Raw genomic sequence first — 72,089 nt, 5'->3', positions numbered from 1 at the left:
ATATGATCACCAGCCGGCTGAGGGCGGAATTCATCCGACCGCTCCTCTGCCAATGATTGCTATTTTTTATCTTTTCTTGCGGCCCCCATCTGGGATGCTTTTCTTTTCTTGCCGCCTGTTTCGTGAACAGGCGCATTATTTTTGACATTGTCAATCTTTTCTCCACTGGACCCAGCGGCCATGACAGTGGGCTTGACATCCGAGAGATAGCACTCTCGTGCCATCCTCTGATCTCCCCTTAGGGAGCCGACTGTTCCATTGTCCCTCTCAAACTTGAGCAACATAAGAGATGGGATAATTACAGCCTTGGAATTATTCAGGGTTGGTCGTCCCAGAATCATGTTGTAGGCCGAGAGTTCTTCTACCACCAGGAACCGGACTACCATGTGTCGTCCTTCCCCTTTTTCACCCAGGCGGATGGGTAGATCTACTCGTCCTTTAGGGTGGACGACTCCTCCTCCAAATCCTACTAAAGGGTGGGAGGCCGGATGTATACAATCAGTTTTGTACTTCAATTTTGACAGACATTTGCTACTGATAAGATCTGAGGAGCTTCCGGTATCTATGAGGATTCGGCCAACTCTCTGATTGGCCACCTTACATTCAATGACGATAGGGTCGTCATGCGGCCCCCTGACCCCTCCTAGATCTTCTTCAGTAATGACAATCTCAGGAAATGAATTTTTGGAGGGCCGTTCTTGGTGAACGGAATTGATATCTAACCGCCTGATATGGTCTTTGTTGCCCCTAATAGTGGGGCCGCCTCCTGAGAAGCCGCCTGCAATGGTGTAGACGACTGCATCATCCGTATCAGAGCTGTCGGCCTGTTGATTCTTTTTAGCCGACTGTTTTTTCGAGGAAGTGCTCCCCGTGGATTTCTTGATATAAGAGTCAAGATCCCCTTGCTCAGCCAGGCGGTCCAGATACCGCATGAGGCTGATGCATTCTTTGGTGTGATGACCCACATCTTCATGATAATCACAGAATTTTTCTTGGTTCCTATTGCTTGCTGAACCTTTCATGGGGACCGGCTTCTCAATTGAGATCCGTCCCTTGATTTCTTTTAGGATAGCTTGGCTGTTCTTGTTAAACACATACTTTGAGGAGTATGGTTTGAATTCTTTTTTCTTTTTCTGGGACGGCTGCTTAGAGGAATCAGCCACCCAGACCTCTTTTCTCTTCTCATCTTTGTTGGACGACTGCTTCTGTCGTCCTTCTCTTTTGTCAGACCTTTTCCAGTCCGACTGTTTTGTATTTCAAAGATCAGTCGCCTGTATATAGGCTTCTGCTTCAATCAAGGCCTCTTGAAGAGTCGCCACCTTCTTTCGAACCAGATCAAATTTGAAGGTCGAGCCATCCTTGAGACCCCTAAAAAAGTCAGTATAAGCTACCTCATCTGGTAACCCTTAAATCTGTATTCTCATCAGGTTAAACCGCCTGATGTAGGATCGAAGCCCCTCCTTCTCGCCCTGCTGAATTGTTCCCAGATCAAGGGTCGTCTTCTTCGCAGGAATGTTCATGGCGAAGTTGGAGGTGAACAGGTAAGCAAGCGTCCTGAAGTTGTTTACACAACCAGTCGGCAGGTTGCCGAACCATTGCTGTGCAATTCCTTTGAGAGTCGCTGGGAAACACTTGCACCAGGTGGGATCATCCAACCCTTGAAGGTACATCAGGTTGGTGAATGCCATCAGATGGTCTTCTGGGTTAGTAGTGCCGTCATAGGCGCCTACTAAGACATTTTTTACCTTGGCCGGCTGAGCGGCTTCAGTAATTTCCTTGGAGAAGGCCGACGGCTGTTCACCAAGTCTAAGCAACCGTAGCTGCCAGTCCATAGGTTGGACATTTTTTGCTGCAGGTCCACCAAATGGAGGTGGCTGCAAGAAATACTGTTGTTGCGGTACAAACGGTAAGTTTGGTACCGCCTGGTCGCTATGAAAGCCTGACCGACGGGAGGTGCCGCCTGACTGACTCTCATGATACGACTGGGTATGCCTTATCGAGGTATTTTGTAAACTTTCTTGAAAATTTGAAGTAGAGGCCGACTCTGACAGTCGGTCGCTCTTCTTCTGTTCTAACAGCAGACGAGTGTCTGTGTATGTTTTCTTCGACCCGTCCGCCTGAATGTGACGAACAGGTTTCCTATTTCCTGGAGTAGGGAAACGGTATTTTGTGAGGTCAAGGGCAGGCGGCTCCCACTTCCTGGATTTAGGATGAGGAGTTCCCTCTCGCCCTTGAACCGACTTCCTCTTCCGTGAGGAGGAAGGTTTCTTAGCCGACTGCTCTTTGTCCAGAGCAGGCGTCTTCTTAGTGATTAATTCCTGAATTTCTCCCTTTAAGTCTCTCATGAAGGTCATGAGCTCGTTTCTTGTAATGGGAGCAGATCCATCAGCCGGCTGCTGCCGAACAGATGGTGCGCCTGTTGGCTCACTAACAGTTTGAAAATGTTCCCGTTCCCTTCTTTCAGTAGGACGGGTGCGTCGGGCCCTTAGGGTCCCGTCTGGAGCTGTGTGAGCTTCAATTTCAAGTTCATTGTCAGTATCATGGTCCGACTGGACTTGAGGATCGTCTAGGGGACGCCTCTCTTCAGTAGTCGGTACAAACGTGGATGTCATCTCAGAAGTACTCTCCCCACAGACGGCGCCAAAATGTTTCGGGGTTTTCTGATGTCCTGCGGGAGAGTTACAACACCGAGACTGGAACCGGACGCCTGTACCTGCAAAACAACGAAGACTCCTTGTGGTAGGAGCTCCGCCTCCAACGGTCAAGTTAGTACCTGATTAAGGAGTAATAAGTGCGGAAATTAAAGTGATTAGGTCTCTCTAGGTGAGAGTGCTTAATGTATGTAATCTCTGTCATTCGAGTTCTCTCTCCTCTTAATGAGGATTAAGAGAGGTATTTATAACCTCGAGAAGTGTGCCAGTCTCTAGTTTAGGGTAAACCTAGGGCCGACTGGGCCTCATAACAGGATTGGGCCTTGGTGGCCGGTTTTCCCATTTGGTATGGGTGGACACGTGGCGTGTCTCAACTGGTCCGTAGAGGACATATCTGTGACTGACACGTGGCAGGCTCTTATTGGCCCACGTGAAGGACACATGGCGGAACCTGGTTGGTCCACTTGTCAGACGGCGATTGGTGGATAAAAATCCCCTAATCAATGGCCGTGCAAACGGATACAATCTTAAATTAGAACCCCACCACCTTAGCAAATGAACGAGTAAGACGGAGTTTGGTCAAAGGACCCTCCTCACAACCCAATCGTCATAAAAGGACCTTTTGTGCCATCTTTTTCATAAAAGGACCTTCATCACAAGGTCGACCACTTAAAAGAACCTTCCTCGCAATTTTCCTTATTATTATTATTATTATTATTATTATTATTATTATTATTATTATTATTATTATTATTATTAGTGGGGAGTCGAGATACAATCTGGACCCCTACTCTTCTAGCTAGGGGTGAGCATGGGACGGGTACCCGTACCGTTAGTACTAACGGTTCGGGTAATCGATAACTAATATCACTAAAAGTGATATCCATAAACCGAACCGATAAGTTCGGATACCCGAATTTTCGGATTGGTTATCGGGGTACCCAGTAAGATATCCAATAATGATAATTAAAAATGTAGTTATTATGATATCATTTAACACTAATTAACAACAATATCACATGATCTTGACCAAATTATTATAATAAAATTACTAATAATTGATATTATAAAGTGATTATGAAGTAAAGTAAGAGTTTAGATTTTGGAAAAATAGATTCAAGAAGGAAAAAAAATAAAAAATTACTTATCGGATCGGATCGAGTAACCGTTAAATTTAAAATGATACCCAATAACTATACCCGATAACAAATTACCGGAACGGGTACCCAAACTGTTATGGTTATCGAATCGGGTACCCTAATCTTCGGAACGGTTACAGATCGGGTTTTCAGGTTTTCGGTTTTTCGGGTAGTTTTGCTCAACTATACCTCTAGCTATAGCGAACCCGATTCTGTTGAAGATGTGAACAGCTACATGAGCACCAATATCCTGAGTCCTAGCGAACGCCTGAACCCGTTTCAGCAACGCAAATTCCCCTAATGAAGAAAAAGAGAAAGGAAAAAAATCATAGCTAATAGCCCTACACCGTGCCCTACACTTGTCTCGTTTCCGTTGAGCTGCAACCGACACAACAAGACCAAGAACGAAGTCAGACAACCCAGATTGTGTTGAAAGAGAAGACCCCATCAAGTCAACACACATATCAAGGCCTCTAACCCAAGAATAAAGTAACACATTTGTAGGTCGAAGAGTCCCATCGATCCCTCTAATCAACCAAACACTAATCTCCTTTCTTGCAGAAATCTCAGCCGAAAACAAATATCAACAAGGGTATCACGAACAACATTATGCCGATGTTAAATACCCACCATCCCAGCACAAGACACTGTATGATCCCCATAAATATTCTTATAAAAAACCCTTGAGCAAGCAGAATACGGTGACGAAACGGGGAATAAAGGAACACACAACCGGTAGCAAAAAACACAACGGTAAGCCTTATCAACAAGGGCATTACGAACAACATTATGTCATGTTTATTATTATTATTATTATTATTATTATTATTATTATTATTATTATTATTATTATTATTATTATTATTATTTTCACCTTATTATTTCCTCTGTCCCAAAATAATTGACACGTTTGACATTTTACAACTCACTTCACTAAAAAAAAAAATATGTATATTGAATGCACTGTAAATAAGATTGTATTTTTACTGTCTTATTGATTTGCCTATGTCATTTGCACCAAAAAACACAGCCATGTAATAAGAGTATCAAAAAAAAAAAAAATTACCGTTTTAATTATCAATTTGCCTATTTCAGGATGCTTTTTCTGTGTGGCCGAATTTACTTATTTAGGGATTACTTTTGTAGGGGTTAGCCGGGTTACTCAATTGGTCAAGGTTACTTATTCTGGGGGTACTCAATCGGTTAACGCATTTTCGTCAGGGTTACTTATTTAGGTGTTACTCAGTCGGTCAAGGGTTATTTATTTTGGGGTTACTCAGTCGGTTAGCGCCTGTTTAAGTGTAACCTCTGACTAACCAAATAATCCCTGACCAACTGAGTAACCCCTAAATAAATAATCACTGACCAATCGAGTCGCCCCTGAATTAGTAACTCCAAAATAAGTTGGTTATTTCGATTTGTTTGACTGAGCAAAAAATGAAGCTTACTTGGCTAGTTTTGGGGGCTTCTGAAAATTGAGGATGACATGAGCAGTTGGCAATAGGCCTAGCCCAATTGATGCGTTGAACTTTAATCTTCCATGATTTTTGGACGCAACGAAAAAAGTCGTTCACTCTCACTATTGAGGTTAAAGTGCGATTGTCTCGTTGTTTGTTACTTTGTTAGTACTAGATTCCACCTCTTCAATCAGATTGTTGTGTTTCACTTGTACACAAATGCACTTGGATTGCAATTCAACAACCAAAAAAAAAAAAAAAGGGAAGAAAAAACACTTGGATTGAGTTCGAAAAATGTTCGAAGCTTAAGTCATTAGTTGGAGAGAATATAGATGTAAATATGTAAACAAAGTATTTCACAAAAATATAAGCAAATGGCATTAAATAAAGGCTTAATTAGAAAATAACACAAAAAAAAAACCCCGATTTTGATTATAACACCACAAAAAAAAAAAAAAAAAATTTGATTATAACACCACAAAAAAAAAAACAAAAAATTAGTTTCACCACCACATAACTTTGTCATTCAAAAAAACCGTTAAGTGGGGCCCGTAATTGACACGTATCAATAATCTATTGGTTTAAAAAATTAAAATAAAAAAAAATCTATCCCCAACCTCACCGCCGGAGCCACCCGCCCCAGCAGCCGACACCCTAACCTAGGTCGTCGGCATCCCCTGTCCCCACCCAAAACCGACGAAAACCAGCCCCACCACCGATTCTTTCCTTCCCACTCCCTGAAAACCGACGGAAACCGACAAAAACCACCACCCATTCTTGTCTCATACCACCGCAACATCACGCCACCACCACCTACCTCAGCAACGTCACCGAACTCCCCTCCCTTACCCAAATCCGTCGCCGAAACCCCAACCCACACCCAAACCCATACCTAAACCCAAATACCGCTTTACATCTCTTATCCTCACCGTCATCGTCACCGTCACCTGAACGCAAACCCGCACCCAAACCAAATCGAATTGGGGTTGAGACTGGGTTGTTCTGGTGGTCGGCTAGGCTGGCCTGGTTTCGTCCATCGGCTAAGGGGAGACGGCAGCGGGGGTTAAGGCGACGACGGTGGGCAGGGGGAACCGGCGCCGGTGGTGAAGGTGGTGGCTTGGTTATTTGGGTTTTTTTTTTTTAAAAATTTTTTTATTAATTTTTTTAAACCAATAGTATAGTGACACATGTTTTTTATCCAATAAATAGTTGACACGTGTATAATGTGGGGCCCACTAACGATTTTTTGGATGGAAAAGTTAAGTGGTGGTGAAACCAATTTTTTTTTTTTTTTTTTTTTTTTTTTTTTTTTTTTTGTGTGGTGGTGTTATAATCAAAATTCGGGTTTTTTTAAGGTGTTATTTTCTAAAATTTCCTTAAATAAACGCACCTCGACAGTTATTTACAAATTTATAGTGATTCTAAATGCCTTTTGGACTTGAGCGGAGCCTATTGAACCTCCTTTTGATATGCAGGTTTGAAAAGGTGGATAATGGACTTTATTTGATCAAATTGAACAAAAATTGACTTCGGTTATCAAAGTAACTCTCAATGAGCTATTATCGTGACAATTCCAAATGAGAATTGAAATAATAGGAAAACAAAACTTGGTTTTAATTTGCAATAAATAATTACTCTCTCTTTGTCTCTGAATAAAAGTCTTATTAAAAAAAGGCTCGTTTAACCTAAAAGTCTATTCATGAATGAAAGTTTCATTTCGCCTCTATTGATTATTATTTTTTTTCACTTTTAATCATCCAAATTTCTCTTTTTTTTTTTTTTTTTTTTTTTTTTTTTTTTTTTTTTAATGTTCTCTATTAATCAACCAAATTCATATCTTTTTTTGTCAATTCATCTTCATAAAAATATTTACAAAAGATAAATGAAACTTTTACTTAGGGACGGAGGGAGTATAAAAGTGCAAGTAATGTCATGATATGATAGAAAAATAGTTGATGAAGTATTGCTAGTGAAGTTTATAAAGCATCAATAAAGGTTTCATGTATGAATCGGATGAGAGAATATTTGGGCTTTCCATTTCACTAATTCGTATGAAATATGTAAACGAGTTGGGCTGTTCCAATTTTTGAATAAGCAACGTGACTTGTGGCCTAGATTGGGCCAAGTGGGCCGATGTCATGCAATCCGTTGATAAACTTCTGCAGTTTTGCTAGTGAGTAATGTCATGCAACCCCTTTTCATTCTTTAATTTATTTAAATTTAGGTTTTTCCATCAAACACCCTTGATTTTTCACTTAATTCATTATATACTCCTTGACTTTTTAAATACATCACATACCTTTGAGTTTTCACAAAAAATATTCTTAATAACTAATAATTGTTAGTTTGTTAGTCATTATGATTAATTATGTCCCAAAATCAAACCCCCAAAATCACCCCATTGCCCTTTCTCCACCACCAAAACTAATCATATTAATAATTAAGGAGTTTGGGGAAGGACATCTTGTGTGGTTTCAAGGGCATGGGAAGGGAGTGGGGTGGTTTCGGGAGTGGGGGAAGGGATCTAAAGTGGTTATGGGTCATAATCAATAAAACTCTGCTCATTTGTAGCCATTAAAGGTATTTGATGCATTTTTACGAAAAAACAAAGGTATATGGTGTATTTAAAAAAATTTAGGGAGTATATGGTGAGTTAAGTGAAAATTTCGAGGCATATAGTGAAAAACCCGTTATTTTTAATTTTATTTTATCATATAAGGAATGACATACAAGATCAAAACCTTATTTAGTTCATCTAGACCTGAGTCAGGGAGCAAAGACCACTTAAAAGTGGGGAGGGTGGAGGAGAGGTTAAGGTTTGTTATTTGTGACTTGAAATCTAGTAAAATGGCAAAGGGTAGACTTCAAATGCACATATCTCTCAAAATAGAAGTGATCTTGAGATGATTTAAGTTCGTTGGAGGTGATAACATGTTTCAAGAGATTTATAATTAACGACTGGTTGAATTGTATGCCCAATTTTGATAAATAAGAGAAAGTTATTACTGCTGTACGAGTAACTATCAAAGCTAGAAACATTTTGATGAGAAGTTTGACCAAACTTTCCTTTTCTTCGATTTCCTTAATTCATCTCAATTTTGATTCCTGATTTCAGGTATGCTTATGACGACTACTTATGTTATTTCTTGGGGAATAATTTAGGGTTTTCTTTTGTTATATAAGAAACCATTGGACGAACAACTAGAAGTGCTTATAGCTTTTGAGCCTAGCCAATTCAAGCCAAGATGTAACTCCACTTGATAGATTTAATTTTGTGAGATGGAGAGCGTTGTATTCCTTCATTGTATCTCTATTATCCTCTCTTTTTCTAGTTTATTTCCGAGCACAAATCAAACTCATTACCTAGGGATCGTTTGGTATCGTTGTGGTTTTCTTTTTCTTGTTTTTAGTCTTTCAAAAACATATGATATGTCATATAATGAATAAAAAATTAGTCAAACTTATTAAAATAATAAAAGTGACAACATAAAAGTGAAAACAACTGTTTCTTGTTTCCTGTTTTCGGTTTTTTATTTTGAAAACTGACAACATAAAAGTGAAAAATACCTTTTTCTAGTTTCCTGTTTTTGGTTTTTAATTTTTTTAAAAAAAAAAAAAAACAACTAACTTAAAACTGAAAGTCTAAAAACAATGCTAAGCCCTAAATCTTTCGTTTCTCATTAATTTCATAACAAGATTAAACAATCCATTCGACAAAAATAATTTTATATAAGCATACTTGAATATTAGAAAAGAATCATATCAACAAGTATACTTTTATTTTTTTTCTTTCTTTGACAAAAAAGTATAATTTCTTCAACCTCCATCCTAAAAGAAACTGTTTGAACAAAACTCTTCATTCTTATACAATCTCTAAGCTAAACGGGTTTCAAAACTTAATTCTGATATGTAAAAAAGTTAGTACTACGTATCTTTGTTTCAGAAAGATGCGCATTGTTTTGCTTTTACATATGTTAAAACAACACAGCTTGGACCATTAATTTTATTATATAAAAGTATCAATTAGTAAAAAATCAGAGAAAATTATATTTTGAAAATATAACCTGAATTCAATTTAACAATATTTTACATATGTATGTTAATATAGTCAAAGTTATAAATTAATACCAATTGACTATTGGCGTAGTGGTGATTGAGACTATACTTGGTGAGGAGGACCGCGCGTTCGATCCCTCGCAACAACAATTGAGAGGGGACTGAAACTTAACCACCCATAACTGAATCTCGAATCCGAATTAGCCTAAAGGGGTACGTTTGGTATCACTGTGATTTTCTGTTTTTTTTGGTTTTTTGTTTTTCAAATCATATGATATATGTCATACAATGAATAAAAAAATTAGTCAAATTTATTAAACTCATTGTAATTTTGAAAACTGACAATAGAAAAGTAGAAACACCTTTTTCTTGTTTCCTATTTTTGTTTTTTTGTTTTAAAAAAAAAAATAGAAAACTGAAAACAAAAAACAATGTCAAATAAGCCCTAAAGAATATATTGCGGGATAGAAGTTTTATTATTAGGAATAGAAAAAAAAAAAAAGGATGGAGCGTGGTATATGCCATATGGTACTTGAAGAAACAAGCCGAAAAGCTATTAATTAATTAAGCTAAGCCAAAATTGTTAAGGAATTTTTGGTCGGGTGCATGATTACGACTCATATAACATATGATCTGATATATATTTCGATTGAGTGATGCGTACAAGCATAACTAAAGAAACGTCCTTTCTGTTTCTTTAATTTTGTGCAAGTCTCTTCTCTACTCAATATAATCCAGGTGGCATTGAAATATCATAATGTTTCCAATCTAAATTATAATACCAAGGGGAGTTTTTCGTCCAGTTTTAAAACGTCATTCTTAACACGCCACATAGGATTATACATTTTAGTTATAAACAATCAAATAAGAAATTTGTAAATTCTATTAAAATTAAATAATTCAAATACCACATAATCAAAATTGGCGAATGAGATTTTAAAGTTTAAATTAATTAAATATAATATATTATCTTTTGAGATTAGAAATTTCATCTAAATATATAATGAAGGAAAGGAAATTCACAATTTATTTTAAAATAAAAATATTAAATAATATACTACTTACGACGAATAAAATAACTAATTTTATTACAAAAATATAATAATTATTTTAAAAATTACAAACAAATTGTGCATCGCACGGATTTCATCTAGTATAAATAATTCAACAATTTTTATACACTAATTATATCATTTTCAAACAAGTCTTCTCATTAGTCTCCTCTAATCTTATGCATGTATCTTTCTAATTGTAGATTTGATGTAGCTAATTAATCCTCCAGATCAAGTTATCAACAATCGCGCATATTTGAAAGGAGTAGTTTTTGCCATTTGTTGGACTTTAATTTGATAAAATTGGTTTCAAAACATATATAAGTGGACTTTGGATCAATTTATGATTTTAGATTCAAACCTTTATTAACTTCACGACAATTAATCTTTAAAATGTATGTGGATGATAGATGAATTATTGTCCAAGGCGGGCTAGATGTACATATAATTATCTCCAATCAGCTCCTGATATGTTGTACAACGACATGGACTTTTTGTTACTTTGTAATACCACCTCTTTCTATAAAGTTAATCCTATTTTGTGCATATTATCTCCGTTTCATATTATTTGTAACTTTGGATATTTTGTATCTCACAAATTATATCCCAAAGTTGAAAAGAGGGGCGTGATATGTAGTGATGATAATACCCTCTCCATCTATAAATGTTCATCATTGATTATTAATATCTCTATTTACCTATTAATAAAATTATAATAGCGTATTTTTTGTGTGGTCGGTTGACACACACTGCACCAAAACATTAAACGGATAACCCCTGCCCAAGTAACACCTGACCGATCGAGTAACCTCTAATCGACCGAGTAATCCCGACCACACGATGAAGCCGACCACATATGAAACTTTGTAAAATTATAAATTTTGATATTTTAAAACATTCATTGAAATAAATTGAAAAAACTTACATAAAGACGTTTTCTCTTATATATTGATGAAAATTTAAAGTTTTCCCCAAATTGTGAATAATTGAACGAGTATTAATCTAATAGCAGAAAAAATCTTTTGGAAGGGATCGAGTAATTGAAAATTATGTACTTGAATAGTGCATGAGCTCCCTAGATAACAAGTCTTATGAAATTAAAATAGTTAAGTGGTTAGATAATATATATAATACTTGTATATAATAGCGAGATAAGGTAAGAATCTACTACTAAAAATGGATAGCACTAATCATACTCTAAACGACCATAATGTAACTTAAGCTATAAATAGCATTGTATAAACAAATCTTCAAGCTCAATCCTCGCTCAAAATCATAATGTAACTTAGACTACAATTTTTTTACCGAGTAATAAAATAACAAAAAAAAATATGAAACTCACAATGTCAACCTCAATGTGACACTATATATGTTTAAATTGATAATAATACATTTGCATTTGTACTTTGTACCTACGTTTCTAACCAAGAATACCACTTAAGCTAAGCAACAAACGGCCAAAAATGATGAACTCTCTTCACCATCACAAGAAATGGGAAAAGCTTAGCGGCCAAAACGATTGGGAAGGCCTCTTAGATCCCCTCGATATCGATCTCCAACGAAACATCATCCACTATGGAGAGAAGGCTCAAGCATGCTACGACACCTTTGATAGCACAAAAATATCGAAATATGCCGGTAGTAGTCGTTTCTCTAAGAAGAATTTCTTCCCAAAAGTAGGGCTAGCAAACGGACGGCCTTACAAGTACCGCGTTACCAAGTTCTTGTATGCAACTTCGGGAATAGCTTTGCCTGATGCATTTTTGTTTAAGTCACTTTCGAGGGAGGCTTGGAGTAAGGAGTCTAATTTTATAGGGTATGTAGCCGTGGCGGAGGACGAGTCGGTGGCTATGTTAGGGAGGAGGGATATTGTTATTGCTTGGAGAGGGACTATACAATCGTTGGAGTGGGTTAATGACTTGCAATTTCTTCAAGTTTCGGCTTCGAGTATACTTGGTAAGGGTGATGGAAATGATGATCCTAAGGTGCATGAAGGATGGTACTCGGTTTATACTTCGGAAGATCCTAAATCGCCATTTAACAAGACTAGTGCAAGATCCCAAGTAAGATTATAATTGCTTCTTTATTTCATCCTTTACTATTTGTTGTTTTGTAATTTATTTTTTGAAGATCTTGCTTTTCTTTCAAGATGTATATAAGTGTTGTAGCATCACTATCAATTTAAAAAGAGATACATATATATACGAAGTACTGGTATATGTTACCGAGATCACATGTTATATAAGATAATAATGATTTGAAAATTTTATAGTGGTCGTTTGAAGTATGACTATCATAATGTTTTAATGATTATTTAGTTTATGATTGACATATTTTTCTACAAATAATAAATTATATGTAGTGTAGAATTGTGTAATTTTCCTTGAGTCCGAAAATTCTCATTAATAAAACATGTACAACAGTACAAGTGTACATGAAACTCCAATTAACTAGCTATAGTATATTCTAGTAGAAGTATTGCTCGTTCGTGTGTGAAATTTGCCTTTACATAATTACACAAAATACGATATTTTTACATAATATACACTTAATATATACATATATTTTGTATCTATAGATTAAGACTTAAAATGTTTAGGTGGAGAATGATAGCGATTGACCATATATATATCCAAATTAATAATTATTCCAATCTAATTTTTTTTCAGTATGATTATTTTATTATGTTTTACTTGTACATTATATTGGTGTTTAAAAAAAAAAAAAAAAAAAAACAAAAAGACAAAAAAATCCCATCAACACTCGAAACCAAATGTTATATCTTGTATGCATGTGGTCACAACATATAATTATCAATACTTCAAAGCTCAAGCCAACAATAAACTTTTTTACAAAATAATCATACCTAGCTAGCTTTATATAATCATACATACTAATTTTCTTAGATAGTTGTTATTAAATTTCATTTTGTTATTAAATTTCATTTTCCTTATTTGATTTGCAGGTTATTCAGGAACTCCAAAATTTAGTTGAACAATACAAAGATGAAGAGATCAGCATAACTATAACCGGTCACAGTTTAGGTGCAGCCCTAGCTACACTAAACGCGGTTGATATAGTTGCCAACGACCTAAACAAACCCAAAGATTTCCCAGCAAAATCATACTTAGTAACAGCCATAATATTCGCGAGCCCTAGAGTAGGAGACTCCGATTTCAAAAAGATTTTCTCAAAATATGACAAACTTAAACTCTTAAGGGTACGTAACACCTTTGACATCGTACCAAACTACCCTTTACTAGGGTATTCCGACGTTGGCCAGGAGTTGGTGATTGACACGACTAAGTCTCCGTACTTGAAGACCCCCGGTACGTTCACAAATTGGCATAATATGGAGGCATATTTGCACGGAGTTGCAGGAACACAAGGTAGTAAGGCGGCGTTTAAGTTGGTAGTTGATCGCGATATTGCACTTGTAAATAAGTCGATGGATAATTTGAAGGATGAGTATCTTATACCGGTTGCTTGGTGGATTTTGAAGAATAAAGGAATGGTTCAACAGCCTAATGGTTCTTGGTTATTGATGGATCATGAAATGGATGATGAAGATCATTATATTGACTTTGACCTTTTCATATAATAATATTTTTTATTTCCAAAAAATATCTTTATTTTTCCATAGAATCCAAAAATTTGTGTAATGTGTAGTTATGGGTCAGAACTCAGAAGGAGTACATTTGGACCTTTCTAGACCTGACCTCTTCGACGACATTGAGTCTATGTTTGTTTGTTTTTTTTTTTTTTTTTTAGTGTTTTTGGTTTCGATTTCTGTTGTTTGGATTATCCTACCTTTGGCATTACAATTTATCATGGATTCTTTAACTTTAAGTGTGTCTTTATACAATTTTTTTAATTAATGATTGAAATTGAATGTCTTTTACTAATATACTACAATATGTACACTTTTTTCTACAATATTGAAACATACTCAATCTGTTAAAATTTATATAATCTGTATAGTTGATCAAAGAGATTTAATTTGCGAACAATGGGACATACTAGAATAATCCACGAAGTATTAAATAGGAAAATTTTCATATCATCGGTTTAACTCTTCGTATTCATATGTTCTAGTGAGATTAACATTCATTTAAACTACAGTCTTTCCTAGTTGCATTCTAATACACTCCATAATTGCTTTGAAAGTATTTGATGTACTAATTAATAGGCCAGGTGATTTTTTTCTTTAAATGAGCTCATATGCTAATATACTTTACAATTTAGTGTATTAAATGAAAGTAATCAGTGGATGCATGGAAGATCTCCTAGAAATTAAGTTTATCATGTTGCGCATGAGTGAGGAAAATATGTGTCAAAAGAAATTGTGTTAGTTTGTGAGGACAATGGTCATAGCTAGATGCAGAGTTGATGATGGTTGACTCGACCTTGACCAATTAGGGGTTGGGGGTGCTATACGTCTTTCCATCATATCGAACCTTTTAATATAAGATTTAGTCATTTTTGAGATTTATATGTTTAATTGTTTAAGTGACGAATAGAAATATTTACCGTATATGATTTGGAATTGAAGAAGGAATTAATTAGAAGTATAAAAAACGAGATTCATTAATATAATTGGCTGATAAAACAATTGTTTCATTATCATGAAGGTTTCCAATGCTAGAATATGAGATCGTATTGTCCCGTATACATTCAACAACATCAATCCATAATAATTGGTTAAAAGGAAATAATGTTGAAATCATAGAAAAGTTGAACTACTATTGAAGTTAATATTTTGGTGGAGAACAGAAATACAAGCAAGTGGTACGAGCCTTGAACTCAACCTTGTAGAACCTAGTTGACTGACCAAAAAGTTAATTTTGCATTTAGCATCAAAATTATTACTTTTAATCTCCGTTTTATAATAATCGTAACACTTTAACTGACACATATGTCAATGAATAACTTTGACCATTAATATTTGTAATTATATATTATTAAGAAGTATAAAGGGGTAATATAATGAAAATAATACATTAAGACTAATCCAAAAATATATTACATGACAATATATATATGTTTTTTATATATTGGTAAAAAGCATAGTCATAGTAAGCATGGACAGTTTTCAAATGGCTACAATAAAATTGTGGTCATTTTAACTAAGTGGATCACAACCCTCCAATTAATAAATTCAACTTTTTAATACTGGAAAATCTGGATGAAGGATTAAGTTTATATATATATATATATATATATATATATATATATATATATATATATATATATATATATATATATATATATATATATATTTTTTTTTTCAAGTTTAACTTACTTGATGTTTTCAAATTTTACCTTTAATGTCAAATGATTGGTTTCTTGAAAATTAGAATTAAATCTCACAATTATTTATCTTCATCTTCTTCTTTTTTCCCCTCCGATTTTTCCGGTTTTCTTTTATGGAGGATGATTCATTCTTTGATAACTTTGATGCAAAAATTATGGACCTTGTAATATATAATACCTTAGAGCACTAGGATTAAAGCTTATAAACTAAAATCAAATGTGGGTTTTCAATGGAGATTGGAGATCAAGATACTTTGAACTTAGAAATTGCCTACGTGCTACTGCTACGTCAATGGCATAGTTCAGTTTTTTGCTTTAGATAGAAACTGAAAAACAGTTCTTTCAATCATAATCAAGAAAACTTTTTTTTTTTTTTTTTCTTTCATTTCTAGTTAAAAATTAAAGTCAATTGAATGAATGGTCAAGATTGATCATTAAAAATGAAGGGCCAAGATTAAAACTAATTACAATGGCTACAATTTTCAATTAGCCATTGAATAGTCTTCCTAGTAAGCATATAAATAGTGTAAAAGTCAAACTATTGTGATTATTACGAAACGGAGATAGTAAGAATTATCTCTGGCTTTATTATATTTTGGAATTAGGTGACAAATTATTGTAACTAACTAACTACATTTCTTAAATATTGTATTTTAATAACCTTGTTGAGTTGTTTCTATGCAAGGAGCATACATTGATTCAGAACCATGCAATAATTACTCGTTCATTCGTCATAAGATGAAAGATCAAAATGGGTCCGATTGTTATTGTTTTGGGTAGCAGAAACTAAATGACAACCTTCCTTAAATTTTTTTTAATGGCATATATGTGAATTTGGCCCTAAATAAATTTGCGTGACAAAATTGGCCAATATATCCTCAAATTTGAAGCACGCACTGATCTGACTTGCTTTAAGGTCCACGACAATCCCAGCTTATTTGATCCATTTATATTTGTATGATGAGAACAACGTTAGCTAATTAATAAGTTAGTGTAGTTGCAGAATGCTTTTTTGGTCGGTTGAAAAAATCAAGTCAGCAACCTGAAATCTAAGTAATTACTATGCCACAATTTTATGTTATACACTACTTCTATTAGAAGTTTGTTTCAAATAATAATTATGAATGTCATATGGTGTTATTTAAGGCACATTTTTAAAAGATGTCTCGTCCTTAATTTGGTTATTATTTGATTATATCTTAATTTATACTAGTTCAATGCTTTTGACATTGCTTAAAGGAGATAACTCATATAAGACTAGCACATGACAATTATCAAATTGTTGAGGTTTAACGTTTGATTTTAATTCGATTGAGTCTAAATGCTTGATTGTAGGCATGTTCGATTCTGAAAGCTCTTAGCATAAGCCGGTTTTGTTAACCTCTAGTTTGCACTAAAATTTATATGTTGTAAAAATGCATCCAGCATGATAAGATAAGAGTCGAGCTTGATAACAAAAGACCCTTTTAACAGTAGGTCATGATTTTGTTGATTTTGATATCTACAAGTAAAGACCAGTTAATTTAATGTCAATAGGGTCCAATTGTTTGTTTTGATATGTTTAGATAATGAGCATATTGGTGGAAAGGTCAAAACATCAATCTTTATACGAAGTATATATAACTGTCTAAAGTCTAGTATTAGACTTTCTAAGAAATAGTCTATTCGAATACTTTGACAACTATAGATACTATCTTATTCCTGTTTTTTTTTTTTTTTTTTTTTTTTTTTTTTTTTTTTTTTTTTTTTTTGAATATTTTCTTTGGTATTTGATGATAACGTCCCTATGTACATTTGTCTAAAGACCTTGTTTTCAAATTTATTTAGTTAAGTTTTATTTAAATTAACAATTGTTAATTTACTAAGGGAACATTATTTATACCATTATTTGTCAAGCATTGGCCTTGTTATTTTAACATTAAAAAATAATTAATTAAGCTTCATGAATGGTCGGTTCAAATAAGTTTAAACTAAGTCGATAATAATTCATAACTACAAGCGCAGCCTAACTCAAGTAATGTTGCAAGTTATTAATCAATTACCTAGTTATTGTTTATAGAGTGTCTAAAGAGCTATTCATCCCGTAAACTAGTAAGTGCATCTCCAAAAAGCTACCAAGTCATCATACAATTTTATGTTATGCAAACAAATATAATTTTGGACATTGTTACTCTTTTAAAATCAAATAAACCATGAATCAGTAAAAGTTTTGGTCCACCATCTTAGTTTATAACCATATCTTTCAAGTATATACTGACAGCTTGTTGAATTAATACAAAAATATGGAAGATCATGCCGGCAATGCTGTATACCTTACGTAATAATAATGTATAGTTTAGCATAACTGATCTATATATAGTTTAAAGAGATCATGTCACATTCTTGTCTTTCTATTCCAAGAAAAAGCCTAATTAAGCTTGATAAGCCTTATCGACGCGATCATGTTTTCCTTAGTCAAACGTTTCTTCCGCAAAAAATTCTCCAAAGTCCCTACACCTCTTAAATGGAGACCTAATAGCACCAGCCACCACTCGAGCTCCGATGATGGTTACATAGCCGATAGATGGGAACTTTTGATGGGTCAAAATCATTGGGAAGGCCTACTCGAGCCACTTGACAATGAACTCCGAAGATCTATCATATACTATGGAGAGATGGCTCAGGCAACCTATGACACATTTATTCGAGATAAATACTCTAAATATGCGGGTGCTAGTCGTTTTAATAAGAAAAACTTCTTCGCCAAGTTAGGTCTTGAATTAGGTCATCCTTACAAGTACCGCGTTACAAAGTTCTTTTATGGAACTTCGGGTATAGAAATGCCTGATGCCTTCTTGTTTAAGCCATTCTCATCTATTGAGCCATGGAGCAAGGATACGAATTTTATGGGGTACATTGCGGTGGCTGATGATGAGTCTGTGGAGTTATTGGGAAGAAGGGAGATTGTAGTGGTGGAGAGGGAGTGTACAATTCTTTGAGTGGCTAAATGATTTTCAATTTTTGCAAGTTTCAGCATCTGGTATGTTAGGGCATGAAGGTGATGATGGTGGGCCGGAGGTGCATCAAGGATGGCACTCCATCTATACCACCGAGAATTTATCATCGGCCTTTGAAAAGACAAGTGCAAGAGACCAGGTTAGTTCTACTTTCTAGTGCTCGTTTGATTCACATAAGAATTGATTACCATAAGAATTTTGAGTTAAAATAAAATGTAATAAGTTACTTTGTTATCCTAGGAAATAACTAGTTTTGATTTGTTTAGCTTACACTTTTTGCACTTTCTAGGAATTTAAAGGTTAGTTAAGTAATTTAGATAACAAAATCAAATGGGCATTGTGGCTTACTAAAGGAGAAGTGGCTATCCCATGATCTATGTGAGCTCAAACTTCCCAAGAATTTCCAACTTCCTCAATCTTACCTATATTATACAATCAAACCATTTTTTTTTTAATATAAATTACATCTTTTGTATTGAAGTTAATTAGAATATTTGCATTAGAGATATTTTTTATTTGAAGGATTTATAAATCGTAAAAAAAATAATAATTATGGTCATGCAACGCATATATATCCATGTAGATATCTCGTACTAAATATAAAGTTAAATTAAAGAAAGAGCTGTCATAGATAGAATAAGTAAGATTTAGTATAAAACTTTGTACTAAATTGCATATATACTTAAGGTTCGTTGGAGTTTGCGGGACACGACTTGGCCTTGACTTCATCAGTTTAATGCACTGCTTAATTTAATTAAGCAATATAATAGGCCTTGACTTCATCAGTTTAATGCACGGCATGCTTAATTTAATTAATCAATAGTCCCATATTAACATGATGGACAACATGGAGGGTGTACGACTACTTCATCATCATTATTCAACATACATATGGTCCTTCGATCCCAGAAAAGGTAACATTATTATTAAAATATCAAGACAAATCTAATAAAAGTTTACATGACTAAATATGTTCACATATGAATTTAATTAAAACTAGCCTGAGGGGGCTGTCAAAAAAAAAAAAAGCCTAAGGGGATAAGGTCAGAGTTAAGAATCAATAAGACCAAGTTGTTTTATTTTATTTTATTTTATTATTATTTTTTTTAATCATTTGATCATAGTATGTGGTCTAAGGTTACAATTAACTTTGATAAAATTTACAAAATAAACCTATTTAATATCTTTTTCCTAAATCATGCCAGGTTCTAACAGAGCTTACAAAACTGGTGGAGCAATACAAGGACGAAGAGATCAGCATAACAGTAACCGGCCATAGTCTAGGCGCGGCTCTTGCAACATTGAACGCAGCTGACATCGTCGCAAACAAAATCAACCAACGTAAAAACTCCTCGAATTCCAAACCTTGCAAAGTAACAGCCATAGTATTTGCTAGCCCTCGAGTAGGAGATGCAAACTTTAAGAAAACATTGTTAAAATACGACGACCTTAGAATCTTACGTGTACGTAATGCACAAGATTTTGTCCCTAACTATCCCTTAATTGATTATGTTGATGTTGGCTAGGAGTTAACGATCGACACAACTCAATCGTTCTATTTGAAAAACCCGGGGCTTCTTTCGGTTTCACATAACCTTGAGGTTTACTTGCACGGTGTGGCGGGTACTCAAGGGAGTAGTGAAGAAGGGTTTAAGTTGGTTGTGGAACGTGACGTCGCACTATTGAACAAGTTCTTTGATTGCTTGAAAGATGAGTACCTTGTTCCTGTTAATTGGTGGGTGTTGAAACACAAAAGTATGGTTCAACAAAATGATGGTTCTTGGATGCTAATGGATCATGAAATGGAGGATGATGATTGAGAATTATGTCATTTTCGTAAAATGATAAGACATAAATATTGTTGAAAATGAAATAGTTTTCTATGGTGCTTGTATTATTATCCATTAATGTATTTATGTGTGTGTGTCGTCCATATTTTTTTTTTTTAATTCTTATATATTTCTAATTAAGTTTTTTCTAAGATGTAATGTAAGAATGTGACCATTTGTATTTTCATTTTCTAATTAAACTATACAAAATATTTTACATATGAACTTTAAATTAGCATGCAACTGGTTTTTTATATGAGATGTCATATTGTTTTTCTATTCTCATTTATATGTAAATCTACAACCTATTGTACCATATATTTCTCTCCAATATGTCTCTAATGTAAATTCTTGGCATTCAAAATCCCCTCCAATTTGAAGCTAGGGATATTAGTCAAGCAAGCCCCAATTTATGACCTAAATAAATAAAATATATTTATCAAATGACATTTCAGTAAATAAGTTGTATTGAAGTTTGTGTTTTTTAATTAAAAAAAAATATTTTTACTGTACGGCTATTGTGACAAGTTGGACAAAACTTTTGGAGTTATGATAACACGATAAAATACACGTTTTACACGCCATAATTATATGATATTTATTGTGCTTTCTCCCTACATTTAATTATTTGAGCATCATTTTACTATCTATTTTGACGATTGCTTTCTTCAGGAGTGTTTTCTTTGTTTTGTAGGAAATTAGTCAAGTTCAACACGAGTTTAGATGGATGTGCTATAGAGGTTATGAGCATTATTGTTAATGAAGGTCTTGGAGATAATCAACATCAAAACCAAGAACACAAGCAGTAAAATGATTCATCCGTGGCCTTAATTAACACCAAACGAGCAACTTGTAGCACCAATTAAGGCACAAAGGAGCTCAATGCAGCCTACTCCGCAACCATGTTGCGGCATGTAGCACTCCTCCGCGGCCTACCTGCGGCTAGCTCACAAAATGAAGAATAAGAAACATGATGGCAGATCTCTGCGCGGCCTTCTTGCGGCTCACAGTGCTCTACCGCAGCTTACCCGTGTCCAAGATATTTTGCATGATTTCGATAGATTTTTGCCGATTATCTTAGAGTCCTAATGATAATTGTTTTACCTAATACATAAGCATATAAATAGGAGATAGTGGCCGCTTAATAAGGAGTTAGGTAGATTTATTTTACGTAATATATATTGGTTTTGATATTTTCACATTGGCTGTACTTTTATGTCCATGGATTTATTCTTATTTGCTTTATTTATTTTAGTAATGATGTTTTCTTAGCATATTAGTTCTAGGGTTAGGTTGAACCCTAGTCATGATTGATACTTGATTTATTCTTTTAAATTCTCAATTAAATGTTTATACTGTTCATGCTTAATTGATTGTGCTTATGCCAATACTAGATTAGGGATAATTGGTATTGTTATCATTCCATTGTCTTGATCGCAACGAGAGCTGGGATTTGACGGATTTGAATAGATCAATTAAGGGTATGAAATTCTCCACGGAAGTAGGTAGAATGGATTATTAGAAAGTTAGGGGGCCAGACTTAATGTCTTTAATTTGCATGATTCCACATTGTTAATTAGGGAAGCCATTGACAACTCGGGAGAGATCTTTGGTATTTTATAGGGCGTACCTTTCCTTGTGAACATATAATTAACTGGTTGAGGTAGGACTTTGTCTTGTATTGATTATGCTAGTGGTGATATTTAATTCTAGAAGTTTTTATTATTTGATTTTCTTGGTAGTATAATATTTTCAACCTTATTTTGATTGACTCTACTAAATAATTCATAGCAACCCAATTTTGATACTACCTTTTGTAGGGAATTTTTCAAACCCAACCTTTGAACCCCACTGTGATCATGCTTTTAGGCATGGTGGCGTCCAAAGGGAAGGAAACTAGAGATAAAAGAGTCACCAACAAGTTTTAGGAACTTGTAACTATTCACGGGTGTAAAGGTTACACCCCATAAAACGATCACGGAGATCGCTAACTCCATAGTGGTTTGGAACCATGTCTGGATATTCAGGGATGATGGTATGAATCCAACCTAAAAGAGATTGAACCCGCCTTAAATCGGCCTCTACTTAATTCTTATGACATTCATGTGCGCTTTTCGATCAACATACATACAACAAGTTAGCCCTAAACCTGTTTAATCTGCGTTGGTTGATTATTAATGCACAAATAAATCTATTATTGGTGATCACTTGAATTAAAATCATATTAAGCTAAAATCAAATTATTAATTATTTTATTAGGCGTGATTTCAAGTACAAATTCCCTTTAAACCTGCAAGAAATGGCGTGATCAAGCAATAACAATCAATCATGAATAATCAAGCAATGCATAATTAACACAACAATCTTCATCATAATAATATCAATATAATCAAAATCTCATCAATAGTATACTTAGCAAGATCCTAGGCATGATACTAAACGGATTAATAACAAATCCTAGCATATCACTAAATAAAAATAATAATCAAAGCATTAACCTAAACATGATACTAGAAAGCATGATTTTAGGAATATTAATTAACACCCTAAACATGATACTAGGAATCAACATCAACATCCTAACATGATTTCTATATCAAAAGAATAATTAAGTAATCGAATTACTTACTTTGATGTCTCGTATTTCTTTCTATCAAAATACTACACACGGTAGTAACTTCAAGAAAGATCAAATCAAACAAATAAATCAAATATGGATTGAAATATAGATTTGGGACCAAACCCTCATAACTATCAACCTTTAACGTCAAGGTCGAAGGCAACGTCGAGAAGGGCTTGGAGTATTCAAGGCTCATGAAAGAGGTATGATGTTTGATCGAGGAAAAGTATCAAGGATGTGTATTTGGATGTGTTTAGGCTAGGCTAAGAATATGAGAAAACAAGAGAGAGAGAAATAATATTAGAGAGGGGATTAGATGATGATTGTTGGTGATCAAACTTGTTGATGATTGAAAACGGGGTGAAACGACCTCTATTTATAAGAAAAAAAGAGGGTTAAAAGATCAGAAAAAGAGTCAGAATTTGACTCGGAGTAAAACAAGTTCCATCGCGGCGCGACAGGCTTATCGCGACGCGATGGTACTGTCGCTCAACGATAGTTTTTGGAAGATTGAATTCATACGAAATCTGACTTCCAATCAAATTGGGTTAATCGAATTTCCGTACGTATTTTAATTTTATCAGAATCAAAATCATTAAGAAACAAGTGTTTTATCCGGTGTAAAATTCTTGAGTCTTTATCTTTTCAAAAACAGGATAAATTAGAACCTTCTAGAAGCTAATAATAAATCCTAAGAGATTTAGGATCGAAAACAACCTTCTAGAGGATTATAGAAACTTGTAATAAATCCTAATTGGTTTAGGAATGAGGTTAAGGTTAATGGACCCTCCACATGATCATTGGGTCGCAGGTAAGACTCGATTTGGGCTCGATTTAGTGTTTTGGCCATAACTTCCTCGTTATAGCTCAGATTTGGGCTTATAATATATCGTTGGAAAGCTCATTTCAAGCTCCATCCAACTTAAGAAATAATTGGACCAGTATTATGGACCAAAATAGACTGGTTTGGACGATTTTAGAAAGAGGACACGAAATGAATGATTTTGGGTTTAATGGCACGAAATGAATGATTTTGGGTTTAAAACATTTTTGGAAAGGTTAGAAATTGTCAAGGCTAAAGGGAACTTCACGAGACTCTTCAACTCTTCACCTAACTTAATAATCAAAGATGTGAAAGGTATTCATCATTGGATTTGGTTTTTGGGGAGACACCTTCTCTGTGGGATCGACCCTGACTTACCCTACTATATATTAGGAGGATTAGTTAGGCTTTTGTTATTTTTGTTAGGTGTGCGACCGCCTATCAAGTTAACACTGTTAACTACTATTCATCATCTTCTTCCTCCCACATTCTTCTTCTTCATGTTCATTTTTTGTTATATAATTAAAACTCTGCGCAATCCCAACTCTAACTTTAAAAAAAAAAAGGAGGGAATATAAGATTAAGATCAAACTAGTGTATCGACATAAATATAAATGTCAGATAATATAAACTCCTTAATCAGAGTGATTTCCATTGATCAATATTTATAGGGTTACAAGGAGAAACCTAATTATATTAGATAACTATAAGATATGTAAAGATATCATAAAGATAATCTTGTACAAAATATATCTTATACCTAGGAGGAGAATATTCTATATTCTATGAATATTCTCTATCACACCCCTGCAGTCAGAGCGGGAGAAAAATCGGATGCTCAGACTGGATCTGAATCTTGCATTGAACGGTGAAGGATATTACCGTAACCCATGATCAAAAGAGAAGCAGCCAAAGAGTGCCAGTGATGACGAGGAGAAACAATAGCCACAATCTGCCCGCATAAGGGAAAAGAGTGCCGCTAGGCAAGAAAAAGTTGAAGGGCCGCGCACGGGTTGCGAATTTAGGCTAGGTTGTAAATCCGGTGAAAAGAAGAGGATCGGACTACCGTCGAAAGAGAGAGCACTAATGCTGCGGGAAATCACAATTCAATAAAAAGCAAAATAAAACTGCTCGGGAATATACTAAAATCCCACCACTTAACCACTTGGAACATCTATCTCTTAAAAAAAGAAATTGACCACACAAGGAGATAAATCCCACCAAAAACTAAAACAAAGCAGTGGCTGCATTTAGAGAATGACAAAGCCCACTGCATGCATTAGTTAGAAAATTAAAAATAAATTAAAAGGTCAAAGTTTCATCGGCAATTGGAGCAAAAATCATCCAACATCTCTCCTCTCTTTATGTTGTACGTGAAGATGGCTCCAAAGAGGAAAGATAGCCGCTAACTAAATACCTCCTCTTGGAAGGGTGGCTTGTAGTGTTACGACAATTAATAAGGAGATGGAGGGAGACTGTGCTTTTGCTGCCGCCGATGACGTTAAGAGGAAAACAAATTTAAAAAATGAAGGGTGGTTCATCTTGTGGGTTTGGTTCATCTCGGACTATTTATCAGTCTATGATCGATACGGTATGCAAGATTGCAAGTCGCTCACAGATTAGGCTAAAGAAGGAGCATTATGAGTGAGCTAGGTGGCGTATTATGTGGAGAACCAAGAGGTAGCTAGAGGTGGTGCACAAAGCTCCTGTGTGTGGTGGGAAGTCGGAGCACAAGAGGGGTTGCCAGTGATGGTCAACCATCGTACCCAGTAATTAAATTGCGGAAGCGATTTTTTTTTTTTTTTTTTTTTTTTTTTTTTTTTTTTTTTTGTTGTAATCGTTTGTGAATCCCGCCACCGGGTTTAATTTTCTAACTCACCGGCAGGGAAAGAGGATTTTTTAGATCTAAACAATCCCAAGATCTAACCTAAGCAGTGATACCATGTCAGATAATATAAACTTTTTAATCATAGTGATTTCCATTGGTCAATATTTATAGGGTTACAAGGAGAAACCTAATCATATTAGATAACTATAAGATATGTAAAGATATCATAAAGATAATCTTATACAAAGTATATCCTATATCTAGGATGGAATATTTTATGAATATTCTAACATGATATCAGAACAAGCGTGACATAAAGGTCAAGGGTTTGAATCTCAGTCACGCCCACTTTCAAGTGGAATATTAAGCGCAGAGTATGAGGAGGGTTTATGTTGCATCCACACTTCTAGCCCAACAAGTTCTCGTGTGAGAGGGCGTAATAGAGTATAAAACATATTCCTTAATCTCAACCATCAGCTTAACCTTTTGGTTGAGTTGGTTCACTGATAGTAAAGTTTAACCATGTCAATTATGGGACTTTTTTCTTTTTTTTTTTCTTTAATTACATTTTTACTCTTGGAACATAATTTGATTTCGAAAGAACTTTTTGTTCAAAAGTATAATTGCTCTTAAATGTTCAACACTTGTCATGCTAGAAAATTATGTCAATAAAATTACTACTTCGTATAATACGAGTACTCTGGTACTCTGAAAATCAAGTACAAATCTTTTATTGTCCTCATTTATTAACATGGAATACTTGTATTAGTTGTAATGTTGTATCAAGTACTGTAAAATTCAACCATATAGTAGTAGTATGAGTATCTACTGCAGTTCTGCCAAAAGATTTGCATTCATCCAAAACTTTATTTCTTCTCCCTTTCCTTTTCTCTCTTCCTCTAATCTAGCATTAGCAAAAAAATGGCAAAGGAATGCCAATGGTGTGAGATTAAGGAAAATTATCATTACTGGCGCAACTTTCCTTCAACAACTCACCAGTTTCTTGTGATTATGCCCTGCAATTTCCTTCAACAACTGGTAATTTTCTTCCTAATTACCATTTTATTTAACTCATTATAAGCCAAGTTTTTTTTTTTTTTTTTTTTTTTTTTTTTTTTTTTTTTTTTTTTTTTGGGTAGAAAGTTACTCTGAAGGTTCTAGATTGTTTTACAAGAACATAATTTGCAATTCTGCCTACAAAAAAATCATCATAAGAAGAGTATTAATCTTGCATATTAATTGTGCATTAGCTAGCTTCAAACTTCAAAGGGTGGAAGCTAAGTATTAATATAACTACTCAAATTATCACAAGTTTTGATTTTTATTTTGGTAAGTAATTCCTCAAAACTTCATATAATGTTTCAAAGAAGAACATAACTTGTGTTTCGTTGGTGACAAAAAATATAGTCAGGAATCTTTTTTGCTAGATTTGTCTTGGGTCTACTTTCAAAATTATTATTACTCCAGATTATTTTATATATTTAGCGAAGGATGATTAATTGATTATAGAAAGAGTAATAAACTTATCATATTAATTGTGCATCAGTAAGTATGAAATTTCAAATGGTTGAAGACCTCAAGTTTAAAATTTGTCACATAACTACCCACTTATCACAAGTTCAGAAGTTTATTGAATGTTTCAAAGAGGAATTGTCAACATGGTGTACACTAATCGGACCAAGTGAAAACAAATGGAGAGTGAAGTGTTCAAGCTCAGCCGAAAATGAAATTGATACGAAATTCACAGACGGATGGGAAAGTTTGTCACTGATCACGGAATAGAAGTTGATGACATTGTGGTGTTTCGTTATGCTGGAGATTCGCCGTTTAAAGTCTTTGTATTCGATGGGGAGAATAGTTGCGAAAGGGAGGGCTCTTACTTTGTGAGTAATACATCTTCTAGCTCACACAAAGTTAGTTGTACGAGTACTTTGCACTTTAAGAGGGCTGATAACAACAATGGTTCGAGTACGAGTATGAGTACTCCTGTTCCCACTCCTGCTCCTACTCCTACTCCTGCCCCGACTCCTAATCCTAATCCTGCTCCTGCTGCTGCTGCTGCTGCTGCTGTTGGAAGTTCGCAGAAACCAATTGTGATTGATGAGGAAGACCATGACCATGAGTACGACTCTGCTACTTCTGTTGAAACAATTGAGGATGACAAAGATTATCAAGATGAGTCTGAGTACCAGTATGTTTCAGGTAAAGGTTGAAGGTTTGTCTGAAAATTTTGATAGTGTCACATTATTATTGATTTGTATTTGCTACCTGCATGTACCTAGCGCGACTGTTGAGGGGGGATTGTTGAACTGTGGACTTTGTCTCTTAGAGTCTCAGCAAAGATAATAGGCAATAGATGTTATTTTTTCTAATTGATGAATTTATCAGCATGTTACTATGCATGCAGGGAACCGGAAAACTCCCCAACTCAGAGTATACATATCTAATAGGAGGGATCCTACAGATGAAGAAAAGAAGAGAGCTTTCGAAAAGGCTACCAGATTTATGGAGGCTATTGGGAGGCAGAACAAGATTCAGAGCGCGCCTATGTTTCAGATAACCTTAATGCCTTCACATGTTACTAAAATATTTAGACTGGTTTGTTTTCCTCTCCAAACTCAAGTTAAATTTTATATAAACCCAAGTTAAATTTTAATGGAAGGACCTTCCTTGTGGTAACATTATGTCAAGGATTAAAATTCTGCATTATACTAGCTAAATACTTCGTATTATTAACTTCTCTGGTTGCATATTCACAGTTTTTCTATGCTATATAGTTTACTATCCTAGCATTTTTTGCTATAATTTACCAACTTATGATGTGTATATATATATATGGATTTGTAAGCAGACAGTCCCAATTAAATTGGCAATAGAGCATATGGCCCAAGGCACTCGAAAGGTCCTGTTTAATTACTCTGTTTCAAAGTAAGTGCAACCCGAACCACTAGTTATCATGATAATTTTATTAGTTTCGTTCTCAAAAGTTTTTATTATAGTTAAATTGTGCAACATTATCTGATCTTGTTTCTTATGCATCTTAGTATGTGTATGTAGCTGAGTAAAAGAAGTGAAGAGGTTGAGTTAATAAAACAATTAAGCTAATGCCCACAAAGTCATCAATGATTTGCCAATGTTGAAAGGGTTCGGCCATGTCATATGGACTATGCTTACATTTACGCGTTGGTAATCCACCCCCTAGATAAAGAGCTAGGTTAAATACTATTCAAAATTGTTGAGTTGAATTCCACTAAGTTTACATGTCTATATTAGCGCATTACTTGACACATTGTAGAAATGTTCTTTGTTTCTCTTATTCATATAGTTTTGGTGTGCTATAATTTACCAATCTATATTTGGATTTGTAAGCAGACAGTTCCAAACAAATGGGCAATAAAGCATATGGTCCAAGTATCTCATGGTGTGAAGCTGCAGGTTGGAGATCGAAGCTGGATTGTTGGATTCCAATTTGAAGACAATGGGGCTTGTAATTGTTACTACTATCTCAAACGAAACTGGAGAAACTTTGTGCTTCACAATAATTTAGAGGTGCATGATTCGTGTGTATTCGAGCTGATTCAGAAAGGGCTTACTCCTATCTTTAACGTCTACATATTTCGTGTTGTTGATAAAATTGTTCCCTTGACACCATCAAAGATCTTATGTTAAGCTATAAGGGAAGATCAGATTTTGATAACAAGCTAGTTAAGTACTCCGAAGTTGCATTGCTATATAGCAAAGCTTGTCTAATGCATTTGTTACTGCTCGATTAGGTTATTTAGTTTGTATGTTTTGGTGCTTTGATTAGAAGTTGGTCTGTAGAATATTTCGTCAAATTTAAGGCAAACCAATTATTAATGATTTTACCAAACAGAGTTTGATAGCCTTAGCTTGCACTTTGTTGAATTGTTCATGTACTTTATTTGATCGTATTAAATTGGGTTTTTATGTTTTGAGAATTGGTTTTATTAGTTATATACAGTATTTTAGTTCTTAATTATCATTAAAATTCTCTCATATTTTAGGTAAACAAATCAACCCGTCCCCTTGTTTGCCCCATTGGAGTATAGACTTGAGTCGTAATAGTAATCTATGTAGCTAACTTGTAATTTTTGTTTAGATGGAATTGAAAGAAAAATGCCTTTGTGGAACTAACTACTCACTTCTTTTATTTTTTAAATGTTATACTTTAAACCGTATGTAATTTTAGACTTTTAGGTGATTAAATTGAATTAGTAAGATATTGTGGGATATGTTGTTAAAATATAAATTTATAAACAAAATAAATAGTGACTTAGCAAGTTAATAATCTCTATAAATTTGTATAAAATTAAGGGAAAGGTTGTGGTCTACCTTAGAATGAGAAAAAAAAATGAGAAAAAAAATCCTATATGATTTCACTTTAATACAGTACTAGTGGATGACATGTGTCATCACTTATTTCGCTTTTAATATTAAGTTATTATTATAAATTCATAATATTTAAAAAAAAAAAGGAAAAAAAAAAAACATTAATTAGGTAGAGACTACTAACAAGCCAAAAAAAACAATTACTCCGTAATTGCTTCATCCCTTACATAAAAAAGAAAACTCTGAGTGAACAAGTAGTAAACATGTACCACTTTCCACTAACCTTATTTATTACTTGTATAACATGTACTTGTGTGAGTAACTATAGCCCACTATCAGGTATAGGCTCACAGTTGTCCATATCACAATATAAAATTATATTTTTCAAATAACTTTTTAACGTAAATGAAAATAGAAAAGGTAAAAGAGGAGTGAAAAAACATAACCCAAAAACAGAAGAGCGAGCAATGCTATGGAGTACTTCCGGTTGGAGTTTAATTCTCAACGGACTTGTAGTATTCTTCATCCACGCGGAGCGGTGCTTGATCTACCGGAGGTGTGAATTTTGTGACAAGAATTTATTTAGAGTTTAAATGATGAAGGTAGTAAAGTCGGAGGGCGGCGAAAGATTTTCATGGTTTTTAAACATAAACAAGTTTCTTGTCGGAGACACAAACTTATGGTTCTAGCCATAAAAAACGGTGAGTTCTATGTTGAAAATTGTTTGAGTTCGATTATTTCTGGTGAATTTTAAGTATTTGTCGGTGCTCAGTGATGATTGATTTGTATACTATTATGATTGATTTGTATACTGTTATGATTGATTTGTGTACTGTTATTATAGTATTAAATATTGTTATTAAGAGGAGAGAGATTACTTTTTTACAATAAGCAATACAATTTTGCCCCCGGTATGGGCCCAATGAGCTCATACTTAGTAGTGGTCTAACACTACTCGTACTCGTGTCAATAAAATTCAACTACTCGTACTTGTGTCAATAAAATTCAACTACTCGGTATATATTATACGATTTTCTGCCAAAAGATTTTCACTATTTCTTCTACCAATAGTAATTGCTTTCTCTTGCTCTTTCTCTTTCTCTAAGGCAGCTTTTGCAAAAATGGCAAAGAAATGCCAATGTTGTGAAATTAAGGAGAATTACCATTATTGGCTTGAATTTCCTTCAACTAATCACCAATTTATCGTGATTATAGCTCACAATTTCCTTCAAGAACTGGTAATTTACTTGTCATTTACTACGAGTGCTTTTTTATGCTGAATTTATCTTTTACTGTGAGAAGATTTCTCAAAATTTGATAGAAGTTTTTTTTATTTTTTTGGACACCAAAAAGTGATAGAAGTTAACAAAAGAGGAACACAATTTGTAATTTCTACATAACGAAAAGTACATTCAATTATTCATGTAGTCATGTGAGAGTTTAATTTGTTTGTTAGATTTGTCTCAAATTGTACTTCAAAATTATCAACATTTTTATTAATTTAGTGAGAGATAATTATAGAATGAGTTTGAATTTGCCATATTATTTATGCATTTGCTAGTGTTAATTTGTGAATCTTGTATGTTAGATGTGTCTAGGGGTTTGCTTTTATAAAGAAAGTTACAAAATGGTTATTAAAGTCAGCCACATTAGTTCATTAACTGTACATTAGCTAGCTTAAAACTTCAAATGGTTCAATTTTAACGAATAATATAGTCAAGTGGAATCTCGTTTGCTAGATTAGTTTAGGGATGTTTCAAAATATCTAACATTTTATAAATTTTGGAAAATATAATCATATAAAGACAAACTTCCCGTACACAAATTGTGCATTAGCTAGCTTAAAGTTTCAAATGGATAAATTTATAAACAACAGATGAAGTATTAAACTTGATTGGCATTTAATTACCAAGCTCATCACATTTTTTTTTTTTTTTTTGTTTGTTTTGGTAGGAAATTCCTCAAAAGTTCATAGAATGTTTCAAAGAGGAACTGTCAACATGGTGTACGCTGATCGGACCAAATGAGAACAAATGGAGAGTAAAGTTTGTTAGTGGTACGAACTTCTCAGATGGATGGGAGAAGTTTGTTAGTGATCATGGAGTTGAAGTCAATGACATTGTGGTGTTTCATTATGCTGGAGATTCGTCGTTTAAAGTCTCTGTATTCGATAGGGAAAATGGTTGCGAAAGGGAGGGCTCTCACTTTGCGAGTAATACTTCTACCTCGCACAAAGTTACTTGTACGAGTACTTTGCATTTTAATTGGGCTGATAACAATAATGGTTCGAGTACGAGTACTCCTGCTCCTGCTCCTGCTCCTGCTCCTGCTCCTGCTCCTGCTCCTGCTGCTGCTGCTGCTGCTGTTGGAAGTTCGCAGAAACCAATTTTGATTGATGAGGAATACCATGACTCTGAGTATGACTCTGCTTCTAATGCTGAAACAAGTGAGGATGACGAAGATGATCAAAATAATTCTGAGTACCAGCCTGTTTGGAGGCGCAGAACAAGGGCAAGATCAGATTACTCTACTACAGGTTATAACACCATCTTTAAGTTTTATTATCTATATATAATTTTTATATATTATGTACAATGTGATCAAAATTGCATGTGTTCAGGTAAAGGTCGAAGGTTTATTTAAAAGTTTTGATAGTGTCACACACATTAGTAACAATTTGAAAGGATTTTGTCTGTCAGAGTCTCATCATGTGAATCATTCTAAAGAGTTTTTTTAAGTGGTATCTGCATATGGCTTGATGTAACTGTTTCTATTGGGTCGGACTGTTGGTGTTTGTGTGAATGTGAAACATTGTTGAGGGGCGAATGTTGAACATTTTTATGATGGTCTATTAGTCTATAAAGAAACATCAGTAGCAGAGGAGCAATATATACTGAATAGGGCTGAAAAAATGCTCTCTTGGGCTAATGGTCACTGAATTGGATTTCATCAATCCAATTTGTGATTACACTACTGATTTAGATAACTGATATAAAGCAATTTAGTAAATTGTTCATAAGCAATTCAATTGCACATTTTCTTAAGAATGGACAAGTCGTCTTTTTAAGGCATCATTTAGCAAAATGGTAGAGCAAAAACATGGGGAATTTCCTGTCATTGTCATACTACTCGCAAAAGACCTGAGATTTATAAAGCAGACAAATTTGTATCAGGAATAGTATAGGAGAGTAGTCCATTTGTGTGTCTTAGAATGATATGACTTAAAGGTACAATTTTTAAAACAATCTCTGGTGGGTGACTGATATCATGGAGATCGTACCGTGGTAGTCATCGTGTGTTGTTGATTATTTGCTGCATAATTCGCCATTTGAAGCTATGACCTTGAATGAAGGCCTGCTGTATATCTTAGCAAGATAATAGGCAACATATGTTATTTTTTTTTTTTTTCAAATTGATGAATTTATCAGCATGTTATGCATGCAGGGAAAACTCCCCAACTCGGAGCATGCTACATATCTAATAGGAGGGACCCTACAGATAAAGAAAAGGAAAGAGCTGTAGAAAAGGCTACCGAATTTATGGAGGCTATTGAGAGGCAGAACAAGATTCAGAGCGCGCCTATGTTTCAGATAACCTTAAAGCCTACACATGTTAAACATATATTTAAACTGGTTTGTTTTCCTTTCAATACCCCTGAGTTTGTCTAAGTTCTAATTAATCTAACTGTTTTTGTTTTACCTGTGGAAAGTGTTTAATTAATCTGTTTAAAAGTAAGAGCAACTCCATCCTCTAGTTAATATGTTAATATTAATATCTCAAAATTCCTTATCGTAGTTCAAATGTGAAAAATTTGATCTTGTTTTTCATGCCAGGAATCCGATTATTTGGTTATGAGCTGGTAAATTAGTAGAAACAATATTGAGATGAATTAGAAAATAAAATGGGAAGAAAATAAATAACAGTACACAGACTTTAATTGGTACTTCGGTCTGTTTAAGTAATGTGATCCTTTGGAGTACATCTTAGTGTCTATCTGCTTCTAAGTACAAGAGGTAAAGAGGTTAATTTAGTAAAACAAGCTGATGCCAAAAAAGTCATTAATGAGTTACCAATATTGAAAGGTTTCCATGTCAGAAAGACTATGCTACATATACTCGTCGGGTAATCCATCCACTAGATAAAGAGGTTAAAAACAATCTAAATTGTCGAGTTGGATACCAGTACATATTTATGTCTATCTCTAGCGCGTTTCTTACTAGTGAGTAGACAAAAATAATTCTAAGAACATGTATAGTAGGCCAAGGTGGTAGCATTAAAGGATTAAAATTCTGCATTATCCTAGCTAAATACTTGTACTCGTATTATTTACTTCTCTGGTTGCATAATCACACAGTTTTTCTATGCTATAGTTTATTATCCTACCATTATTTGCTACAATTTACCAATGCAACTTAAGATGTATATATATATATGTGGATTTTTAAGCAGACAATCCCAAGTAAATGGGCAATAGAGCACATGGTCCAAGGCACTCGAGACGTGAAGCTGCAGGTTGGAAACCGAAGCTGGATTGTTGGATACAGATGGTCAGTTTGTGGGCCTGGTAAATTTCAATACTATCTCAATCCAAACTGGGCGAACTTCGTGTTTGATAATAATTTGGAGGTGCATGATTCATGTGTGTTCGAGCTGATTCAAAAAGGGTGTTTACCTGTCTTTAACGTCTACATATTTCGTGCCATTTATAACATTGTTCCCTTGACACGGTCAGGTTTCAGATCTTAAGCTAAGAGAAAGATCAAATAACAGTAGCAAGGAAAGTCGAATCACGATAACAAGTACTCTGTTGTTGCTAGATAGCAAAAGCTTATTTGAGCTTTTACTGCTAAATTAAATTATTTAGTTTGTATTGGTGCTTAGATGGTAGAACCCTGGAAAATATTTGAGTAGGAATTAAGGCAAAAACCATTGATAAGTGATTTTTATCAGACTTGCCTAGTCTAATATATTAGCCTTGCACTTTGAATGTATTGATCCTGTTTGTGCATGTATGATATTTAAAGCAACATCCCTGTTATTCTTTGATCTTAATAAATTGGGTTTTTATGTTTTAAAAGTTGATTAAATGAATTATATCATTTAAATGCTCTCATTTTACAGGAAAACACTTATAAAGTCAATTATCATTTAAATGCTCTCATTTAAAGTCAATTATCATTTAAATGCTCTCATTTTACAGGAAAACACTTTAGTGAAAATTGGTAGTCTTGGTAATTAGTGGGTGGTGAGATATTATCTTTTAACACATTTAAAGGCTAATGAGTTTTTTTTTTTTTTATTTTTTTATTTTTTTTTTATTTTTTTTTAATTTTTAGTTAGAGGATAGTAGATAAAACAAGATGTAGTAGGCTTAATTGATAAGAAAAAATAAGTGGATTTATGCTACTTTATGAAAAGAAAGGAAGTGTTAAACTAATAATTGACTTTATAATTACACCCCCAAAAAATTGACTTTATAGGAAAAGTCTGTTAACTAAATATGTTACATACTACCTCCGGTTCTTATTACTTGTAACAAAGGGGTATTATTTGTGAGATATAAAATATTCCTTTGTTGTGAGTAATAAAAACTAGAGGTAGTATAATATTCCACATAATGCCTGATGAGAAATTCAATGTATATACGTTCCCATGTTAGAAATTAAAGGTATATATAATCAAAATGAACGATACACTGCACGCAATAGCATAAACTACAAACAAAAAGTAACATTACCAACCTCATTGAGCGTGCCGTGCAATCCATGATATATCCATTTCGTACACCTTTCTTTTCCATTTGTTCATTTGATACTCATATATATGACGAATAGTATATGTTTATGAACATGGTATGACAAAAAATGAATTCATATATGACGAACAGTATATGCTTTTGAACTCACATGACCAATTTGTGTGACTTTATAGTAGTATGTACAGCCTCATTCGCTCAAACACTTACATAAATATGCATAAATCTAAGTAGTATTCCAATACATACATTACTTTTTCTCGATAAACAAGTAAATTTAGCCATGGAAAAAAACAGAAAGATGAACTCTTCTCATCACATTGCAAAAACATGGAAAAAACTAAGTGGTGAAAACAATTGGGAAGGCCTCTTAGACCCCCTCGATATCGATCTTCGAAGATACATCATTCATTACGGAGAAATGTCTCAATCAACCTATGATACCTTCAATAGCTCAAAAAAATCAAAATTTGCTGGTAGTAGTTTTTTTTCCAAGAAAAAGTTCTTCTCAAACGTTGGCCTAGCAAATGGAAATCGTTACAAGTATCGTGTTACAAGATTCTTGTATGCAACTTCAGGGATAGATTTGCCTGATGCCTTCATTTTTAAGTCATGGTCTAGGGAGGCATGGAGTAAAGAGTCCAATTTTATAGGGTACGTGGCGGTGGCAGAGGACGAGTCCGTTGAATTGTTAGGGAGGAGAGACATTGTTATTGCTTGGAGAGGGAGTATTCAGTCGTTGGAGTGGGTTAATAATTTGCAATTTCGTCTAGTTCCGGTTTCCGATATTCTTGGAGATGATGATATAGGTGATAAGCCTAAGGTACATGAAGGATGGTACTCGATTTATACATCGGATGACCCTAAATCTCCATTCAACAAAACTAGTGCTAGAAATCAGGTGAGATTAGTCCTTCGAACTTCGTTCTTTTTATACATAATAAACAACGATCATTATATACTTATGTAGATCTTGCTGGATTCATCTCGATATATACTTATTATTTTTTTATTCTTGGTTGGATTTATATATAGGTACTACTTGAGATTCGAAATCTAATGGAACAATACAAGAATGAAGAGGTTAGTATAACAATAACAGGCCATAGTATGGGAGCAGCACAAGCTACACTAAACGCGGCTGATATAGTTGTTAACAACCTTAACATGCCTAAAAGCTCCCCCGGAAAATCATGCTTGGTAACAGCCATATTATTTGCTAGTCCTCGAGTAGGAGACGCCAATTTTTTAAAGTTCTTTTTAAAGTATGACAACCTTAAGATATTAAGGGTACGTAACGCCCTAGATGTCGTACCACACTACCCACCTATCGACTATGTCCATGTCGGAGAGGAGTTGGTGATCGACACAACTAGGTCACCGTACTTGAAGTTCCCCGGAAATGTAGTTACTTGGCACAACTCGGAGGTCTACTTGCACGGTGTTGCAGGAACACAACGTGGTGAGAAAGCGTTCGAATTGGTAGTAGATCGTGACATTTCATTAGTAAATAAACATTGGGATAATTTAAAGGACGAGTTCCTCATCCCTGTTGCTTGGTGGATATTGAAGAATAGGGGCATGGTTAACCGGTCAGATGGATCTTGGGTATTGATGGATCGAGAGATGGATGATGATGAAGACTTTGACCTTTGAACATAGCTTCTAAGTAACCTTCATTGATGTTGAAACCCTATTTGTTGCGCACATGTGAATTATTCCACGTTGAAGTTAAAGAGAGAACATAGCACCATATAAGCTATAGGAGTTACTCCTATTTTTTTTCCAGTTGAAATTAGTATAGAATCACCTTTGAACTTGTTATTGGACTGACACTCCTATTTGTTTGGGACTTTAGATTACCTAGGCCCATTTTGCTATTAATGGACCAGGTTATTAGTTGGATATGCATATATGCAAGAATTCATGAAAGTTTTCTTTATTGATGTTGATATTGAAATTGGTAAATTTATTGTAATTTTGTATTATTCTATCTGTTTCTCTATTAATAATTAATTAATTATTTTACTCATAATTTTTTGTGGAATTGATGAATATCCATTATTTTTCTTTAAGATGTTCGTGTTGCACGGCTTCTAATGCACGACTTTGACCACTAATATCTTCAATAATAAAAGAAGTAGTACTTAAATTATTCTACGCAAAAAAGTCGATATTAAAATCTATTATATTAGAAAGGAAAACAACGATACATTGTTAATGCATCAATAATATAATAATGCGCAACAATCAAACACATAGCACCCATCAAACGCAAAAGAGGAAAATCAAATGACTAGCCACCATTTCCGTGAAGCAAGAAAGAAGTTAGTAGGCTTCATGCCATATCATGCAAAACTGCTTGCCTAAACTCATGCCAATGATCCAGCTAGTTCATGATAAAAACATGCACAAATAAGTCTAAATTTTTTTAAAATTAAAGAAGTAACATTTCTATGGGATTGGATTATTTTACAAACCGTTAAGAGTATCAATATGATGAATTATTATTTGTTCACAAATTGTGCATTAGTAAGAAAATTAAGATTTTATTATTATATATTTTATAATATATACATTAAAACAAATTCAATATGATGTCAAAAGTCTATCTAGTATACTATTTATCCAACTAAAGATCACCTACACATAATCGAAATTGAATAAGAACATGACTACAATTATTTTCTTAGGACTTGTCTGTGCAATTTTCCTTCTCTTCTTTCATAAATCTAGGAAGGTCAAGCCTAGCACAAACCTTCCTCCGGGTAAAACCGGCTGGCCGATTCTTGGTGAAACTTTAGATTATGTCCGACGCCCTGCTGAATTTATACGTGATCGAATGATGAAACACTCTCATGATGTCTTCCAAACTTCATTGGCAGGGGAAAAAATCGCGGTTTTTTGTGGTCCATTAGGTAACAAGTTCATATATTCAAATGAAGACAAATTTAAGCCTTGGTTACCTCACACCTTTGTGAAAGCTCTCTCTTTGAAATCAATTGATCGCGATATCCCATCACTTAAATTGTTCGTAGAGCAATTACTAAACTTCCTTAAGCTCGAGTCCTTGCAACAATATATTCATGTTATGGATTCAAAGACACGCGATCATGTAGAGATGTATTGGGTGCCTTACGATGAAGTAAAGGTTCAATTTTTATCTAAAGAGTTCACCTTTGAACTCATTTGTCTTTTGTCGTTTAACTTCCATGAGATAGATCAAGTGAAGGAATTAGCTGAGCGTTTCAATACTTTTGTTAAAGGGCTTATGTCCGTGCCAGTGAAACTTGCCTGGTACGCAATACAATCGGGCTATGAAGGCGTCGAAGGCTGTCCTAGACAACCTGATTGATTTAATTAGGAAGAGAAAATTGGAATTGTTAGAAAATGATATGAATAATCGCGATCAAGAGATTCAAGACGACCTATTGACTCGAGTGCTAAGGGCTTCGGATAAAGAAGGCGTGGTTTTTGAAGACGACGAATTAGCTGGTCTAATTCTTGGTGTCTTGTTTGCTGGATTATATACTTCAAGCAGTGCCATCACATTTGTAATTAGTCACCTTGCTGAATATCCCCATGTTTATGCTAGAGTTTTACAAGGTATGTTGTCGCAATATTCATGAATATCATCATATTTATTCCCTCCGTTTTATTTTAAGTGTTACATGATAGAGAATATTGATAGAATATTCTCATCCTAGCTTTAGGATATATTTTGTATAAAAATATCTTTATGATATCTTTACATATCTTGTTTGTTATTTTGTAAAAGAAGTGTTTTTATTTATTTTTTATTTTTTTTTAATCGTTTGTGAATCCCGCCGGTGGGTATAATTTTCTAACCCACCGGCAGGGGAAGAGAAATTTTTAGATCTAAACAATCTCAAGATCTAACCTAAGCTCTGATACCATGTAAAATAATATAAAACTCCTTAATTATAGTGATTTCCATTGATCAATATTTATAGAGTTACAATGAGAGTCTTAATCATATTAGGTAACTAACAAGATATGTAAAGATATCATAAAAATATTCTTATACAAAATATATCCTAAACCTAGGATGAGAATATTCTATCAATATTCTCTATCATTACACTTTAATTTGATCATGTGAGAATTGAACATGACATATTTTCTACTAACTATTATTTAGTTCTGATTCCTAAACTCTTTTAGGTTGATTGTATGTGTTTGTTTGGTTTTCCTGCATGCATCTTCTATCACAAGAACAATTGGTGATTGCGAAATCAAAAAGGAAAGGGGAGCTATTAACTTGGAAGGATATCCAAAAAATGAAGTACACTTGGAATGTGGTATGTGAATCTATGAGACTAATACCACCCGCACCCGGAGGTTTTAGAGAGGCTATAACTGACCTCTCTTATGCCGGCTTCACAATCCCAAAGGGATGGAAGGTGATTAGGGGATTTTTATCCACCAGTCACCGTCTGACAAGTGGACCAACCAGGTTCCGCCACGTGTCCTTCACGTGGGCCAACAGGAGCCTGCCACGTGTCAGTCACAGATATGTCCTCTACGGACTAATTGAGACACGCCATGTGTCCACCCATGCCAAATGGGAAAACCGGCCACCAAGGCCCAATCCTGTTATGAGGCCCAGTCAGCCCTAGGTTTACCCTAAACCTAGAGACTGGCACGCTTCTCGAGGATATAAATACCTCTCTTAATCCTCATTAATTCAGGAACAGAAAAAAGAAAACAGAGAGAGAGAACTCGAATAACACACGGATTATACATTAATGACTCTCACCTAGAGAAGTCTAAACACATTGATCACTCCTCCCCTAGAGGAACCAGATCTCCCCCCTTTAATTTCCGCACTTATTACTCCTCATACAAGTACTAACTTGATCGTCGGAGGCGGAGCTCCTACCACAAGGAGTCTTCGTTGTTTTGCAGGTACAGGCGTCCGGTTCCAGTCTCGGTGTTGTAACTCTCCCGCAGGACATCAGAAAACCCCGAAACATTTTGGCGCCGTCTGTGGGGAGAGTACTTCTGAGATGGCATCCACGTTTGTACCGACTTTTGAAGAGAGGCGTCCCCTAGACGACCCTCAAGTCCAGTCGGACCATGATACTGACAATGAACTTGAAGTTGAAGCTCACACAGCTCCAGACGGGACCCTAAGGGCCCGACGCACCCGTCCTACCGAAAGGAGGGAACGGGAACATTTTCAAACTGTTAGCGAGCCAACAGGCGCACCATCTGTTCGGCAGCAGCCGACTGATGGATCTGCTCCCATTACAAGAAACGAGCTCATGACCTTCATGAGGGACTTAAAGGGAGAAATTCAGGAATTAATTACTAAGAAGACGCCTGCTCTGGACAAAGAGCATTCGGCTAAGAAGCCTTCCTCCTCACGGAAGAGGAAGCCAGTTCAGGGGCGAGAGACAACCCCTCATCCTAAATCTAGGAAGTGGGAGCCATCTGCCCTTAATCTCACAAAATACCATTTTCCTACTCCAGGAAATAGGAAACCTGTTCGTCATACTCAGGCGGATGGGTCGAAGAAAACATACACAGACGCTCGGCTACTGCTAGAGCAGAAGAGGAGTGACCGATTGTCAGAGTCGGCTTCTACTTCAAACTTCCAAGATAGTCTGCGAACTGCCTCGACGAGGCATACTCAGTCGCACCATGAGAGTCAGACAGGCGGCACCTCCCGTCGGTCAGGCTTTCATAGCGACCAGGCGGTACCAAACTTACCGTTTGTACCGCAACAACAATATTTCTTGCAGCCGCCTCCATTTGGTGGACCTGCAGCAAAAAATGTCCAACCTATGGACTGGCAGCTACGGTTGCTTAGACTTGGTGAACAGCCGTCGGCCTTCTCCAAGGAAATTACTGAAGCCGCTCAGCCGGCCAAGGTGAAAAATGTATTAGTAGGCGCCTATGACGGCACTACTAACCCAGAAGACCATCTGATGGCATTCACCAACCTGATGTACCTTCAAGGGTTGGATGATCCCACCTGGTGCAAGTGTTTCCCAGCGACTCTTAAAGGAATTGCACAGCAATGGTTCGGCAACCTGCCGACTGGTTGTGTAAACAACTTCAGGACGCTGGCTTACCTGTTCACCTCCAACTTCGCCATGAACATCCCTGCGAAGAAGACGACCCTTGACTTGGGGACAATTCAGCAGGGCGAGAAGGAGGGGCTTCGATCCTACATCAGGCGGTTTAACCTGATGAGAATACAGATTCAAGGGTTACCGGATGAGGTAGCTTATACTGACTTTTTTAGGGGTCTCAAGGATGGGTCGACCTTCAAATTTGATTTGGTCCGAAAGAGGGTGGCGACTCTTCAAGAGGCCTTGATTGAAGCAGAAGCCTATATACAGGCAACTGATCTTTGTAGTACAGTGAAACAGTCGGACTGGAAAAGGTCTGACAAAAGAGAAGGACGACAGAAGCAGTCGTCCAACAAAGATGAGAAAAGAAAAGAGGTCTGGGCGGCTGATTCCTCTCAACAGCCGGCCCAGAAGAAGAAAAAAGAATTCAAACCATACTCCCCAAAGTATGCGTTTAGCAAGGATAGCCAAACTATCCTAAAAGAAATCAAGGGACGGATCTCTATTGAGAAGCCGGTCCCCATGAAGGGTTCTGCAAGCAACCGGAACCAAGATAAATTCTGTGATTATCATGAAGATGTTGGTCATCACACCAACGAATGCATCAGTCTCATGCGGTATCTAGACCGCCTGGCTGAGCAAGGTGATCTTGACTCTTGTATCAAGAAATCCACGGGGAACACTTCCTCGAAAAAGCAGTCGGCCAAAAAGAATCAACAGGCCGACAGCTCTGATACAGATGATGCAGTCGTCTATACTATTGCAGGCGGCTTCGCAGGAGGAGGTCCCACTATTAGGGGCAACAAAGACAATATCAGGCGGCTAGATGTAAATTCTGTTCACCCAGAACGGCCCTCCAAAAATTCATTTCCTGAGATTGTCATTACTGAGGAAGATCTAGGAGGGGTACGGGGGCCGCATGACGACCCTATCGTCATTGAATGTAAAGTGGCCAATCAGAGAGTTGGCCGAATCCTCATAGATACAGGAAGCTCCTCAGATCTTATCAGTAGCAAATGTCTGTCAAAATTGAAGTACAAAACTGATTGTATACATCCGGCCTCCCACCCTTTAGTAGGGTTTGGAGGAGGAGTCGTCCACCCTGTAGGACGAGTAGATCTGCCCATCCGCCTGGGTGAAAAAGGGGAAGGACGACACATGGTAGTCCGGTTCCTGGTGGTAGAAGAACTCTCGGCCTACAACATGATTCTGGGACGACCAACCCTGAATAATTCCAAGGCTGTAATTATCCCATCTCTTATGTTGCTCAAGTTTGAGAGGGACAATGGAACAGTCGGCTCCCTAAGGGGAGATCAGAGGATGGCACGAGAGTGCTATCTCTCGGATGTCAAGCCCACTGTCATGGCCGCTGGGTCCAGTGGAGAAAAGATTGACAATGTCAAAAGTAATGCGCCTGTTCACGAAACAGGCGGCAAGAAAAGAAAAGCATCCCAGATGGGGGCCGCAAGAAAAGATAAAAAATAGCAATCATTGGCAGAGGAGCGGTCGGATGAATTCCGCCCTCAGCCGGCTGGTGAGCATACGGACCTGATCTTAGATGACTCTCGTCCTGACCGAACTGTCAAAGTTGGGACGGCTGCTCTAAGAGACTTGGGTGACGACTTTCAAAAACTATTGAGAGAATACAAGGACATCTTCGCATTTGAAGTCCATGAAATGCCAGGCATTAGTCCTGAGCTGGCGGTACATAAACTGGCTGTGGATCCAAAAAAGAAGCCGGTAAGGCAGAAGAAGCGGAACCATGGCGAAGAAAGAAGTCAGGCGGCAGCCGCCGAGGTCAAAAAATTACTTGATGCAGGATTCATTCGGCAATGTTACTTCCCAGATTGGGTTGCAAATGTTGTGCTTGTTAAAAAGCCGAATGGTACCTGGCGAATGTGTGTAGACTACACAGACTTGAATAAGGCGTGCCCAAAAGACAGTTACCCTCTGCCTAAAATTGACAATCTGGTCGACTCAACAGCCGGCCATGCTTTGATGAGTTTTATGGACGCCTACTCTGGTTTCCATCAAATACCTTTATGGAAGAAGGATCAGGAGAAGACGGCCTTCGTCACTGATCAAGGGTTATACTGTTACACGGTCATGCCGTTTGGTCTTAAGAATGCCCCGGCCACCTTCCAACGAATGATAAACACTGTGTTCTTTGATCAAATTGGGAGAAATGTTGAGGCATATATTGATGATATGATTGTCAAGTCTAAACTTCAGACAGATCATCTGACGGACCTCCGAGAAACTTTCGCCACACTCAGGCGGCACCATGTCATGCTCAATCCCAAGAAATGTGTCTTTGGAGTTGAGTCTGGGAAATTTCTCGGATTCCTTATCAATCAGAGAGGAATAGAGGCGAACCCTGAGAAGGTACAGGCGGTCATCGACATGCAGTCGCCCCGTACCGTCCGAGAGGTTCAGAAGTTAACAGGTTGTCTGGCGGCCTTGGGAAGGTTTCTAAGCCGATCAGGCGACAAATGCCTGTACTTTTTCCAGGCAATTAAGAAAAAGGCAAGGTTTGAATGGGGGCCGGATGCTGAAGCGGCCTTCCAGAAATTAAAGATTCATTTGCACTCCTTGCCGAGGCTGGTTAGCCCTTTGCCCAAAGAAGTACTCTACATGTACCTGGCCGTCTCTGATCATGCACTAAGCGCTGTACTTCTTGCTGAAAGAGACGGCTGTCAGCTCCCGGTCTACTTTGTCAGTCATGTACTGAAGAATGCGGAGTTGAGGTATCCCTTAGTAGAGAAATTTGGTCTTGCACTCTTCATGGCTGTTAAGAAATTAAAGCCATACTTTTTAGCACATGCAGTCGTCGTGTATACAGATCAACCGATCAAGCGGCCACTGACCGTCATGGAGTCGTCAGGCCGAATGATCAAATGGGCCATAGAAATACAGAGCCTCGAAGTTACCTTCGAGCCTAGAAAAGCAGTGAAGGGGCAAGCCTTTGCTGTCTTCATTGTTGAGATGACTCGTCCCCCTGACTCTCAAGTTCCAGACCAAGTCTGGAAGGTATATGTGGATGGAAGCTCTACTTCAAACGGTTGTGGAGCAGGCGTCATATGTCAGTCGCCAGAGGGCGACAGGTACGAGTATGCTTTACGCTTCAGTTTTCAGGCTTCAAACAATGAGGCAGAATATGAAGCTTTACTAGCCGGAATCCGCATGTGCAAGGCGGCAGGGGCAAGAAAAATAGACGCCTGTTCCGATTCACAATTGATAGTGAGTCAGTATAATGGTGAATATGAAGCAACCCATCCGTCCATGATCAAGTATTTACAAGCGGTCCGTCAAGCAGTCGGCTCCCTTGAGGATTTTCATCTGGACCAAGTGCCGAGATCAGAGAATAACCAAGCGGATGCACTTTCAAAATTAGCATCATCCGCCTCCTGTGATACTCCTCGAACCGTTTTTTGGGAAGTAGTGGAGATGAGAAGCATTGAGGGAGACCCTATTGGAATCTTAGACAGAAGCTCAACCTGGATGGATCCAATCAGGGCATATCTGACAAACGGTACCCTGCCGGATGATCATCAACAGGCGGCAGTACTGAAAAAACGAGCCACCAATTTTGAAATGATAAAGGAAGAACTTCACAAAAGGGGGTACCTACAACCTTTCTTAAAGTGCGTTACTCCAGAAAAGGGACGAGAGATACTAGACGATCTCCACTCTGGTTACTGTGCTTCACATATAGGTGGAAGGACGCTTGCTCAACGGGCAAGGCGCCAGGGCTACTTCTGGCCTACCTTAGAAGCTGATGCTATGGAGATGGTAAAAAAGTGTGACAAGTGTCAAAAGTTTGGCAAACTAATTCACCGTCCGGCTACTGACCTCACTACCATTCAAAGCCCACTTCCGTTTGCTAAGTGGGGCATGGATATTCTGGGTCCATATACGCCTGCTACAGGCGGAAGAAGATACATACTTGTGGCCGTCGACTACTTCACTAAATGGGTAGAGGCGGAGGCTGTAAAGGGAATCAAGACGAAGGATGTAATTTCATTCATCTGGAAAAATGTCATCACTCGGTTCGGGGTTCCCATGTCTATGGTTTTTGATAATGGTCCCCAATTTGAGACGCCTGTTCTCAAAAGCTGGTTGGGTGACCAAGGAATCGCACACTGCTTTGCATCTGTCGGTCGTCCACAAGCAAACGGCCAGGTAGAAGCCTTTAATAAAATCATCTCAGACGGTCTCAAGAAAAAGATTGAACGAGCAGGCGGCCTATGGGCGGATGAATTACCACATGTTCTCTGGGCCATCAGGACGACTGAGAAAGGGGCGACTGGAGAAACTCCGTTCCTCCTAACTTATGGTGCGGAAGCAGTTCTTCCAATAGAACACTACGAGCCGACTCTTCGAGTAATGCTATATGACGAAGAGGCAAACTGGGAAGCCATGCGCCTGGCATTAGACTCGATCCCTGAAAAGAGAGGCAATGCTGTCTTACGCCATGAGATTTACCGCCTGAGAATGACTCGATCATACAACAGAAAAGTGCACAGGCGTCCACTTAAAGTGGGAGACTTTGTACTTAGAAAAATGGAAGCTGTTGGTAGGGCTAACGAGTCTGGCAAGCTAACTCCCAACTGGGAAGGCCCCTACCGAATATATGAAGAGGTTAGAGACGGTACCTACCGTCTGGAAACACCAGACGGCCAGCCGTTACCTCGAACTTGGAACATAGATAATCTTAAGAAATATTTCTTTTGAATATTCAATTTTGTATTAAGAGGGGCATGCCAACTGACCAACAGTCGGCTACTCTCCATTTTTATATTCATTTTTATTAAAAGAGGGGCATGCCAACTGACCAACAGTCGGCTACTCTCCTTTGAGTATTTAACTCTTATCTTCAAAGAGGCATGCCGCCTGTACCTTTACAGTCGGCTACTCTCCATCGAGTATTTTACTCCTTCAAAGGGCCATGCTGCCTATACCTTTATGGTCGGCTACCCTCACATAATACAGTTCACCAAGAACTATAAAAAAAAAACATGATCAGACCAGGCGTCAAGCCAACTGATCAAAATATAAAAATTCAATTCGACCTGTCCCAACATTATAGCAGGCGTCCGACGGCATCCATCCGGATGAAATTCGTCGCAGAGAGCAGCTCCCTTTTGGGTGGAACATTGCTCTATAAACTAATTACACGGCACCTATACGACTGTCCCCAAGGGCAACCACGTAGCCGTTTCTGAGACAAGGATAACTCTATCACTAACCAAACCAGTGGTAGCAGTTGACATCTGAGTCGGATGACTCCCTGTATTACTTGGGATAAATTCAGGGGGTACCTCTTGAGTTAATAGCCAACAAACATTGGCGAATCAAGGGGATCAGCCGGCCTCCGCCGCCTGATACCTCTACTGCTCAAGCAAGAGTGACGGCGACTGAGTAAACACCAACGTTAACTCATAGTCACTCCCTCAAACTTTGGTATGGAGCCTAAAAGGTTTGAGTAGACCGCCTGTTTTTTGGCAAACAGGGGCACTCAAACCACTACTCCTACTGGGTTACCACTACTTGGGTTAATAGCCAACAAACATTGGCGAATCAAGGGGATCAGCCGGCCTACGCCGCCTGGTACCTCTACTACTCAAGCTAGAGAGTGACGGAGACTGACTAACTCCCATGTTAACTCATAGTCACTCTCAAACTTAGCATGAAACTTAAAAGGTACGAGGGGTCCGCCTGTTTTTTGGTAAACAGAGGTACTCGGCTACTACTCTTACTAGGTTGTCTATACTTAAGACTGCCGTCTGTAACCAAACAGGCGTACCTACTTAACGAAATAAACTAAGTACCAAACTTAGTATATATTAAACAGTTGGCTTAGACAGCCTAGAGTCTCTAGCCGGAAAACATAACAAGGAACCACGTTCCTATTTGGTTAATTTTGCAAATGACAAGACCGATTGAATAAATGGCCGACTCATCGTCTAGTCTGGAAAAAGACAACCAGTCGTCCAGGGGCATAGGCGGACCATCCGTACCTGTCTACAATCGGCCATGCAAAACAGTCGATATAGTGTACAATGCAATATCAAATATTCAACACTTAGACAAATTTCAAGCAAAAAATGATTTCATTAATGAAGATAAAAATATTCAGAACCCCGGCCCCCTGGCCGGGTAAATACAAGCAGACGGCACGCAGGCCGTGAAAGAATACAAAAGCTTAATGGGGCAAGTCTTCAACATTAGCAGCGTCCGCCTGGTCAGCCCTCCTCTTGCTAGACTCGGCTTTAGCTGCATCCTTCTTCGATGCCTTGTCCCCAAGTGGCACAAGCGCCACTATCGGCTGCTCATCCCCATCCAAGGCCTCCTCCAACGTCTCGTCCTCAGCAGCCGCCAGGATCTCTTGATTATATGTTTCAGAGCACTGGCGGTACGTTTTTTCCCACGAGGCAAAGTCGGCATTGGGGAAGAGGCGGCTCCAGGTCATGCGCTGGATCTGGGAAGAGTCCTCCATCATCTCTCGGACGAGCTCTCTTTTCTCTTGCTCAGCCTTCTCCGAGAGCTCTTCAGTTAGACTCTTCTCCTGGGTCACCAGGCGTTCCTTTACGTTAGCCAAGGATTTCTCCATGGCTTCGTATGACAGCATCTTTTGGCGGAGAGGTTTGAGCTCGGCCTTGAGATTGGAGACGGTCGCCTCCAGCTCGCTGTTCCTCTTCTGGGCCGCCTCTAACTCAGCCCGGATAGCGACGGCAGCCTGCGCCTGATAGTAAAGAATATCAATTGTCAGAACTTCATTTTGGGCAATTTGAAACATTGCCTTATCACAGTTAGAGGCGGCCATAGCTTTTGCAGCCTTTACCTCTTTGTTTTTCCGATCAAGCGGCTTGCGAAGGCCGTTCACTCGGAGCAGGGCCTAAGTAAAGAGAAAACAGGCGTCAGTTTATTCAAGCAACATAACAGGCGTCCGGGAATTCAAATAAAAAAAAAAAAAAAAAAGCTAAGTATACCTCAGCAAGGACCCCTGCAATCCCATCAAGGTCAAGGGTGCCGACACCCCTGACCGCCTCCCTTTCAGATGGAGGAACTGCTTTTATCATGGACTTGGCTACCTCTACCAAGTCAGGCTCCTGAGGGCCGGCTGCATCAAGCGTAAAAAAGCAAGTTAGACCTAGTCAAGAAAGAAGCAAGTGTAAGAGCTTTTACAAGAAATTGTCCATACTTCTAGGCGGCCCCGCCGGAGCTTTAGAAGAAGTGGCCGGCTGCTTCTCAGCCGCCACTGTTTTCCTGGAAGACCCAGGAGAGCTTGCAACAGTCGTCCTCCGGGCCTTGGGGTCCGGCTGTTGCGAGGAAGAAGCTCTTGGAGTGCCCGACTAAAAAAAAAAAAAAAAAAAAAAAAAAAAAGAGAAAAATAGTCAGTATATGCACAACTACAACTCCAGCAAGAGAGAGGTTCGAAGCTCACCAAGGGTGCCCCCTTGTTGGGGGAGTCGGTACAGGACTGTTGCATAAGAGAGGCCCGCAACATGGCCGCCGCAGTCTTGGATGCTGTTATTTTACTCATGGCGTCAGCTGCAAAAAATAAACAGCAAAGTTAGTAAAAATCCCAAGCAAGGTGTAAAAAGCAGAGTATTTGTCAGGCCGGCTACCTCTAGAGCACCGACTGCTGAGGCCACAGGCGGCCAAGAAGTACTCGTCATAGAGCCACTTGAAGCTCGGGACGCAGTTTAGGGGTACTTGCTCTCGTACCCCTGAAGTAGAGTTCATCCTAGTCTCTACTTTGAAGAGTCCTTTGTCTAGGATCTCTTTTTTAGCCTTTGGGGGAACAGGCGGCATGCTGCGGCCGCCTGCAAGAAGAGGCGGATCCCTATTCCACTTGTTGAAGCGTCTGTTCAGCTCCTTGTCTGAACCCTCGATGATCAGGAAGGTGTTCCGCCAATCCTTCCACTTGTTCGCCTTACCTCTCGTCATGAGGTAGCCCCTATGGCTTGTTATTTGATACCAGCCGGTACCGCCCGACTTAGGGGTCCGACTGAGATAGTTCATATGGGTGAAAGCCTCAAAGCTCGGCTCCACCCCGTACATTTCGCACCCGGCCACATAGCCGAGTACGTTTACCCAAGAGTTGGGGGCTAACTGCCATAACCCCAAGTCATACCCATCTAAAATCCGCTGAACAGCCGGATGTAATGGGAAGCGCAGTCCAGCTTTGATGGCCGCCGCATAGCAGCCAAAGCAGCCGTCATCATAGCTGGTACCAGCCGGCCAGACGACAGTATCTTCTGGATCCGGCACGAACAGTAAAAAACCCAGGGCCCATCCTGTGGTTAGCTATAAAGCTCTCCACTTTGTCTTGCATGGCTGCGATCCGGCCCCGGGGTACCGTGCAGTAGTAGGGGGTGTTTTCCTCTCTGTAAGAGGCGGACGGTTCGGCCCAATTGCTCCCCTTCTCAACTGCATGGGAAAGTCTCGCCTCTTGTAGGCGGCTGTTTCTTTCTTCTGAGCCTGGAGAAGCGTGGCCAGAAGAGCTGGACTCGGACTCGTCCTCTGACGAATCCGATGAGGACGACTCCTCCCCTCTCCCAGAGGGGCCCGCCTCCTCTCCCTTAGAAGGAGCAGGAGAAAAGTTAGATGTATCAACGGTAAAATGGGAAGGGACCACCTTGGCCCCTCCCTCAGAACTGTCGGCTTTGCAGCCGCCTTGTTTCACTTCTACATCTGGCGCCTGGTCAGATGTTTCGCTAATGGGCACCCTTTGGGAGGAGCCGTCCGAGTTTGAGATCCTAGCAGTCTTTTTTGTTCTGGCCATCACGTTCTGCATAGACACAGATACAGTCGGACTTTGTATAAAGGGCAAAGATGGGTCCAGAAAAGGGCAGGCGGCACTCCTAGTCCTAGATTCAGCCGTCCCCGGTGACCGGCTGATCACTAACTTAGGTCGTGTCGTGTGCTTCCAGGGTGCCATTTCAAAAAAAAATTAAAAAACAAGAAAATTAAGAGTAAGAGAACCGACGGTTACCTGAACGAGTGACGGTTGATGGAATTCTGAAATCCTTTGCAAACGGCTTGTCAGAGCAGGCGGTAGGCAACAAGAGTCCAAAGTGTCAGAGCAAGTTCAGGGGTCCGAATGTTCTCTCGCAAAGTTCTCAAATGTGAAAATGACCGAAGTCAGCACTTCCTTATATAGGCAAAGTGAGAAGGCGAAGGGTCGCTTCCAAAATTCAAAATTTGGGCGGGAAAATCTCTCGGCCATCTGCAAAGTGACACCTGTAGCAGGCCGTCGCCTGTCACCGTGTGACACCTGTCACAGGTGACACGTGACCAGTCACGTGCCGCCTGTGAGGGGCAAATGATTAGGGGATTTTTATCCACCAGTCACCGTCTGACAAGTGGACCAACCAGGTTCCGCCACGTGTCCTTCACGTGGGCCAACAGGAGCCTGCCACGTGTCAGTCACAGATATGTCCTCTACGGACTAATTGAGACACGCCATGTGTCCACCCATGCCAAATGGGAAAACCGGCCACCAAGGCCCAATCCTGTTATGAGGCCCAGTCAGCCCTAGGTTTACCCTAAACCTAGAGACTGGCACGCTTCTCGAGGATATAAATACCTCTCTTAATCCTCATTAATTCAGGAACAGAAAAAAGAAAACAGAGAGAGAGAACTCGAATAACACACGGATTATACATTAATGACTCTCACCTAGAGAAGTCTAAACACATTGATCACTCCTCCCCTAGAGGAACCAGATCTCCCCCTTTAATTTCCGCACTTATTACTCCTCATACAAGTACTAACTTGATCGTCGGAGGCGGAGCTCCTACCACAAGGAGTCTTCGTTGTTTTGCAGGTACAGGCGTCCGGTTCCAGTCTCGGTGTTGTAACTCTCCCGCAGGACATCAGAAAACCCCGAAACAGAAGGTATGAAATTGATTAGAAGAAAGAAATTCAATTACATTAAGCTTTTCAGAAATATACATTCTCCTCTCATTTTAAGTTAACACGATTCTTTTATCAAGTTTACTTTTTTACCAAGGTATATATTCAACCATAAATAATTTGTAAAAATCATACAAAATCATTTTAAAAAATAATCAAAACGTATCAACTAAAAAAAGTACTTTTTTTTAAATGTCACACCATGATCATTGGATTACATTAAGTAATGTACTTATACAAAACTAATACATAAGTACTAAATGCAGCACAAAATAACCTGAATGTAGAAATGAATTAATGATATAAAAATAATAAAATTAAAAGACCAAAAATATAATTTTGATAATTACTTTTGTGAAATGTTAGTTGTGTTTTGATTAAATAGGTTCACTGGAATTTTTATTCAACTCACAAGGACCCAAAGTATTTTCCAAACCCGGAAAAGTTTGAGCCTTCAAGATTTGAAGCCACAATGCAGGCAAATACATTTGTACCGTATGGAAAAGGGCAACATATGTGTTATGGTAACGAGTATGCTCGAATTAAGATCCTCGTATTTTTGCACAACGTTATAACTCGATTTAGATTGTCAAAAGCTAATCCTCAAGAGAAATTAATCTATACTCCAGATCCAGTATCTGTTGAAGGCCTCCGAATTCGCCTTCTACCTCATTAGAATTGCTAGAGAATAGAGGTATAATAACACCATATCATGTTATAGATTGTTTATGTATCTTCTAATTGATATTATCATGCTGAAATAAAACCTTCTAATTGATATCTTTTTCTAAATTATATAGCTACGTTAGCAAAACTATTTACTAAAATGACTGAATTAATTTCTAATTCCAAAACTAACCTAATATTTGCTTTAAGGCTTATGATCGAACATCAAACCACAATTTATTCTTTTTTATTTTTCACGTGCGCCTGTCTAGTTTATTATACGAAGTATTTATCAGCCTTTATTTATTTTAGTATTACATATTTTGAAAGTAGCTGCAACTAATCGTATACCCGTTAATTGAAAGTTTGAGCAGCATAATGTGGTGTTGGATGAGTATGAGATTTCAACATAGTATTTGGAATCTATCCATACATACTCGTTAATTGAAAGAATAAATATATAGTGTTATAATACCTGTTAATTGAAAGAATAAATAGAGTAACACTATATTATTCTTTCTTTAATTGAGTCCAAAGTAGTAGCAACTAATTGCATACCCCGTTAATTGAAAGAATAAATATAGCATTAGTGGACCTGAGGTTTATACGCACGTAATTGATGTTGTATTGAACATAGTGACCCTAATTTTAACATAGTAATCTTTATTAAAGCTTGTGTGGCTTTTAATATTATTGTGAACGTGAAGTACGACGTTACGTTGAACATAATGACCCTAATTGTAACATAGTGACGTTTATTATTCAAATTGAGCAGTATATAAAAAAAAAATTTTAAAAAAAAAATTAATCTTTTATAGCCTTTATAATACTAAAATGAATTTTATTTCAACGTAATAACCTTTATTTTAATACAGTGACCTTTTTTTTTTTTTTTTTATTAATAAAACAACCATAGTGCCTTTAATGTTCCACAATAAATTAGTGTGAACAAGATCTATTTAAGAGTTTGTAGAAAAGTATGTAATATTAGGGAGATGAGGCCCATGAGGGCATAAGACATCATAGAAACCTTTTGTCTCTTGATATGAGATTTCATACTTAAAAAGTCGAAACAAATAATAAAATGGATGGTCCAACTCATTCCAAAAGATTCAACTAATCAATCCCCTTATTAGTATAAATCTCAAAATCTGAACTTTGCACTTTTTCACGATGTATGAGATTAAGCTATGTTCTAACTTGGAAAAAAACAAAAGCTATGTTATAAATGGGCTTCTAATAGGGACTTTTGTGAGGCGTGTGTGTGTCAACAATGGGTTGTGGCATAAACAGATATGGGCTGGCTAGGCTTTATCAAGATGATCCACATGCACTCCAATTCACTTTCTTAGACATTCTACGGAGTATTTTTAAAACTGCCCATATTGTTCGGCGTCCTTATTTTTTTTAACCACTTTATTGGATTTTATTGGATTTGAAAATTCTACGATAGAGAAGATAGAGGGAATACAAGTTGATGTTTTTAATCAATAAAAAACACATATTAAGGGGTATTTTGAACAAATTTTTCACTTTAAAGTGGATAGGATTGTAATTTTGTCATGACTGACATGGTAATTATGTCATATCACGAAATGTTAAGAGTATGAGATGTCATCAACATTGGAAAATAATAACTCACTTAATATATACCTACCAAATAGACTTAACAAGAGAAACGTTGTTTGCTACATTGAAGTATTCCTTCCTCCTTCGTTAAAATTCTTTCCCAATCTCCACCATTTTTAACTGTATCTTCGTAAATCAAGCAAAGAAAATTGCTTCAATGTAGGACATGGTCATCCCTACCCTTTAGGATTAACCATGCCCTTAATTTAACCCTTTATACACAGGGTTTTCGTTAATTTGGCGGTGAAGCTGCTGGTGTCGTCGAGATGGTTTTGCAGTGAAGACGGTGGGCACAATGAAGACGGTGGAAATGGTGGTGTTGGTTAAGGTGGGTGGAGGAAGCTTCAATACAGGAAGCTTCAATGGTGTTCATGAAATGGAGTACTCAAACGAAGTACTTAAGAGTTATGCAACAGTTGTATTGGCTTCAATCTGACTCATCAAGTGTTAAATAAAAAACATGATGAGTTGGCAATATAGATGAACAAAGTTTGTCAATAAAAAAGATCAACTAGGCATTCCCGAGAAGATATATCTTTACTATTATGAAAATTTGTTAGAAAGGTCCTTTTAATTAGGTTTTTTTGTTTTAAAGGTTCTTTTATAAAATTTAAAAAAAAAAAGGTGACACAAATACGTTGTGACGAGGGTCCTTTAACCGAATTTTGACCATTCACTTTTGTACTGGTAACACTTATTTTCTTAAGGAAATTAACTTTAAAGATAATTAAAGCATAAAGAGTAATAAGGGCGTACCACTACCCAAAAGGCTAGTGATGATTGCCCTTCGATTGACAAAGGAAAAATTACGATACATTCTACTTATGACACATATACATTTATATGATTGTGAAAATTTTTATGACGGAAACATTGTTAGAAATCCAGAATATTCTGTAATACTCCGTAATATTCTATAATATTCTGTAAATATCTTCTCTTTCCATACTTAGGATAACTGAACCAAATCACTCTGATTTTAGAGTATTACAGGCTGTGATTAAGGAGGGATTACAGGATGTAATTATAGCCTAAAATAGGCAAGTAGACTTGTATATAATGCTGTAACCAGGCTACCTTTTTGGAATATACAGAAAAATATTTCAGAAACCAAAAATAGTATTGTCAATTTTGACTTGGTATCAGAGCCAGGTTCTTTCCGGCGACCGGAAAAACTATCGGCATCATCACTTACCATGACCGACAACCAGGACATTGTTCCAAAACAACCACTAACGATGGATGATTTATTGCAACTGCTCTCGCAGTTAAACACCAATAAATCAAACACAGAAACCATGAACCAACCAATCCAAATAACCGAAAAACTAAACCACACAAATTACACAAAGTGGTCAAGACTGATGCGTTTGAGCATCGGAGGGCGAGGGAGGCTCAATCACATCACTGCCTCCCCACCATCTCCACAGGACCCAAAATACTCACGGTGGGTTCAGCGGGACTCACTGGTTATTACGTGGATAATCGAAAGCATTGAACCGGAACTACAAAATCAGTTCTTAGATTATCCAACAGCAAAGGAATTGTGGCAAGGAATTGAAACAATGTTTGGAAGCGGTAAAGACGGCTTACAGATATTTGATCTAACGATCAAAAGAATAAGATCCAGCAAGGAACCGACCCAATCGAAGTTTACTACAGTAAACTTTCATCAATCTGGAAAGAGATTGATAGGAGGGTACCAAACCCAATGCATTGCTCAGAGGACCAAACAATCTACAACCAAATAACTCAAAACAACCGGCTTTACCAATTTTTGGCCGGACTTAATGAGTCCATGGACAAAGAACGAAGGGATCTTGTGAATCAAGACCCACTTCCAACAGTAGAGGCGGCATATGCGGTGGTCCGGCGAGAAATCTCTCGACGGGTCATCATGAAACCAGGAGAGAAGGCCTCACAAGCATCATCGGCCGACTCCCCTGGTGTCGGTAGTGGTCTTGCGACCAAAGGAAGAACGGAGAAACCCAGATTCCGGCGAGATGACGACAAGGCAAATCTCAGATGCACTCACTGTGGCGGAACACCGCATACCAAGGACGGGTGTTTCGAAATTATTGGATACCCTTCTTGGTGGGCCGATAGGAAGAAGAAAGGAGAAAAGAGGAGTTCCGGTAACGCTACAATTAGCAACGGCGAAGGACCGGCGGCCAAGGAAGACACCCACGAAGGAGGAACGGCGGCCACGATTTCCTCTGCCTCGGGTATGAAAGAGAAGAAGGAAGGTAAGAACTCAGAAACCCTAGATCTCTTTTATGGTGTAAACTCTGAAATATGTACCAAGAACAGATTTAGCTTACTTTGCAAAACCGAAATAGAAGAACCAACCTAAACTACATATTTAAAACCGGAAACTAAACTTAATGAAATACCTAGGCCCAAAAACACTAGCCCACTAAATAATAAAACCCAAACCATTGAAACAAACTCATGTAAAACAGGATTAGTCTGTAAATCCGAAAAAAATACAAAATGGATTTTCGATTGCGGAGCTACAGACACTATGACGTTTGACATTAATGATTTAGAAAAAATCTACCCACCAGAAAAACACCATATACAAACCGCCAATGGAGAAGTAATTAAAACAAAGGGGTCGGGTGTTGTTAAAATTTCTGATAACATCAAACTACCTAATTGCCTCTTTATACCAGACTTATCTCATAAATTACTTTCCATTAGCCAATTGACAAAGGACCTAAATTGTACTGTTCTTATGAATTCTCGTGGATGTACTATTCAGGATACTCAGACCGGGAATATTATTGGGCATGGTATTGAAGAAGGTGGGGTGTATTATGTTACTTAGATGTCTCAACAAGGTGAAACAACTCTTGTTCGAGGAACGGTTGAGCACTAGCTTTGGATTTGGCACAAGCGCTTAGGTCATCCGTCTCTAGGGTATCTTAAAAAACTCTTTCCTTCCCTTTCAAATTCAAATGTTCCTTTTAATTGTGAGTCCTGTATTCTTGCAAAGAGTCATAAACATTCGTATCCAAATAGTGACAATAGAGCTGGAAAACCTTTTATTTTAATTAATTCTGATGTATGAGGACCGGCCCCCGAGTTTAATAAACATGGTTTTTTGTATTATGTCACCTTTATCGATGACTGCACTAGAATGAGTTGGGTATATTTCCTTAGAAACAAATCAGATGTTTATAAAACCTTCATCTCGCTCTACAAGATGGCCCAAACACAGTTCCAAACCCAAATTAGAATACTTAGATCCGATAATGGTACCGAATATAAGAACATTGATATGGACATCTTCACCGAAACAAATGGCCTTATTCACCAAACTACCTGTCGTGACACCCCACAACAAAATGGCATGGCCGAAAGAAAAAACCGAACCCTTTTGGAGATGACTAGGGCCATGATGATAGAATCCTCAGTCCCAGCTTATTATTGGCTGAAGCCATTTCCACAGCCAATTATCTCACCAACCGCCTTCCTACAAAAAGCCTGCAATTCTCTACCCCATTAGATACTCTTAAAACCCATATCAATGTTCCTAGTACTCATTCGTTGCCACCTAGGGTCTTTGGCTGTGTGGTGTATGTTCACTTACCCAAACGGGAAAGAAATAAACTAGAACCACGGGCTGTCAAATGTGTCTTTGTGGGATATGGAACCACCCAAAAGGGATATCGTTGTTTTGACCCAGTTGCAAACCGTCTGTATACTACCATGGATTGTGACTTTGTCGAAACCGAATTAAATTCTACTACCACCATCTTCGATCTCAGGGGGAGAATCCTAGTGAGGATCTAAGCTGGTTGGTCTATCTAGAACTGAATGTTCCTGACCCAAAAGAACAGGTTGGCAACACCACCGAGACAACTGATAATGTTGTACAGCTCGATCTTCACGATACTATGCCCACTAATTCAGACATGTCTGAGTCTTCAGTTCTAATTGAAACAGAGGTACGTACACCAGAGTTAAACCATAATTATGAATCTGGGTCATCTGAGTCTACTAACATTTCCGATGAGTTAGAAAATGAAGTACCAGGTATGAGGGAAGGCCAGCCGCAGAGTTCCTCTGATCATAGCAGATATGAATTTCACGGCACCTATACGACTGTCCCCAAGGGCAACCACGTAGCCGTTTCTGAGACAAGGATAACTCTATCACTAACCAAACCAGTGGTAGCAGTTGACATCTGAGTCGGATGACTCCCTGTATTACTTGGGATAAATTCAGGGGGTACCTCTTGAGTTAATAGCCAACAAACATTGGCGAATCAAGGGGATCAGCCGGCCTCCGCCGCCTGATACCTCTACTGCTCAAGCAAGAGTGACGGCGACTGAGTAAACACCAACGTTAACTCATAGTCACTCCCTCAAACTTTGGTATGGAGCCTAAAAGGTTTGAGTAGACCGCCTGTTTTTTGGCAAACAGGGGCACTCAAACCACTACTCCTACTGGGTTACCACTACTTGGGTTAATAGCCAACAAACATTGGCGAATCAAGGGGATCAGCCGGCCTACGCCGCCTGGTACCTCTACTACTCAAGCTAGAGAGTGACGGAGACTGAGTAACTCCCATGTTAACTCATAGTCACTCTCAAACTTAGCATGAAACTTAAAAGGTACGAGGGGTCCGCCTGTTTTTTGGTAAACAGAGGTACTCGGCTACTATTCTTACTAGGTTGTCTATACTTAAGACTGCCGTCTGTAACCAAACAGGCGTACCTACTTAACGAAATAAACTAAGTACCAAACTTAGTATATATTAAACAGTTGGCTTAGACAGCCTAGAGTCTCTAGCCGGAAAACATAACAAGGAACCACGTTCCTATTTGGTTAATTTTGCAAATGACAAGACCGATTGAATAAATGGCCGACTGATCGTCTAGTCTGGAAAAAGACAACCAGTCGTCCAGGGGCATAGGCGGACCATCCGTACCTGTCTACAATCGGCCATGCAAAACAGTCGATATAGTGTACAATGCAATATCAAATATTCAACACTTAGACAAATTTCAAGCAAAAAATGATTTCATTAATGAAGATAAAAATATTCAGAACCCCGGCCCCCTGGCCGGGTAAATACAAGCAGACGGCACGCAGGCCGTGAAAGAATACAAAAGCTTAATGGGGCAAGTCTTCAACATTAGCAGCGTCCGCCTGGTCAGCCCTCCTCTTGCTAGACTCGGCTTTAGCTGCATCCTTCTTCGATGCCTTGTCCCCAAGTGGCACAAGCGCCACTATCGGCTGCTCATCCCCATCCAAGGCCTCCTCCAACGTCTCGTCCTCAGCAGCCGCCAGGATCTCTTGATTATATGTTTCAGAGCACTGGCGGTACGTTTTTTCCCACGAGGCAAAGTCGGCATTGGGGAAGAGGCGGCTCCAGGTCATGCGCTGGATCTGGGAAGAGTCCTCCATCATCTCTCGGACGAGCTCTCTTTTCTCTTGCTCAGCCTTCTCCGAGAGCTCTTCAGTTAGACTCTTCTCCTGGGTCACCAGGCGTTCCTTTACGTTAGCCAAGGATTTCTCCATGGCTTCGTATGACAGCATCTTTTGGCGGAGAGGTTTGAGCTCGGCCTTGAGATTGGAGACGGTCGCCTCCAGCTCGCTGTTCCTCTTCTAGGCCGCCTCTAACTCAGCCCGGATAGCGGCGGCAGCCTGCGCCTGATAGTAAAGAATATCAATTGTCAGAACTTCATTTTGGGCAACTTGAAACATTGCCTTATCACAGTTAGAGGCGGCCATAGCTTTTGCAGCCTTTACCTCTTTGTTTTTCCGATCAAGCGGCTTGCGAAGGCCGTTCACTCGGAGCAGGGCCTAAGTAAAGAGAAAACAGGCGTCAGTTTATTCAAGCAACATAACAGGCGTCCGGGAATTCAAATAAAAAAAAAAAAAAGCTAAGTATACCTCAGCAAGGACCCCTGCAATCCCATCAAGGTCAAGGGTGCCGACACCCCTGACCGCCTCCCTTTCAGATGGAGGAACTGCTTTTATCATGGACTTGGCTACCTCTACCAAGTCAGGCTCCTGAGGGCCGGCTGCATCAAGCGTAAAAAAGCAAGTTAGACCTAGTCAAGAAAGAAGCAAGTGTAAGAGTTTTTACAAGAAATTGTCCATACTTCTAGGCGGCCCCGCCGGAGCTTTAGAAGAAGTGGCCGGCTGCTTCTCAGCCGCCACTGTTTTCCTGGAAGACCCAGGAGAGCTTGCAACAGTCGTCCTCCGGGCCTTGGGGTCCGGCTGTTGCGAGGAAGAAGCTCTTGGAGTGCCCGACTAAAAAAAAAAAAAAAAAAAAAAAGAGAAAAATAGTCAGTATATGCACAACTACAACTCCAGCAAGAGAGAGGTTCGAAGCTCACCAAGGGTGCCCCCTTGTTGGGGGAGTCGGTACAGGACTGTTGCATAAGAGAGGCCCGCAACATGGCCGCCGCAGTCTTGGATGCTGTTATTTTACTCATGGCGTCAGCTGCAAAAAATAAACAGCAAAGTTAGTAAAAATCCCAAGCAAGGTGTAAAAAGCAGAGTATTTGTCAGGCCGGCTACCTCTAGAGCACCGACTGCTGAGGCCACAGGCGGCCAAGAAGTACTCGTCATAGAGCCACTTGAAGCTCGGGACGCAGTTTAGGGGTACTTGCTCTCGTACCCCTGAAGTAGAGTTCATCCTAGTCTCTACTTTGAAGAGTCCTTTGTCTAGGATCTCTTTTTTAGCCTTTGGGGGAACAGGCGGCATGCTGCGGCCGCCTGCAAGAAGAGGCGGATCCCTATTCCACTTGTTGAAGCGTCTGTTCAGCTCCTTGTCTGAACCCTCGATGATCAGGAAGGTGTTCCGCCAATCCTTCCACTTGTTCGCCTTACCTCTCGTCATGAGGTAGCCCCTATGGCTTGTTATTTGATACCAGCCGGTACCGCCCGACTTAGGGGTCCGACTGAGATAGTTCATATGGGTGAAAGCCTCAAAGCTCGGCTCCACCCCGTACATTTCGCACCCGGCCACATAGCCGAGTACGTTTACCCAAGAGTTGGGGGCTAACTGCCATAACCCCAAGTCATACCCATCTAAAATCCGCTGAACAGCCGGATGTAACGGGAAGCGCAGTCCAGCTTTGATGGCCGCCGCATAGCAGCCAAAGCAGCCGTCATCATAGCTGGTACCAGCCGGCCAGACGACAGTATCTTCTGGATCCGGCACGAACAGTAAAAACCCAGGGCCCATCCTGTGGTTAGCTATAAAGCTCTCCACTTTGTCTTGCATGGCTGCGATCCGGCCCCGGGGTACCGTGCAGTAGTAGGGGGTGTTTTCCTCTCTGTAAGAGGCGGACGGCTCGGCCCAATTGCTCCCCTTCTCAACTGCATGGGAAAGTCTCGCCTCTTGTAGGCGGCTGTTTCTTTCTTCTGAGCCTGGAGAAGCGTGGCCAGAAGAGCTGGACTCGGACTCGTCCTCTGACGAATCCGATGAGGACGACTCCTCCCCTCTCCCAGAGGGGCCCGCCTCCTCTCCCTTAGAAGGAGCAGGAGAAAAGTTAGATGTATCAACGGTAAAATGGGAAGGGACCACCTTGGCCCCTCCCTCAGAACTGTCGGCTTTGCAGCCGCCTTGTTTCACTTCTACATCTGGCGCCTGGTCAGATGTTTCGCTAATGGGCACCCTTTGGGAGGAGCCGTCCGAGTTTGAGATCCTAGCAGTCTTTTTTGTTCTGGCCATCACGTTCTGCATAGACACAGATACAGTCGGACTTTGTATAAAGGGCAAAGATGGGTCCAGAAAAGGGCAGGCGGCACTCCTAGTCCTAGATTCAGCCGTCCTCGGTGACCGGCTGATCACTAACTTAGGTCGTGTCGTGTGCTTCCAGGGTGCCATTTCAAAAAAAAATTAAAAAACAAGAAAATTAAGAGTAAGAGAACCGACGGTTACCTGAACGAGTGACGGTTGATGGAATTCTGAAATCCTTTGCAAACGGCTTGTCAGAGCAGGCGGTAGGCAACAAGAGTCCAAAGTGTCAGAGCAAGTTCAGGGGTCCGAATGTTCTCTCGCAAAGTTCTCAAATGTGAAAATGACCGAAGTCAGCACTTCCTTATATAGGCAAAGTGAGAAGGCGAAGGGTCGCTTCCAAAATTCAAAATTTGGGCGGGAAAATCTCTCGGCCATCTGCAAAGTGACACCTGTAGCAGGCCGTCGCCTGTCACCGTGTGACACCTGTCACAGGTGACACGTGACCAGTCACGTGCCGCCTGTGAGGGGCAAATGATTAGGGGATTTTTATCCACCAGTCACCGTCTGACAAGTGGACCAACCAGGTTCCGCCACGTGTCCTTCACGTGGGCCAACAGGAGCCTGCCACGTGTCAGTCACAGATATGTCCTCTACGGACTAATTGAGACACGCCATGTGTCCACCCATGCCAAATGGGAAAACCGGCCACCAAGGCCCAATCCTGTTATGAGGCCCAGTCAGCCCTAGGTTTACCCTAAACCTAGAGACTGGCACGCTTCTCGAGGATATAAATACCTCTCTTAATCCTCATTAATTCAGGAACAGAAAAAAGAAAACAGAGAGAGAGAACTCGAATAACACACGGATTATACATTAATGACTCTCACCTAGAGAAGTCTAAACACATTGATCACTCCTCCCCTAGAGGAACCAGATCTCCCCCCTTTAATTTCCGCACTTATTACTCCTCATACAAGTACTAACTTGATCGTCGGAGGCGGAGCTCCTACCACAAGGAGTCTTCGTTGTTTTGCAGGTACAGGCGTCCGGTTCCAGTCTCGGTGTTGTAACTCTCCCGCAGGACATCAGAAAACCCCGAAACAGAAGGTATGAAATTGATTAGAAGAAAGAAATTCAATTACATTAAGCTTTTCAGAAATATACATTCTCCTCTCATTTTAAGTTAACACGATTCTTTTATCAAGTTTACTTTTTTACCAAGGTATATATTCAACCATAAATAATTTGTAAAAATCATACAAAATCATTTTAAAAAATAATCAAAACGTATCAACTAAAAAAAGTACTTTTTTTTAAATGTCACACCATGATCATTGGATTACATTAAGTAATGTACTTATACAAAACTAATACATAAGTACTAAATGCAGCACAAAATAACCTGAATGTAGAAATGAATTAATGATATAAAAATAATAAAATTAAAAGACCAAAAATATAATTTTGATAATTACTTTTGTGAAATGTTAGTTGTGTTTTGATTAAATAGGTTCACTGGAATTTTTATTCAACTCACAAGGACCCAAAGTATTTTCCAAACCCGGAAAAGTTTGAGCCTTCAAGATTTGAAGCCACAATGCAGGCAAATACATTTGTACCGTATGGAAAAGGGCAACATATGTGTTATGGTAACGAGTATGCTCGAATTAAGATCCTCGTATTTTTGCACAACGTTATAACTCGATTTAGATTGTCAAAAGCTAATCCTCAAGAGAAATTAATCTATACTCCAGATCCAGTATCTGTTGAAGGCCTCCGAATTCGCCTTCTACCTCATTAGAATTGCTAGAGAATAGAGGTATAATAACACCATATCATGTTATAGATTGTTTATGTATCTTCTAATTGATATTATCATGCTGAAATAAAACCTTCTAATTGATATCTTTTTCTAAATTATATAGCTACGTTAGCAAAACTATTTACTAAAATGACTGAATTAATTTCTAATTCCAAAACTAACCTAATATTTGCTTTAAGGCTTATGATCGAACATCAAACCACAATTTATTCTTTTTTATTTTTCACGTGCGCCTGTCTAGTTTATTATACGAAGTATTTATCAGCCTTTATTTATTTTAGTATTACATATTTTGAAAGTAGCTGCAACTAATCGTATACCCGTTAATTGAAAGTTTGAGCAGCATAATGTGGTGTTGGATGAGTATGAGATTTCAACATAGTATTTGGAATCTATCCATACATACTCGTTAATTGAAAGAATAAATATATAGTGTTATAATACCTGTTAATTGAAAGAATAAATAGAGTAACACTATATTATTCTTTCTTTAATTGAGTCCAAAGTAGTAGCAACTAATTGCATACCCCGTTAATTGAAAGAATAAATATAGCATTAGTGGACCTGAGGTTTATACGCACGTAATTGACGTTGTATTGAACATAGTGACCCTAATTTTAACATAGTAATCTTTATTAAAGCTTGTGTGGCTTTTAATATTATTGTGAACGTGAAGTACGACGTTACGTTGAACATAATGACCCTAATTGTAACATAGTGACGTTTATTATTCAAATTGAGCAGTATATAAAAAAAAAATTTTAAAAAAAAAATAATCTTTTATAGCCTTTATAATACTAAAATGAATTTTATTTCAACGTAATAACCTTTATTTTAATACAGTGACCTTTTTGTTTTTTTTTTATTAATAAAACAACCATAGTGCCTTTAATGTTCCACAATAAATTAGTGTGAACAAGATCTATTTAAGAGTTTGTAGAAAAGTATGTAATATTAGGGAGATGAGGCCCATGAGGGCATAAGACATCATAGAAACCTTTTGTCTCTTGATATGAGATTTCATACTTAAAAAGTCGAAACAAATAATAAAATGGATGGTCCAACTCATTCCAAAAGATTCAACTAATCAATCCCCTTATTAGTATAAATCTCAAAATCTGAACTTTGCACTTTTTCACGATGTATGAGATTAAGCTATGTTCTAACTTGGAAAAAAACAAAAGCTATGTTATAAATGGGCTTCTAATAGGGACTTTTGTGAGGCGTGTGTGTGTCAACAATGGGTTGTGGCATAAACAGATATGGGCTGGCTAGGCTTTATCAAGATGATCCACATGCACTCCAATTCACTTTCTTAGACATTCTACGGAGTATTTTTAAAACTGCCCATATTGTTCGGCGTCCTTATTTTTTTTAACCACTTTATTGGATTTTATTGGATTTGAAAATTCTACGATAGAGAAGATAGAGGGAATACAAGTTGATGTTTTTAATCAATAAAAAACACATATTAAGGGGTATTTTGAACAAATTTTTCACTTTAAAGTGGATAGGATTGTAATTTTGTCATGACTGACATGGTAATTATGTCATATCACGAAATGTTAAGAGTATGAGATGTCATCAACATTGGAAAATAATAACTCACTTAATATATACCTACCAAATAGACTTAACAAGAGAAACGTTGTTTGCTACATTGAAGTATTCCTTCCTCCTTCGTTAAAATTCTTTCCCAATCTCCACCATTTTTAACTGTATCTTCGTAAATCAAGCAAAGAAAATTGCTTCAATGTAGGACATGGTCATCCCTACCCTTTAGGATTAACCATGCCCTTAATTTAACCCTTTATACACAGGGTTTTCGTTAATTTGGCGGTGAAGCTGCTGGTGTCGTCGAGATGGTTTTGCGGTGAAGACGGTGGGCACAATGAAGATGGTGGAAATGGTGGTGTTGGTTAAGGTGGGTGGAGGAAGCTTCAATACAGGAAGCTTCAATGGTGTTCATGAAATGGAGTACTCAAACGAAGTACTTAAGAGTTATGCAACAGTTGTATTGGCTTCAATCTGACTCATCAAGTGTTAAATAAAAAACATGATGAGTTGGCAATATAGATGAACAAAGTTTGTCAATAAAAAAGATCAACTAGGCATTCCCGAGAAGATATATCTTTATTATTATGAAAATTTGTTAGAAAGGTCCTTTTAATTAGGTTTTTTTGTTTTAAAGGTTCTTTTATAAAATTTAAAAAAAAAAAAAAAGGTGACACAAATACGTTGTGACGAGGGTCCTTTAACCGAATTTTGACCATTGACTTTTGTACTGGTAACACTTATTTTCTTAAGGAAATTAACTTTAAAGATAATTAAAGCATAAAGAGTAATAAGGGCGTACCACTACCCAAAAGGCTAGTGATGATTGCCCTTCGATTGACAAAGGAAAAATTACGATACATTCTACTTATGACACATATACATTTATATGATTGTGAAAATTTTTATGACGGAAACATTGTTAGAAATCCAGAATATTCTGTAATACTCCGTAATATTCTATAATATTCTGTAAATATCTTCTCTTTCCATACTTAGGATAACTGAACCAAATCACTCTGATTTTAGAGTATTACAGGCTGTGATTAAGGAGGGATTACAGGATGTAATTATAGCCTAAAATAGGCAAGTAGACTTGTATATAATGCTGTAACCAGGCTACCTTTTTGGAATATACAGAAAAATATTTCAGAAACCAAAAATAGTATTGTCAATTTTGACTTGGTATCAGAGCCAGGTTCTTTCCGGCGACCGGAAAAAACTATCGGCATCATCACTTACCATGACCGACAACCAGGACATTGTTCCAAAACAACCACTAACGATGGATGATTTATTGCAACTGCTCTCGCAGTTAAACACCAATAAATCAAACACAGAAACCATGAACCAACCAATCCAAATAACCGAAAAACTAAACCACACAAATTACACAAAGTGGTCAAGACTGATGCGTTTGAGCATCGGAGGGCGAGGGAGGCTCAATCACATCACTGCCTCCCCACCATCTCCACAGGACCCAAAATACTCACGGTGGGTTCAGCGGGACTCACTGGTTATTACGTGGATAATCGAAAGCATTGAACCGGAACTACAAAATCAGTTCTTAGATTATCCAACAGCAAAGGAATTGTGGCAAGGAATTGAAACAATGTTTGGAAGCGGTAAAGACGGCTTACAGATATTTGATCTAACGATCAAAAGAATAAGATCCAGCAAGGAACCGACCCAATCGAAGTTTACTACAGTAAACTTTCATCAATCTGGAAAGAGATTGATAGGAGGGTACCAAACCCAATGCATTGCTCAGAGGACCAAACAATCTACAACCAAATAACTCAAAACAACCGGCTTTACCAATTTTTGGCCGGACTTAATGAGTCCATGGACAAAGAACGAAGGGATCTTGTGAATCAAGACCCACTTCCAACAGTAGAGGCGGCATATGCGGTGGTCCGGCGAGAAATCTCTCGACGGGTCATCATGAAACCAGGAGAGAAGGCCTCACAAGCATCATCGGCCGACTCCCCTGGTGTCGGTAGTGGTCTTGCGACCAAAGGAAGAACGGAGAAACCCAGATTCCGGCGAGATGACGACAAGGCAAATCTCAGATGCACTCACTGTGGCGGAACACCGCATACCAAGGACGGGTGTTTCGAAATTATTGGATACCCTTCTTGGTGGGCCGATAGGAAGAAGAAAGGAGAAAAGAGGAGTTCCGGTAACGCTACAATTAGCAACGGCGAAGGACCGGCGGCCAAGGAAGACACCCACGAAGGAGGAACGGCGGCCACGATTTCCTCTGCCTCGGGTATGAAAGAGAAGAAGGAAGGTAAGAACTCAGAAACCCTAGATCTCTTTTATGGTGTAAACTCTGAAATATGTACCAAGAACAGATTTAGCTTACTTTGCAAAACCGAAATAGAAGAACCAACCTAAACTACATATTTAAAACCGGAAACTAAACTTAATGAAATACCTAGGCCCAAAAACACTAGCCCACTAAATAATAAAACCCAAACCATTGAAACAAACTCATGTAAAACAGGATTAGTCTGTAAATCCGAAAAAAATACAAAATGGATTTTCGATTGCGGAGCTACAGACACTATGACGTTTGACATTAATGATTTAGAAAAAATCTACCCACCAGAAAAACACCATATACAAACCGCCAATGGAGAAGTAATTAAAACAAAGGGGTCGGGTGTTGTTAAAATTTCTGATAACATCAAACTACCTAATTGCCTCTTTATACCAGACTTATCTCATAAATTACTTTCCATTAGCCAATTGACAAAGGACCTAAATTGTACTGTTCTTATGAATTCTCGTGGATGTACTATTCAGGATACTCAGACCGGGAATATTATTGGGCATGGTATTGAAGAAGGTGGGGTGTATTATGTTACTTAGATGTCTCAACAAGGTGAAACAACTCTTGTTCGAGGAACGGTTGAGCACCAGCTTTGGATTTGGCACAAGCGCTTAGGTCATCCGTCTCTAGGGTATCTTAAAAAACTCTTTCCTTCCCTTTCAAATTCAAATGTTCCTTTTAATTGTGAGTCCTGTATTCTTGCAAAGAGTCATAAACATTCGTATCCAAATAGTGACAATAGAGCTGGAAAACCTTTTATTTTAATTAATTATGATGTATGAGGACCGGCCCCGAGTTTAATAAACATGGTTTTTTGTATTATGTCACCTTTATCGATGACTGCACTAGAATGAGTTGGGTATATTTCCTTAGAAACAAATCAGATGTTTATAAAACCTTCATCTCGCTCTACAAGATGGCCCAAACACAGTTCCAAACCCAAATTAGAATACTTAGATCCGATAATGGTACCGAATATAAGAACATTGATATGGACATCTTCACCGAAACAAATGGCCTTATTCACCAAACTACCTGTCGTGACACCCCACAACAAAATGGCATGGCCGAAAGAAAAAACCGAACCCTTTTGGAGATGACTAGGGCCATGATGATAGAATCCTCAGTCCCAGCTTATTATTGGCTGAAGCCATTTCCACAGCCAATTATCTCACCAACCGCCTTCCTACAAAAAGCCTGCAATTCTCTACCCCATTAGATACTCTTAAAACCCATATCAATGTTCCTAGTACTCATTCGTTGCCACCTAGGGTCTTTGGCTGTGTGGTGTATGTTCACTTACCCAAACGGGAAAGAAATAAACTAGAACCACGGGCTGTCAAATGTGTCTTTGTGGGATATGGAACCACCCAAAAGGGATATCGTTGTTTTGACCCAGTTGCAAACCGTCTGTATACTACCATGGATTGTGACTTTGTCGAAACCGAATTAAATTCTACTACCACCATCTTCGATCTCAGAGGGAGAATCCTAGTGAGGATCTAAGCTGGTTGGTCTATCTAGAACTGAATGTTCCTGACCCAAAAGAACAGGTTGGCAACACCACCGAGACAACTGATAATGTTGTACAGCTCGATCTTCACGATACTATGCCCACTAATTCAGACATGTCTGAGTCTTCAGTTCTAATTGAAACAGAGGTACGTACACCAGAGTTAAACCATAATTATGAATCTGGGTCATCTGAGTCTACTAACATTTCCGATGAGTTAGAAAATGAAGTACCAGGTATGAGGGAAGGCCAGCCGCAGAGTTCCTCTGATCATAGCAGATATGAATTTCCACCGAGAAGCACTAGTGGGGTTCCACCGAAGAGGTATGATCCGGAATTTGAATCCCAGAGATCCAAATATCCGATAAACAAGCCAGGAGAAGGAAATCTGTCCCAAGGAGCAAAAAACTATTGTGCAGCCTTGTACTCTGAGAGCATCCCCACCACAACAGAAGAAGCTCTTAGAAGCAAAAACTGGAAATCTGCTATGGAGGAAGAAATAAATGCGCTAGTCCGAAATAAGACTTGGGACAAGTGTATCCTACCCACTGGGAAAAGACCCGTAGGCTGCAAATGGGTCTTTACAATAAAACGCAAAGCAGATGGCAGCATCGAAAGATATAAAGCAAGGCTGGTAGCAAAAGGATACACACAAACTTATGGGATAGATTATGATGAAACATTCTCCCCAGTAGCAAACTTCAACACTATCAGAGTACTGTTTTCAGTTGCAGCAAACAAAGATTGGCCCCTGTATCAGTTCGATGTAAAGAATGCATTCCTCCATGGAGATCTTTCCGAAGAGGTCTATGTGGAAGCTCCCCCAGGGTTCTCACATGGCTTTAAGAAAGGAGAAGGATGCAGACTGAAGAAAGCCTTGTATGGACTAAAACAATCCCCAAGGGCTTGGTTTGGAAGGTTTACTATAGCAATGAAGAAGTTCGGGTACAAACAGAGCAATGCAGATCACACCTTGTTCCTAAAAAGAAGAGGTACCACAGTAAGTTGTCTCATCATTTATGTTGATGATATGATTGTAACAGGAGATGATTCAAAAGAGATAGAAGATCTGAAGAATAAACTTTTCAAGGAATTCAAAATGAAGGACCTGGGAAATCTTAAATATTTCCTAGGAATAGAGGTGCTCAGGTCAAAATAGGGCATCTTTATTTCACAGAAGAAGTACATTTTGGATTTATTGACAGAAACAGGGATGGTGGACTGCAAACTAGCTGATACTCCCATGGTTATGAATCATGGGCTTCAAATTCTTGAAAATGCAGAATCAGTAAACCAGACACAATATCAGAGACTCGTTGGAAAATTAATCTACCTAGCCCATACTCGGCCCGATCTGGCTTACGCTGTTGGAGTTGTAAGTAGATTTATGCACAGACCTCAGAAACAACACCTTGAGGCAGTATACAGGATTCTGAGGTATTTAAAAGGGACTCCTGGAAAGGGAGTTATGTATGAGAACCATGGCCATTTAGATCTTCACGTCTTTACAGATGCAGATTGGGGAGCAGATCGTGACAGTCGAAAATAGACTTCTGGATATTTCACTCTTGTGGGTGGAAATTTGGTCTCCTGGAAGAGTAAGCGACAAAAGGTAGTTGCTATGTCGAGTGCTGAAGCAGAATTTAGGGGGATTGCAAAAGGAATTACCGAAGTATGGATCAGAAAACTCCTAAAGGAGCTTGGGTATGCACCAAAGAAAAGTTGTAAGTTGTACTGTGACAATATGGCTGCCATACGCATATTTGAGAACCCGGTCCAGCATGATCGAACAAAACACGTGGAAATCGACAGGCACTTCATCAAAGACCATCTAGATGAAAAAGTGATAACTCTACCTTTTGTTCGATCAGAAGATCAGCTAGCAGATATCTTAACTAAAGCTGTTTCTACACAGGCATTTGGGCAAGCACTGAGCAAGTTGGGTGTTAGAGACCCTACCATCCAACTTGAGGGGGAGTGTTAGAAATCCAGAATATTCTGTAATACTCCGTAATATTCTATAATATTCTATAAATATCTTCTCTTTCCATACTTAGGATAATTGAACCAAATCACTCTGATTTTAGAGTGATTATAGGCTGTGATTAAGGAGGGATTACAGGATGTAATTATAGCCTAAAATAGGCAAGTAGACTTGTATATAATGCTGTAACCAGGCTACCTTTTTGGAATATACAGAAAAATATTTCAGAAACCAAAAACAGTATTGTCAATTTTGACTAACATGTTGTATATTAAAACAAATTACATTGTAAAACTATATCTATTCTTTCTTTAATTTGTTGATGAGCTTTTCGTAGCAAAACAAGCATGAAAGCCATCAGGAAACTGTAAGCCTGGAGTCCGAATGGTGTTCCCTCCTTTTATTGGCTTCCACCTGAAATTTCACTTATACATGTAAGATTTATCCGATATCAAAAACATAAAAAAAAAAAAAAAAAAAAAAAAAAAAAAAGTCTAAATACATACGTAGTTAATACAATTCGCCATCCAAAAAAATGCAATTCATATACTATGCGTTGTTATAAAGAGGTGATGATATATTATAGTGTGAATTTTGGCCTTACCTATACTTAGTAACCAAGTAGTGTAGAAACACAGCCATTTGCACCTTGCTAAAATCTGCGCCGATACAAAATCTCATTCCACCCCCGAAAGCCATGAAATGTTTGGTTGCTCCATGTACTTCTCGTCCCTATATATTCAATTCAACATCAGCTCATCTCGTATTAGTTATATTATATCGTTACAGGGATTAAAGCTCTAATATTAGTATTGTTATTTCTATTTTTCAACAACGAATAATTAAATCAATCCAATAGAATGATAAGCTATGATACGTACCTCCCATCTCGATGGATTGAATTCGAGGGGATTTTCATAGATGGAAGAGTCTAAGTGTACGGCCGGAGGGCAAACCATGACAGGCCAACCAGCTGGTATG

General features: G+C 38.1%; 6 protein-coding genes, 1 long non-coding RNA gene and 1 pseudogene across 8 annotated transcripts in view; 7 read left to right on the top strand and 1 right to left on the bottom strand.

The window, feature by feature from the left end:
- The first annotated feature begins 11,550 nt into the window (after positions 1-11,550).
- LOC110730563 (phospholipase A1-IIgamma-like) lies at positions 11,551-14,204 on the top strand. Its single transcript, XM_021910381.1, has 2 exons — positions 11,551-12,418; positions 13,321-14,204. Exons 1-2 carry the CDS (start codon positions 11,819-11,821, stop codon positions 13,954-13,956), a joined length of 1,236 nt encoding a protein of 411 aa, XP_021766073.1. The 5' UTR covers positions 11,551-11,818; the 3' UTR covers positions 13,957-14,204.
- A 3,905-nt stretch (positions 14,205-18,109) lies between these two features.
- On the top strand, positions 18,110-20,747 carry LOC110730468 (annotated as a pseudogene).
- A 10,410-nt stretch (positions 20,748-31,157) lies between these two features.
- On the top strand, positions 31,158-35,168 carry LOC110730562 (B3 domain-containing protein REM16-like). Its single transcript, XM_021910380.1, has 4 exons — positions 31,158-31,352; positions 32,068-32,650; positions 33,559-33,746; positions 34,564-35,168. Exons 1-4 carry the CDS (start codon positions 31,236-31,238, stop codon positions 34,858-34,860), a joined length of 1,185 nt encoding a protein of 394 aa, XP_021766072.1. The 5' UTR covers positions 31,158-31,235; the 3' UTR covers positions 34,861-35,168.
- Positions 35,169-35,969: 801 nt separating this feature from the next.
- Positions 35,970-37,827, top strand: LOC110730467 (phospholipase A1-IIgamma-like). The gene is made up of 2 exons (XM_021910267.1): positions 35,970-36,770; positions 36,905-37,827. Exons 1-2 carry the CDS (start codon positions 36,153-36,155, stop codon positions 37,523-37,525), a joined length of 1,239 nt encoding a protein of 412 aa, XP_021765959.1. The 5' UTR covers positions 35,970-36,152; the 3' UTR covers positions 37,526-37,827.
- Positions 37,828-38,540: 713 nt separating this feature from the next.
- Positions 38,541-39,224, top strand: LOC110730636 (protopanaxadiol 6-hydroxylase-like). The gene has a single exon (XM_021910454.1). It carries the CDS (start codon positions 38,541-38,543, stop codon positions 39,222-39,224), a length of 684 nt encoding a protein of 227 aa, XP_021766146.1.
- A 23,745-nt stretch (positions 39,225-62,969) lies between these two features.
- LOC110730466 lies at positions 62,970-63,810 on the top strand. The gene is made up of 2 exons (XR_002513062.1): positions 62,970-63,004; positions 63,408-63,810. It is a non-coding gene; the product is annotated as an uncharacterized LOC110730466 (long non-coding RNA).
- A 6,527-nt stretch (positions 63,811-70,337) lies between these two features.
- LOC110730635 (uncharacterized mitochondrial protein AtMg00810-like) lies at positions 70,338-70,673 on the top strand. The gene has a single exon (XM_021910453.1). It carries the CDS (start codon positions 70,338-70,340, stop codon positions 70,671-70,673), a length of 336 nt encoding a protein of 111 aa, XP_021766145.1.
- A 577-nt stretch (positions 70,674-71,250) lies between these two features.
- The window catches only part of LOC110730560 (cytochrome P450 87A3-like), a 7,094-nt gene continuing 6,255 nt past the window's right edge, over positions 71,251-72,089 (bottom strand). For both annotated transcript variants that reach the window (XM_021910378.1, XM_021910379.1), the window contains exons 7-9: positions 71,990-72,089; positions 71,713-71,840; positions 71,251-71,522 (exon numbers count right to left, since the gene is read on the bottom strand). The exon at positions 71,990-72,089 is cut by the window's right edge and continues 7 nt beyond it. In XM_021910378.1, coding sequence (XP_021766070.1) covers positions 71,420-71,522; positions 71,713-71,840; positions 71,990-72,089 — 331 coding nt within the window. In that variant the 3' untranslated portion in view covers positions 71,251-71,419. The remainder of the gene's footprint in view (positions 71,523-71,712; positions 71,841-71,989) is intronic.

Source organism: Chenopodium quinoa, unplaced genomic scaffold (assembly GCF_001683475.1).
Source record: "Chenopodium quinoa cultivar QQ74 unplaced genomic scaffold, ASM168347v1, whole genome shotgun sequence".
NCBI classification, from domain to species: domain Eukaryota; kingdom Viridiplantae; phylum Streptophyta; class Magnoliopsida; order Caryophyllales; family Amaranthaceae; genus Chenopodium; species Chenopodium quinoa.
Note: the sequence above shows the minus strand (reverse complement) of the source record. Positions and strands in the feature narration are given on the sequence as shown.

What these genes read in the sequence shown, in the direction of transcription:
- LOC110730563 (XM_021910381.1), top strand. Translation starts at nt 11,819, where the DNA reads ATGATGAACTCTCTTCACCATCACAAGAAATGGGAAAAGCTTAGCGGC. An exon ending in AGACTAGTGCAAGATCCCAA is followed by an intron (nt 12,419 to 13,320) that starts GTAAGATTATAA and finishes TTTGATTTGCAG; the next exon opens with GTTATTCAGGAACTCCAAAA.
- LOC110730562 (XM_021910380.1), top strand. Translation starts at nt 31,236, where the DNA reads ATGGCAAAGAAATGCCAATGTTGTGAAATTAAGGAGAATTACCATTAT. An exon ending in ACAATTTCCTTCAAGAACTG is followed by an intron (nt 31,353 to 32,067) that starts GTAATTTACTTG and finishes TTGTTTTGGTAG; the next exon opens with GAAATTCCTCAAAAGTTCAT. An exon ending in TTAAACATATATTTAAACTG is followed by an intron (nt 33,747 to 34,563) that starts GTTTGTTTTCCT and finishes ATTTTTAAGCAG; the next exon opens with ACAATCCCAAGTAAATGGGC.
- LOC110730467 (XM_021910267.1), top strand. Translation starts at nt 36,153, where the DNA reads ATGGAAAAAAACAGAAAGATGAACTCTTCTCATCACATTGCAAAAACA. An exon ending in AAACTAGTGCTAGAAATCAG is followed by an intron (nt 36,771 to 36,904) that starts GTGAGATTAGTC and finishes ATTTATATATAG; the next exon opens with GTACTACTTGAGATTCGAAA.
- LOC110730636 (XM_021910454.1), top strand. Translation starts at nt 38,541, where the DNA reads ATGACTACAATTATTTTCTTAGGACTTGTCTGTGCAATTTTCCTTCTC.
- LOC110730635 (XM_021910453.1), top strand. Translation starts at nt 70,338, where the DNA reads ATGGTGGACTGCAAACTAGCTGATACTCCCATGGTTATGAATCATGGG.